The 71,922-nt window shown below is 40.7% G+C and overlaps 3 protein-coding genes across 4 annotated transcripts in view; 2 read left to right on the forward strand and 1 right to left on the reverse strand.

Moving 5' to 3' along the window:
• Positions 1 to 22,793: 22,793 nt before the first annotated feature.
• Positions 22,794 to 32,231, reverse strand: NHLRC3 (NHL repeat containing 3). The gene is made up of 7 exons (XM_043477705.1): positions 31,928 to 32,231; positions 31,370 to 31,528; positions 30,930 to 31,077; positions 28,293 to 28,493; positions 27,501 to 27,592; positions 26,282 to 26,394; positions 22,794 to 25,316 (listed from the first exon to the last, which is right to left on the reverse strand). Exons 1-7 carry the CDS (start codon positions 32,009 to 32,011, stop codon positions 25,076 to 25,078), a joined length of 1,038 nt encoding a protein of 345 aa, XP_043333640.1. The 5' UTR covers positions 32,012 to 32,231; the 3' UTR covers positions 22,794 to 25,075.
• A 285-nt stretch (positions 32,232 to 32,516) lies between these two features.
• On the forward strand, positions 32,517 to 59,496 carry PROSER1 (proline and serine rich 1). Of its 2 annotated transcripts, XR_006271166.1 has the most exons (14): positions 32,517 to 33,413; positions 36,454 to 36,519; positions 38,769 to 38,837; positions 41,032 to 41,126; positions 42,118 to 42,211; positions 43,290 to 43,400; positions 44,900 to 44,983; positions 46,484 to 46,562; positions 47,175 to 47,270; positions 51,663 to 51,707; positions 55,032 to 56,715; positions 57,391 to 57,541; positions 58,117 to 58,830; positions 58,938 to 59,496. XR_006271166.1 is itself a non-coding variant. In XM_043477706.1 (13 exons), exons 1-13 carry the CDS (start codon positions 33,369 to 33,371, stop codon positions 58,237 to 58,239), a joined length of 2,742 nt encoding a protein of 913 aa, XP_043333641.1. In that variant the 5' UTR covers positions 32,517 to 33,368; the 3' UTR covers positions 58,240 to 59,496. The 2 variants fall into 2 exon arrangements, 1 of the variants encoding a protein (XP_043333641.1); XM_043477706.1 differs by having other exon boundaries at positions 58,117 to 59,496.
• An 8,324-nt stretch (positions 59,497 to 67,820) lies between these two features.
• Positions 67,821 to 71,922, forward strand: part of STOML3 (stomatin like 3) — a 25,186-nt gene continuing 21,084 nt past the window's right edge. The window contains exon 1 of the mRNA XM_043478033.1: positions 67,821 to 67,978. Coding sequence (XP_043333968.1) covers positions 67,927 to 67,978 — 52 coding nt within the window. The 5' untranslated portion in view covers positions 67,821 to 67,926. The remainder of the gene's footprint in view (positions 67,979 to 71,922) is intronic.

A 71,922-nucleotide genomic window follows, 5' to 3' on the forward strand; every position in this document is an offset into this window, starting at 1 on the left:
AAACTCAACAACTGAAAGGCTAGTTGTGTTATAAAATATGAGAAACGAAGACAGAGAGACAAAGGAGAACCATCTCTGGAAACTTGAAAGTCAGATGTTTTTAACTGAAGAAGATTTGGAAGTGGTTGCTTTCAGAAGATATTAAACCTGACCCCTGATTTCATCAGGACTGTGCTCCAAAGGGATCCTTCCCACTAGAAAGCTACAGACCAAGTAAACATGACAGAGATTGTCATTCCCCTTGTCACTCAGAAGAGCCATCTGCTCCTGAGTTAAAGTCATTTTCTATTAAATTCACCAGCATGCTAATTAAAGAATGGCTGGAGGATGCTGAAGCTGCCAGATGCTATGAAGATATATCACTGTCTTTTTATATGGTTAGGCAAACGTTTAATTAAACCTGCAGCTGCTGTGTGTCTGCTCAACCCACCAACACAGCTAAACCTCATTTACCTGAGAAAATCATTTCGTATTAGTGTCTTCCAAGAGGTAAAACAACTTAAAACAGACTTTGCTGAAATATTTAATGCCTTTGTACATGATTTAATTAAATGCATCAGTAATTACATCAGGGCAACTTGAACCTGACTTTCCCTGGGGTTCCTGTTGTGTCTTCTGATAGCTAATCAGATGTCTCCTCAATGGTACCCTTCTTTGGAGGAATAGAATTACAGGAAGTCTAAGTATAGGTGTGGAGGCTCAGCCTGTCTCTATTACATTTTACTTGGGCATATGAGTTTTAATGCATTTAAAAGGCCTCTTTTGGAAGAAAATTAAGAGAAATCCAAGAGGAGATGGCAACAAAACACAGTGCCAGGATTTTCCTGCTCTGGAATTCTTGCTTATGACTAATAGTCATTAGCCAGCACTGTGGGCCTGTCCTGACTACTCTAAGAAAATTTGCAGTCATTTTCTTTGACCAACAAAATAAAGTTTTGTTTGCATTTTCAACTTATGCACATTCTTCTCCTTTTTCATTGAGTACCATATTGTGATCATCAGTGGATTTTAGCTGGAAATCATGCTGCATATGACAAAATTCAAAACCAAATAATTCATAATGGATGCTGATTTCATGTTAAGAAAAAGACCACTTCTGAACGGAGAGTCTTGTAGACTGGATATAGTCTCTCTCTGTCTTCCTTTCAGATTAATTTATTTAGTTGGCTGTGTCAAGTCTTAGTTCAGTCACTCAGTCATGTCGGACTCTTTGTGACCCCATGGACTGCAGCACACCAGGCCTCCCTGTCCATCACCAACTCCCAAAGGCTACTCAAACTCATGTCCATCCCATCAGTGATGCCATCCAACCATCTCATCCTCTGTCATCCCCTTCTCCTCCTGCCTTCAATCTTTCCTAGCATCAGGGTCTTTTCCAATGAGTCAGTTCTTCGCATCAGGAGGCCAAAGTATTGGAGTTTCAGCTTCAGCATCAGTCCTTCCAATGAATATTCAGGACTGATTTCCTTTAGGATTGACTGGTTGGATTGAGATCCAACTCTCCAAGGGACTCTCAAGAGTCTTCTCCAACACCGCAGTTCAAAAGCATCAATTCTTCGGCACTCAGCTTTCTTTATAGTCTTTATAGTCTTAGTTGCAGCATACCAGGTCTTCCATTGTGGAGCGCAGACTCTAGTTGTGGCACAAGGGCTTAGTTGCTCTGAAGCATATGGGTCTTAGTTCCCCAAGCAGGGATTGAACCCACGTACCCTGCATTGCAAGGCAGGTTCTTGACCACTGGTCCACTAGGAAGTCCCAGGATGTAGTCTCTTTTATCGACAGGTTTTTAAGGGTCACACACAGTGCAAAGCGGGGAAGAAAGGGGCTAGAAACCTCGAGGTCTGCGGAGAGTCGAGCTTCAGCTGCAGCCAGCTTTGCCTCCTTGCTTGGCCGGTCCTACAGTGCTGGAACAGCAAAGCTGGTGAGCTGGCTTGCCTGAAAGAAGCAGTGGCAGGCTATAACAGCCAGAGAGGACCGTCATCCGCCTGGATTGGCACTGCAAATCTAAGCCAACGAGTTTTGGATTCTATTGGCTCTCTCTTGCCAGTATGCTTGGTCTCCTAGGAAGGACTAGCCAAAGACACCTGAACCATCAGTTTCCTTCAGACTTTCCAACAGAGGCCGTTTAACTCCTGGAGGAGAAGGGGAGAAACACCCAGGTACCATTTCAATGGGTCAGATTCTGGATGTGCCATTGCTGGGGTGGCACACTGAACTTTGTGGTTTTCTTTCTTGCTAAGGAGCCCGAGGGAGTTTGTTCAGAGAAAATGTGTGACATTGGTAGGTGGATGCGGTAAATATTTTATCACTCAAGTAATGAGACAGCCGGTGCCTCACCAGCTACCCGGAACTAATGCTTGTTGTTCAATCACTCAGTGGTGTCCAACTCTCCGCGACCCTATGGACCATATGCCCGCCAGGCTCCTCTGTCCATGGGATTTGCCAGGCAGGAATACTGGAGTGGGTTGCCATGCCTTCCTCCAGGGGATCTTCCCAACCCAAGGATCCCCCAAATAAAAAGGAGCTCCTGAGGGTAAGAGCTGAGAAGGCAGTAGAGGAGGCACACAGGGGAGGCATGAGACGGTAAGAACCTAGAGGTACAGCCCTGACTTGTGAGCCCGCAGCACCCGGGCACGAGTTTTGTTTCATTGTAATAGTGTTGAACTGCATCACTCTGAAATGAGTGGAACTAGCCTTTTCTATTTTGAGTCTGTTGTTGCTGTTGCTTGCGTTTGTTTTTAAGAGGAACATTCACCATCCTATAACCAGGCTGGCCATGTACTGACAGCATGGACCACGACCATTAACCTACTGTTCTCTTCCTTATTCTTTATTTAGGAATAAACGAGTGCAATCGTGTATTAACACATATATGTGGGATGTAGAAAAATGGTACAGACGAACCTTAATTAGCAAAGCAGAAATAGAGACATAGATGTAGAGAACAAATATATGAACACCAAATGGGGAAAGAATCGTGGGATGAATTTGGGAGATTGGGATTGATGTAGATACTTTATTGATACTATGGATAAAATAGGTAACTAATGAGAAACCTACTGGATGACACAGGGAGCTCTACTCAACGCTCTGTGGTGACCTAACTGGGAAGGGAATCCAGAAAGGGGGATATATGTGCACATATGGCCGACTCACTTTGCTGCATAGCGGAAACTAACGCAGCACTGTAAACCAACTATGCCCCAATAAAAATTTTAGAATAAATAAATAAATGTAACTCTGTACTGCAAAAAAAAGGAATAAAGTAGTGCAGAAACTAAGAAGGCAAGACATACAGAACTAATGTGGGGTTTCCTTTAAGCAAGTTGATGGGGAAGGGTTACAGAATCATTGCCTACTTGGTCTGTTTTAGATCAGTCTTCAAAGTGTCCTCCCTTCTGAACATTCAATTGATTCTCCAAATTAGAAGATTCAGACAGCCAGTTAGGAGGTTACAACTTGACCTGGGCCTTTCTGGTTTCAAATTTACAGTTTGCTGCAACCTTCCCATTGGCAACAGTCCAAGAAAACGGTGCTGTGAACGCAGCTCCCTGGTGTGTCTGCCGTGGACATACGCAGGACTTAACGATATTAAACCCAAGGCTCTAAATGCAGATAGGTTTGCCACCTGTTCTTCTTCCATGGGGATCAACGGAGCCAGGTAAATCCTCTCTGGAGAGAAAGTGAAAAGTGGAGAAAGGAAATATACCTTCTAAAAACACACTAAGTAAACCAGTTTTTTAGATTCGTGAAAACCTAATTCATTACAAAAATTAATTATCTGTGGTGACATAAATAAAGAGCTATTTACTATCCTGTGAGTCAACCAAAGAGGAAAAAAATTAGTTACCAATGTTAATGGTCAATTACAGGAAAGTAATTGCAAGTATATCGTAACAATATTTTGCTCTTAATTTATAAACATGGCACTTACAGGTGTCTACTTAAGAGGAAATGGGCTTTGATTGATTTCACAGCAGTGGGGTTATTTGGTTTCACTTTTGTCAGATGACTGGTTGTGGCTAAGAATGAAATTTGTGACTTTGTACTATGACAGACTGATTGATCTTGGCCTTATTTGTGCCATACACTAAGAAGTTGAAATGTAGAGTCAAGAAAAGTCAATTTGTAGACAAAGTGTTACGTGTGTTTTCAGGGAGGTTCTCAGTCTCTGTTCTCAACTATGTCCAGAAGTATTAATTAATTAGCTACTAGCTAGCAGGGGTTGTAAAAGACACCGGTTCGATCCCTGGGTTGGGAAGAGCCCCCGGAGAAGGGCATGGCAACCCACTCCAGTATTCTTGCCAGGAGAGTCCCAGGGACAGAGGAGCCTGGTGGGCCACAGTCCACAGGGTCCCAAAGAGTTAGACACGCCTCAAGTGACTTAGCATGCACATTAATTAATTAGCTACTAATTAGCTAGAAATAGCTAGTTTAGATGGGATAAGTATTAATTTGCTGACACTGCCATAACAAAATACCTGCTTGATTTCAACAACAGAAATTTGTTTTCTTACAGCTCTGGAGGCTGGGAAGTCCAAGATCAGGATTCCAGGATGATAGAGGTGAGAGCTCTTTTGCTAGTATTCAGACAGCTGATTCTGTGTTCTCACACAGGAGAGAGAGAGAATCTTGTGTCTCTTTTATAAGGACATTGATCCCCATCATAAGCACCTCCCCTTATGACCGCATCTAAACCTGACTAACTCCCAAAGACCTCATCTCCTAATAGCATCACATTGAAGGTTAGAGCTTCAACATGTGGATATTAGGGCAACACAATTCAGCCCATAGCAGTGAGCACAAGAGACTTATCAATGCGCTTTCAACTCATTTGTGCTCTTACCTTTAAGCAATCATTCTTGAACACTATTATGAGCATACAGAGAATGTGTAAATGATTAAAGCACACATTACCTAACCTTGAATAGTGCATAACCTGATGAGGAAGTTAGACATGAAAATGAAAAATCGCAATAGGATGTGACAACTATTATAAGAAATGTAAGAGGGAATATGCAGGGCTCTATTCCAGTGCAGTAGACTGGCTCATCATTAGCCTCTCTGAATTGAACTGAGAACCAGCTACATGGCAGGCAACGTCCTCAGCCCTCAGAATATATTAATAAAGATAAATAGACTATTAGCTCAGCCTGAAAGGTCCAGGGAAGATTTCTTGGAGAGACCGTGGTGTCTGTGCACCTTACATGATGAGAAAGAATTATTCAACTTGCAAAGTGAATGATGGGCATTCCCGGCATGAGATGAGTGTGTGCACATACAATGGAGTAATACTGGGGCACAGCTCGCTGGACAAGGTGGGTGGATCACAAGATACAGATGTGAGAACAGTGAATGTTGATCAGATGGTAAGGAGGGAAGTGAGGTGATAAAAAATAGTCACATTCTGGATATATTTTGAGATAGACTTATCCACTTGGATATGTAAGAGATGCATCAAAGACAACCCAAAGATTTTTGTTCTGAGAAACTAGTAGAGTGGACTTATTATCTACATAAACAAAGGCTTGTAGAAGGAAAAGGTGTGTAGGAAGGGGCTGGCTGAAAATCTGAAGGAGGGTCATTTAAGCTTCCTTGAGTGGACTTGGGACTGAAAAAGAATAAAGATTGAGGCGCTCTTGAGGGAGTAGAAGTGACAAAAGCTGTGGACTAATCAGATGAGGAAGAAGGAAGAGAGTGGAGTCTAGGATGACAGTCTGACTGAACTGGACAGTGTGGTCTTTCACCAGGACAGTGAGTACAGGGCAGGGAGCTTGCTGTGAGAAATACCAAATGCCACTTGGTACATGTGACATTTAAAGGGCTTGTGAGACATCCAGGTGAAGATACCGTTAAGGCCTCTGGACCAAAAGAGAAAGAGCGCCAGAAATTTGGGTCTTTCTTATCAGCGGTGGAAACTGAAGCAATAAGGTGGATGATTGATCATGTAGAGATGGAAGAGAAAGCAAAAAGAGGCAGTATAAGGACAGAACTATATACAATATTTAAAGAGAAGAAGAACCTAAAGAGCGTCAGTTCTTAGTCCAACTTACCTGTTGAAGAAAACCACATAACATCTGTTCAGAAGAGTCATTAGAGACTTAGAAATTGAGTCAGATTTTTATAATAATAAGACAAAGAATTAGAATTCAAAGATCAAGAGGAAGGTCTACTAAGGTCTACTATGCTTTATATTTGAGAAATCTAGGTTATCTTGATTTAAGAAAATATTTTAAGACTTTTAATTAAATATATTATAGAAAAGTATATGACATATCATAAAAATAAAGTTTGATATTTTTCATAAACTGAACACACTCACTTAACCAGAACCCAGAAAAAGAAATTGCAAATTTACTGACACTTCAGAAGCCCCTCCTTGTGCTTCCATCCACTTACTATTCCTCAAGGTGACAATTACTCTGACTTCTAACAGCTCAGATTACTTTAGACAGTTTGTAGGGCAACACAATTCAGTCCATAGCAGTTAGCATGAAAGACTTATAAAAGGAATCATACATTATTTATTCTCTTGTATGCTCAGCTTTATGCCTGAGAGATTCATCTGTGCGTATACACACACACACACACAAATATATATATATATCATCCATTCCTCTCTGTATGACATTCCATTGAGTGAATATTCCATGATACAGTCTTCACTTTTTAAAGTCAATGGGCATTTGGGTAGCTTCCAGTTTGGGGCTACATAATGCTGTTAATATTCTAGATTATGCCTTTTGATGACTATATGATAGGAATGGACTTATTGGATCATAAGACATGCCTACATTCAGCTTTACTTTTTCCAAGTGGTAGTACCAGTTTACATTCAAGCAGCAATGTATGAGTTCCAGTTAAACTGAAAGTTTTCAAACAGAGAACATGTTGCAGTTGACTGCCTTCACTGAGAATAAAATGTCCAAATCTCCAAACTAGATAATATAATATTTTTTTTTAATTTTCCATTGGCTAAACAACTAGTGATGGCAATAGATCTGGTACTATGTGTGTAATTTGTATTAATTTATTAGTAAACTACAACCCTCTTGTCTTATACCTAAACTCTGACTTTCTCAAAGCCCAACTCAAAGTTACTGTTTCCATAAGGTTTATCCTCCAATTAACAACAATGTCATTCATGTAAACTCTTTACCACTTTATACTGTTTATGTTTCAACTCATATTTTGGTTATATTGTGTATCTTATCATCCCTGATTGATTACTGGTTTGAGGGCAGGAATTGTACTTTTAAAAAAAACTGTCTACTCCATATGGGCTTTTGTTCATAAAGGGAGATTTTCACTTACTTGTTCGGTGAATAAATAATTTTCACATTTATTATGATGAGTCCCACTCATTTATTTCTAGCATTGCCTTGTGTCAGTATTGCTTTACCTTAGAGAACAAATGACTAAAGACTCGATTTCATAACATTTTAGTTTGAAGCTCATCTCCCACTAGCCCCAGGGAGCAGGGTGTGGGGAGGAATGTAGAGGGAAGGCAGAAAGTCAAGTAATTTTTATTGTTCAGAGGAACGCAGTGCAATATGCTCTCCCAGAGCTCTGGGAATTTAAGTATCAGAGGGATTCCTGGCAGCTTGGGTTTGCATATGCAGCACTGTTGGGGAATGCTCAGATGGCGTGCGATTGTGCGGTGCCTGGAACTGAGAGCACCATCTGTTCCTTGCTTTATTGCGCGCTGAGACTTAGCCTCACTCTGCAAATGAGCACACTTGCATGTACACACACACACATACACACACAGAACCCCAACCTCTACCTACTCCAGCCCAAACAGAAAACACTTGACTGTCTTTCCATCGCAGGTTTCCATCTCAGCAGGAAATTCAGATGAGTCAGGTATCTGAATACAGCCAGAGTGGGGTCCTCCGGTTTTTCATGGGGAACTGCGAGGTCCAAGTGGCCAGGGAACCAGCAATCACCTCATGCAAAGCCACTCAGCATGGAGGATGAGTTATAATGACAGATGGCATCAGTCAAAAAAAAAAAATTAGCTCTAGAGAAAGAAACACGCTGGAAGGGTATCGGTAGTATGTGTATAGAAGTCAGACACGGGAGAAGGAATAAAATCGCAGTAGGAGAATGTCAAAACAATTTTTAAGAATTGTTAAGGACAATTTTGTTGAGTATACTGTGTATCTATCCATTGTTTAGAAATAGTAGTTATTTGCTCATATCATCATCATCAACTACAGAAAACAGTGGAGCTCAGTATTCCACAGATGCAGCTGTGTTGTAGGAGATCACATACTCAAAACAGAAACGCAGAAGGTGAGCAACGTGATTAATGAGCCGGAGGTGCAGAGAACATATGTCCAGTATTTTCTGTGATTGTCTCAATTTTAGGTAATCTTACTTTTAAAAAATGACTGAAAGTGACAACATTTAATCACATGATTTAATGCATATAAATGGTAATTTTTTGTTTTTATTAATTTTATCAGACTACCGTTGCTTTATAATGTTGTGTTAGTCTCTGTTGCACATCAGAGTGAATCAGCTACACGTATACATATATCCCTCCTCTTTTTGGATTTCCTTTCCAGTTAGGTCACCACAGAACTTCCTTGATTTATGGAATGTTTTATGTGAAAGTGTTACACAATTGAAAGTCTTTCCCCATAAAAAAATTTCACAAATAAAAAGGAGTCCTTTTTTTTTTCAGAAGAGGAATCTTGGTTTTGGATTCAGAAAGTACAGCCATCGTCATGATGGCCTTGAGAATATGGAGATGGAGATTAGTGTCAGTGTATGCGTGTGGGCAGAGCAAGGATCCCTTTCAACAGGATGTTTGAAACATCCAAAAAAATCTTCCATTACAAAACCCAGAGAAATAATGGACAAGACACAAGTACTTTTTCCAGTGTGTTCACCGAGCTTGTAAGACAGTAAGAAGCAATTCCTCTGTGACCAAAATGAAAAGGAAACTGAAAACCTTTGAGGGAAGCTTGTAAGCAGAACTGATGGAAGATTCCTTTTTTGGAGGAAGGAGGAACTTTCAGAATCTCTGGGCTTCTATTTTATGTCCCCAGAAGACTAGACCCTGGGTAGCCTGAAGAAATGTTTAAGTCCAAATAGGGTATCTGCATAGTTGCAAAGTGTCTCCCCACAAATATGTAGTAATTTACAAAGGGAAAAGTACTAAGTTTACAGCGGAGCTTCCTGGCAGGTGTCACCTTAGCCAAGTGATCATGGTTAATATGATGATAGCTCTATACTGACGTCAGGTACCCCCTCATAACAGTGCATTGGGGAAGGCACGTCGCTTCTGTCCAATCCTTCCCAACATAATCATGAGAAAACATCGAACAAATCCAAAGTGAGGCACATCCCACAAAACAACTGTGCACGAAAAGTATCAATGTCATTAAAGACAAGGGAAGAAAGAGGCACCATCAGATTGGAGGTGACGGAGAAGATGCAACCACTAAATGTGATGTGAGATCCTGGGTCAGAGCCTAGAGCAGAAAAAATGACATTAATGGAAACCCTGGTGAGTCTGGTTGTATCTTATTTACTTTATTAACTTCAGTTAATAATATTATAGCAGGGTTAATTTATTTCTTTGGATAAATGTACTGTGCTCATGAAGATGTTCAGGTAAGGCAAAGGTGTACATGGTCAGGAAAGAGGTTCATCTGCAGACAAAGAGCATGTGAGGACACTGGAGCTTTTGTAATTCTTGAGAGTTAGAATTATCTCCAAAAAATTAACTGGTAAAAAAGAAACACACACACACACACAGATATCAATGACCCAATGTATCTCCTTGGGGTTATAAAGGGGATCAAGAGGAAAAACTGAAACAAGGAGGATGAGATGGGGAATAAAAGGCCATTAAATCATGACTAGAAGAATTTATTAAATTCAACTCATCTGATGGGCTGGCAGCACCTTTTTTTGCTACTTCTTTGATTATGTCAGATTGTGTAAGAAGGTGTGTGAACACAGAGCCCATTCACCCCTTCCCACTTGCTGAAGTCCCCCGTTAAGTGACAAATCCTGCTAATGGAAAGGTAAACTTCCACAGAAAGCTGTCAGAAAGCAGGTACCATCCAGTTCCGGTTGGCTTGAAATCTGGAAGCAGCTCCTGCCTCCTTTAACAAAACTCTGCCCTGGGCATGGTGACTTTAATGGAACCATAAAAGTAACAAGGCATTAAATGAGCCTCAGGCTAAAAAGCCTGGAAAAGTGAAAGTGGGAGAAAATATTCAAATTAATCTAATCCAACTAATGATACATTCAATCAATGGAAATCAATTAGTCCAGGGTTTATGTTCTCTAGTACTCCTGAGGCTCCTTTTTTTATAGTTTAGAGAGAATACAAGAAAATATAAGCAAAATCTGATTGAAATCCACAGAAAATAAACAAATTCATATTTTTCCCACTAATTAATAGCTCAAGGAGATGAAAAAAAAATTAAAGAAAATTCAAATAATGCAATTAGCAAGCTTTATCTAATGACAACAGAGAATTCTCACTCTTCAGAAGCATAAATGGAGCTTAACAACATTGACCATATACACGGTTAAAAACCCTCTCTAAATATACCAGATAGTCTGTATCAAACATATTACTTGCTCTGTCCATTACACAATTAAGTTAGAAATCAGAAATGCAAAGATAAAGTCCCTCATAATTATAAATTTAAGAATAGACTTCAAAGAAGAATCATTATGGAAATAAAGTATTTGGAACCCAATTATAATTAAGATATTACCTATGAAAATTTGGATGGAGATTCATACCATTATGCAATACAAGCAGAATATTAAAAGAATGAGCTAGGCATACACTTAAGAAGTTATAAAAAGAAGAAAATAAACCCAAAGAGAATGGGAAGAAAGAATAAGAGCCAAAATAGAAAAACCAAGGTATTACAAAAACAATGAACTAAGGCAAACATTGGTTCTTTGGAAAGAGAAATATAGCTCTGGACGTATTGATTTTTTTTGAGAAGGAAATTGCAAATAAGCAAGATAAGAAATGAAAAGAGAACATTACAGAAAGAATAAAAGAACACATGTTGGGGGTTGCCAGAGTATTGTTTCTGTTGTTTAATCACTGAGTTGGTCCAACTCTTTGTGACCCCATGAACTGTAGCTGCCAGGCTCCTCTGTCCAAGGGATTTCCCAGGCAAGAATACTGGTGTGGGTTGCCATTTCCTTCTCCAGGGGATCTTCCAGACCTCGGGATTGAACCTGTATCCCCTGCATTGCAGGTGGATTCTTTACCACTAAGCCACCTGGGAAGTCCTTGCAAGGGTATTAGGGAGCTCCTATTTTAGCCTCTTTAGGCTTTGGTTTTTCCTCGCCAGCTGCTTCTTTCTGTTTTACTTCATGTGATATTTTGCTCTTCAATGCTGAATATGAATATTCCATTCTTCGGGTACAAGCTCACCTTGCAATCTACAGAGGCTCATGTTTGTGGAATCTGTACACCTCATCAGACAACAGGAGTGCAGAAAAAGAAAGACTGAAGTATTCAATCACAGAAGCTCAGACAGAAGATAGACAGAAGAAAACACACCCATGCATAACCTGATAAGTTGTCTGCTCCCAAGCCTCCTCAGACTCTTAAAGCCAGAAAGAGGTCACTTTTTCCCAAGTCTATCTCTGTACTCATCTCTAGGGTACAAACAACAGATTTAATTTGGGCAGTTTAGGAGAATCTGTGAGTGCCCAGGAGCTATACCTATAAAACTCTAAAAATGATTTGAAACAGGGTCTGCAGAAATTCCTGTCCCACTGAAGAGGCATCCCACCTTTTCCAGGGAGGGGTTAGAAGATAAGGGACACAGATTGTAGATACCACAGATGCATTCTCAACCTAGATGCGTTGGGTTCAAACAGTGCCTCTTCTGTTACGTCCTTTGAGGTTAAAATCTTGATTTCCTGGGGTACATCATGTTTATGTGCTGTTTCTATTTCCCATGCTTTGTGTGACAACTTCCAAAATGATACCCACAGAGGTGTGTCTGAATAATTTTACACTTAGGGTGTTATTCTTAATATATAAAGTCCATAATGCACAGTGCCCTCATTAGGCTCTGCAGACACCTAAAACTTGCACAATGAGAGCACATTTTCTGCATAGTGAGCTGTCTCTTCACTTTGAAAAATGAGAAAAAGATGGTGAAGTGGATGAAATATTAACTCAGCTCACTTGACTGTAGGACGGCATAGTACACAGATAGACTTTAATTCCCTTCAGAAGTACCTCAATTAATACTCTCAAGGAGGACTTCCCTGGTGGCACGATGGATAAGAATCTGCCTGCCAATGCAGGGGACACATGTTCAATCCCTGCTCCGGGAAGATTCCACAGGCCACGGGGCAACTAAAGCCTGCTCAGCACGACTACTGAGCCCATGCTCTAGAGCCCAGGAGCTGCAACTACTGAGCCCCACACTGAAGCCACTGAAGCCCCCCTGCCCCAGAGCCCATGCTTTGCCACAAGAGAAGCCACTGGAATGAGAAGCCCTGGCACCACAACGAAGACCCACTGCAGCCAATAAATACATAAATAACTCTTAAAAAATACTCTCAAGGGTAACAGGAAAAAGTATGTTTTGGAACAATGACTTCCAACTTCTGTGATGCAGCAAAAAATAAAAAGTGTACTTTAAGGTCACTGAATGAACAGTAACTTCAATTCTACCTTGTTTTTGAGGTTGTCAATGCAGTTTTGTGTGCTTTGAATGAGAAATTTATACTAATCACCACCATATTTTTATTGACAATACTTTTATCAAGCTACCACATAAAATGCCACAGAATCTGTGCCTATGAAATGTGTTTGTCTTCAAAGTCTACTTAAGGTAGTGCAAGTGGGATGGAATCACTTTAGAGGATAAAGTGGGAAGATACAGGTGGGGAGATAAGAAAAAAGAAAATTTCCCTTCTTCTATGGTAGTCTCTTGTTTTCCCCAAATGACAGGAAGGAGCTGAAAGCATAAGGGAAACTAGGGTAAACCCCACTCCCCATTCCATAGTCTCCCATCTCTTCCTGTATCAATTATCCTTTCACTGAAAATTTCGAACTCTGTCTTCCCCTCAGCAAGTCTTTACTGTTCTCTTGTGTTAAAACCAGACACATATGTGCATTCAACTCTGTATCTTTTCTAGCTAGCTACCACTCTGTCTCTTCTCCTTTTAGGCAAACTTCTTAAAAAAGTAAATGCTCCTTCCTTATCTCTTCTTCACTTCCAGTTGATTTCTCAACCCAAAGCAAATTGGCTCCAGTTTTACCTAATCATTAAACTGAAATTACGGTCACCAAAGTTGCTAAAAACCTTCTCTTTGCTCAACCAAATGATCATTTCATTTGAAGTGTCTTAAGCACATTTAAGTGCTGACCACATCCTCTTCTTGAAGTTATCATTTTGGCTCCTGTAACTTTGGTCATGTTGCTCTCTCTTGGATTTCCTTCCATCATTCTGGCTGATCCTTTTCCATGTCCTTTGCTAACTCTTCTCTCTTAATCTCCTCTTAAAATTTGACTCTGAGACTTTGGTTCTCAGTCTTGTTACTCTTTCTACTCTGAGTGACGTCACCTACTGGTTTTGTTTCCACTTGTATGTAAGCAAAGATGTCCCCCAAATTCCTATCCTCATCCCAGACCTCTCTCTGGAACTCTAGGCTGGGATGTCCAGCTGCCTGTAAAAATATGATGCTAAATATACCACAAACATCTCAAGTTGAAACAATATCCCAAATTAAGGTCATTGCCTTTTTCTCCAAAGCTGTTAAGAAACTTCCATTTCCTTTTCCATAAAACTCAAGTTGGAAATCTGGAGTCACTCTTAACTCCTTACTCTCTCTCACTCTCTTCATACAGTTCTATGGAATCCAAGCACCATAGATTCTAAAGTTGCTAAGATAACTCATTTCTACTTCCTCCCTTATATCCGATTGCCTTAGTTCAGACCCTGTTTATAGCTGGCCTAAACTATGACAGTGATTTCCCTGCCACTGGTCATTTGTGCCTTTTATCTTCCTTCTCAAATATCCTACCTGCAGTGACAATGTTGCTGCTTAGTCACTAAGTCATGTCTGATTCTTCTGCGACCCCATGGACTATAGCCACCAGGCTCCTGTGTCCACGGGATTCTCCAGGCAAGAATACTGGAGTGGGTAGCCATTTTCTCCTCCAGGGGATCTTCCCAATCCAGGGACAGAACCCAGGTCTCCTGCATTGAACATGGATTCTTTACTGCTGAGCCACTGGAGAAGCCCACAGTGACAATGTGATCTTCCCCAAACAGTAAGTTTTACCTTGATGTTAAACCTGTTTCACATTTGTCAATGTCTCTCCACTTAAGAAGCCCCCAAACATGAGTTCAGGGATCCCTGGTTGGGCTGTGTTCAGTACATTGATTTGACAGAAGACATGGAAGAGAAAGAGAAATATGTATTTTTAAAAGTTACTACTAGAGGATTCTAATACACAGCCAGGTTTGAAACTCTTAGAGGAAGAAGCCAAACCACATTCCATGGGTGAAAGGAAATGAAGCGCTCTGCAGGAGCCACTCAAACTGATGGGAATGTGATCCCCACGGTATCTTGTATCTTTCAGGACTGTGGAGAGCTTCCAATTAAGAGAATCAAGTCAACACTCAGCAAGCAGAGAGTTCCCTATTACCTTGTCCCTGACTTAATTCTCTGTGCAATCTCCCACCATCTCCAAAAATCCTTTGTTCCAGCCATAGTAAGCTACTTATAACTCCCTAAATTTGTTAACGGCTTCCCAGGCATCACAGTAGTAAACAATTTGCCTGCCAATGCAGGAGACATAAGAGACCCAGGTTCCATCCCTGGGTAGGGAAGATTTCCTTGAGAAGAAAATGGCAACCCACCCCAGTATTCTTGCCTGGAAAATCCCATAGACAGAGGATCTGGTGGGCTATAATCCATGGGTTCACAAAAAGTCAGACACGACTGAGCACCCAGGCAGGTTTGTTATGTGATTTTGTCCCTATATACTTCTGCAGATTTTTCCCCTGGTTCTGGAATGTCTTTCTTTTCTTTTTCTACCTGGAGAACTCCAACTCATCCTTTAGGCCAATTTCAAGCTTCTATACTAAATTCTCTTAGAATTTAGTAAAGGAAATCAAAGCTAAACATTGCCAATGAATGCCCATATTCTGCTTGAATATATTCCTATAATTGCATTTAACTGCATTTAACGCTTTCCTTACATGTTTCTATTATCCATTAGCCTGTGATATCCTTAAGGAGAGAGTGCCTTCAACATTTTTGAGCCCCTATGTATCTGAAATAATATATTTGTTGAAGGAATGAATTCCTCCAAAGAAAATCCTCCTAAAAGATTAAATACTTAAATGTTAGAAAATGGAGCTAAATGGCAAGGATTAGCCTTTGATCTAAATAAGCTCCAATAAGGCAAAACTTGATTAACATCAACCACCAGTTTTTCTGGGTCCAACTCTTTCCTCTTCAAGGTGAACACTCTGTTTCATGGGTCATTTGCCAAAGGGCATAGATATTTATCTGGGTGAGATGCTTGTGAGCCTAATGTTTGCAGTGTTTATTTTCCTAAAGATAGAATAAACAAACAAAAACAACTATGTTTTGTCTTCGGAGGAACCTACTATCAGCCAGGCATTGTTCCTGGCTTTGGGTATACAAAGGTGAAAGAAATACAATCAAATTGTGCCTCAACTCTTAAGGTGCAAAGAGATATTTGATTAATTCTGCTTGAAAGATTATGTCCAGTCTGATTCTTAAAATGTTAGTTTTTGGAAGTCAAAAGATGATTTCTTAGGTAATAGTTATTGTTCACAAAAGAACTTGTACAAACAAGACGAACAACAATGCATTTATTCATAGCAATCCTCTATTGACAAGTCCTTATAGACGTCCCAGTGATAACCACAAAAAGTGGTGATGAAGTCATTAGTGGAGCTAGCCCTGTACATAGCCATTTATTGATAGGTTTGATCAAGATAGGATGTATGCCTTATTTACATTTAGGAATTGGTAGAAGTATTGATGGAGCCCAGGCTCCCCATGTGAATGTTGAAATCACAATGTACTTTCTTCATCAGTGGATCATATGGGCTTAAAAGAAGGCAGGATTTCACACAATCATATTTTCAAGGAAAAAATTTCATACAAAAGGAATCTGAAACCTTAGAGAAATAAATAAATGATTCAAAATCACGTATTGGCAGTCAACTTCATTTCAGACTCCAAACACAGTTCTCTTCTCACCACACCCAGTGTTGAATTACCGTAACTGACTAGATTTATAACACAAGTGTACACTGTCACTGGATTCACTTAACTGACTGACCTTTTCTGTCTCAGCGATGCTGTGGCCCAGCAAATGGCAGACCAATACAAAAAAGGGTGCATTCCACCACCACTCTTACTGTCAGAAGCTTCTTACTTGAACATACAAGTAACTCAGGAAGAAGAGTTATTTTTTAGAAAGTGTCAGGAAGAGAAAAGCTGGGGTTTAAAATTTCAGGCAGCTTCAAGTGAGATTTCTCATTGTGATTTTTGTCTTCACACGGTAGACCTTGGGACCTGAAAGGTGGAGCAAACGTCAAGAATTCTGCTGAGCAGTGATGAGGCACCTATGTCAACAGTGGGAACAGCAAGGCTCTTGAGGCACATAGATCTTGGGTGAAACCAGGTTTGGTTGCTTTCGACTCTTCTACATTGACACTCAGTTCCTTATATAAACCATTATGCTAATAGCTGCCTTGGGGAGTAACTGTAGATGAAATAATGCGTGAAAAGGAGTCTGGTCTGGGACGTTCTTAGTGAGGCTTCCTCTGTCTTTCTTTTGTTAGCCCCCAGGACTATTCCTCAGGCTCGGATCGGTTTTCCAGTCTCTTCTTCCCAAAATTCAGATGAGGGTGAGGTGAGTGAGGCCTTCTGCTTGGACACAAAATTTAAGGGGGTGCCCAAAATATGGTAATCAAGGTAAGTAGTATTTTAATTCAACATTCTAAAATTCAAAGCTAATGCAAAAAATGAAGACAATATCAACATTTTAAACTAAAGTAGGATCTAGGGACTTCCTTGGAGGTCTGGGCTTTCACTGCTGGGGTATCATGTTCAACACAAAGTAAATAAACTAGGTGCAACAAAAAAATAAACTAGGGACTTCTCTGCTGGTCCAGTGGGTAGGACTCTATGCTTTCACTGCTGAGTGAACAGATTCCATCCTTGGTGGGGGAACTGGGATCCCACAGGCTTCGTGGCATGGCCAAAAACTTAAAAAACAAAAAAGTAGGACCTAACCCTTCACTTGTATAAGGTGGCCTCCATTGCCTCAACCTCATGTGTATCTTGTCGAATCCTGTCTTTATTTAAAAGTCTGATACTTTCTTCATCAGAGATTTTTTTGCATTCATTTTGATTTTTTAAAAATACTGCCTTAAAATATCATTTATCTTGATGAGTGTTTTGGTGAGCCTTAAATTTCACACTCAAGCCCAGCACCTCACTCATCCCCTAGCTAGTCTTCCATGTTCTGGAAGTTCTACTGATGGTGGAGGAGGGAACACAGGTGACCTGGGTAACGCATGCCTTTATCACACCTCTGTGTCCCTTTTTAGTCTTCTCATGATGAGAAAAGTTTGGGAAAAAGTTTTTTTTTTTAACTTTTTTTTTTCCCCATTTATTTTTTTATTGGTTTGGGGAAAAGTTTTTGTTTCTTAAAAACAGAGCTATTTCCTTGTATCAGATGAAAATTACACATTCATGTTTCCTTCTCTGCTATGGCTACAAGAAAGCTTAGAATTAACTTACTGCTAATTGCTGTACCTATTATTAATCCAGGTTTGAATAAATGTACTTTCCTCACCTCACACAATTTTTGACATTATATTAACATATTTAAAACATTTTATTGTGAAGAAACTCAAATTCCTTTTGGAAATGGGTGGAAGTGTATATAATGAAGTGTATATAAATGGAACTCTACTGCCCTCTTTTTTTCAAGAATAAAATCCCAAGCAAGAAATGTTGAGCAAGTAAGGTTTTTTCCTAACAATAAATGTGGAAAATACTATAACTTTAATTAATATATTGTAAACATCAATCCCCCAAACCATTTTATAAAACCAAGTAAGTATTTTTAATAAAATTCCAAGACGGGACTCCCAGGTGGTCCAGTGGTTAAGACTCAGCGCTTTCAAAACTGCAGTGGCCTAGGTTCAACCCCTGGTGGGGAAACTAAGATCCTGTGCCCTCTCCTTCAAGAGAAAAAGCCAAGACAATGAAAAACCTAATTATTAAAATTATCAAAACTTAACAGCAGATACTGTATAAATTGGTGAAGTACCATTTCCATTAAAATCAGAAATAAGGATATTCCATATCATGACTATCATTCAACATTGTTTTGAAGTGTATCTAATGCAATAAAAGTCTAAAAATCAAACAAGCAATAAAAATACTGAAAGATGTATACTTACCCTTATTTTCAGAGTGGTATACCTGGAATATCTGAGTATCTCCAATAACTAATTAATATGAGTAAGACTTATAAAGGTGAGTAGATATATGTAAAAAGAATTGATACTTTTTCTCTATATCACCAAAAACTAACTGGAAATGGGGTGGGGGGAATCCTACTATAGTAACTACTATTAATAAATGCATAGGATAAATCTGACACAAGAATCAAAATGTGTCTCAAAAGAAAGGTCCGGGATGTGTATTTTTTTTTAAAAAAAACACCAATACAATCTTATGAAAAAATATCCATCCTTCCCAAATTAATACAGGTTAATTCAACACTGAATTTCTTAGGAATAATCTAATCTGCAAGAAAATATTCAACTAACAGAGGCTTAAGTAACTAAAATATTTAATTATCTCACATCATAAATCTGGAGAAAGGAACAAGACGACCAGTTCGGTAGTTTCCCAATCATAAAAATCCAGACTCCTTCCAGCTTTCTGCCTTCCTTAAAAATGTTGGTCTGTTGCTTTATAGTTCCAAAAGGGCCACTGTCATTCCAGACATCACATTTAAGTTCAAGAGAGAAGATGGTGCTAAAGATACATTTTTTCTAAGTCAAAGAAACCACATGATCTTCCAGAAGTCCCAGGACCACATTGGCCAGACCGTACCACATCACATGTTTACCTCTAGATGCTACAAAGCAAGCACCTAGCTCTTCCAGTATCTAAGGTGGTAGAAGGTAAAGGAGAAAATTGGGAATGGGTGTTTATTTCGGCAACCAGGTGTTAATATGCACCACAAATTCTAATCAGTGTCTCACTGTTCCATTCAAATTGTTCTGTCCCCCCGCAAGTGGAATGCAAATTCCAGAAAATTTACCCTGCCTATCACTGGATTCCTGGTAACTGGCACATATGTATCTGATGGTCTGATAAATAGCTTTAATGCAGACTGAAAAATCTGTTTAAAAAATAGCATTTCTATGTGATAGGTACCTTAGTTGTGATATAGTCTATCACAACTATACATTCAGTTTTCAATACTGTGACAAAACACCAGAGTCATAAATAGGGAGGGTCCTCTTCCCAGTGTAAGGGTCCAAGGTGGCATGGCTGCCCATCTCTGGCTTAAATATTGCAGGAAACTCTCTCCAGGCTTGGTAAGTACTTCCTGTGTGTTGGGGACTGAGTATAATGCTCTCCAAAAATGATCTTATTTGTATTCACGAGAATCCTATGAGGAAAATACTATTATTTCCATTTCACAAATCAGGAAAATGAAGCAGAGAGCCTCAAAACACAGTAAGTGGCAGGGCCTGGATCAGAACTCAGGTCAAACTAACTCCAGGTTTCAAGTTCTGTACCAATGAGCTTTACCACTTGCAGTATTAACACAGTCCACTGCACTGCTAAGGGCATCCCTCATAGCTCAGTTGGTAAAGAATCTGCCTGCAATGCAGGAAACCCCTGTTCTATTCCTGGATCAGGAAGATCCACTGGAAAGGGGATAGGCTACCCACTTCAGTATTCTTGGGCTTCCCTTGTGGCTCAGCTGGTAGAGAATCTGCCTACAATGTGGGAGACCTGGGTTTGATCCCTGGGTTGGGAAGATCCCCTGGAGAAGGGAAAGACTACCCACTCCAGTATTCTGGCCTGGAGAATTTCATGGACTGTCTATAGTCCATGGGGTCACAAAGAGTTGGACACAACAGAGTGACTTTCACTTTCACTTCATTTTCATTGCAGCTGTTTGCTAGAAGGTTCTGGGCTGGGCCAATGGGCTACTCTGCTATTTCTGTTTATTGTCTTAGTTCTAGAGGAAAGCTCGCTGAGTCGTTTACGGATCATTTACGGATCATTTAAGACCTTACAAGGTCTCAGAATTATTTCCTAACATTGTTATCTTGGTCACCTGCTTTGGAACTGGAGTCTATTTGTGGGGTTTTCCCTTAAAATGTGGCATTCCAAAGAAACGTCAAGACCTCAGATCTGTTTACCAGTATCACAGATTATCCTCTTATAAACTTGCCATTATATTTACACCTACTGTTATCTGAGATTGCAACAAATTGTTTCCTAACAAGGCTTGTAGTACTTTTGGCCAACAAACCTTTCAAACCTTTTTTAGACAATCTGTTGCCAAATAAGGCTTTCCTCCGTGAGTCTTTAAGTGTATGTAACTTGCACTTAGCCATGGTAATTTGCAGTTCATTTTTTTGATACAGTTGTTTTGACCTATTTGGGCATAATGTTCTTTACACATTTATTTAAACACACACACACACAGAAAACACAAAGAAAAAAACTACATAAAATTTTAAAATTAGTGATCAAAACAATGTATACATAGTTCCTATATCCTTTTAATTAAAAATTAGCATTTAAATACAGTAAACATCAAATCATTAAAATATTCTTGTACATTTAAAGAAAAATGTTACATATACTTTGCTGATTGTGGCCATTTGTATGTAAAAGTCCTATGGGGAAAAAAATAATATAGTATTTTAACACATCGATTTTAACATTGATTCTGGTAAAGAATAAATATGAGATTTGGACCATGCTACTAACATTTTCTTTCTTGAGAATGAAGTGGCTGAAAACCTTTAGGATTGACACTTGTAACACATTACAAAGGTAATTTAATCTACCTTTTAAAAGGTTTTATTCAAAGGGTTCCACTTAACAAGATGCTCATTTCAAAACCTGTTTGTTTCAAGTGTTACATCATGTCTTTTCTTTACAAATATCACAGAAGCAGAACTAAATCATAACAGTATCACTTCACTGCTTACAATGGAAGAAACAAAAGTTCCAAAGAGTGCTATTTTTCATTGTTCAAATTCCACTCAGTTCTTACATACAAAGAGAGTATCTATATTAAATGTCATTAAATGTTCATAGGATTGATTTACTTAATAAACTCAGGAATTCTATGGGTAAGTGCATAGTGGATAAATGACTGGGCCTCTCAGTAAAATAATCCATCTTTCTTATCAGTAAGAGTCAGCAACCACATGGCAAAATTGTTAAACACGACAAAGCTAGGAAGAAACACAAACACAAAGTAGGAAGAAAAAGAATACCTCCCTGGTAACAGATACATTTTCCATTGTACTAAGTATGCCTTCAGGTTAAAATTTTAAATGTTTAAAATGAGTTATTCACTTCTAGTTATTAGTTTGTATTACTGAAAAGATTTAACCCTTTTTTTTTCTTAAGCATGGAAATGTCCAATAAAGCAGTAAATATTTCCAACAACCCTTGCAAGATATGTCACCTATAAACCAATTTCCTCAAGATGTAAACAAGTTGAAGAAAAATTAAAAGTATGGTTAACACTATAGCCTCAGATTTTAAAAAATCAGAAATATAAAAAAGGTCATGTATAGGTCAAGTATAAAGATACTCACTTTGATTCAAGAAATGCTTATCATAAGCAGGACTCTGCTGCCCTCTTGTGTATCAAGAATGTCACACACGTGTCAAATGGCCCCTTCCAGAAAAGCTGAAGAGCAAGCATGCTTTGTTTTCCAAACTAGGTAGCTCAAAGAGCTAGGGCAGATGATACTCACCTAACGGTCTTCATTTGTGTGTTGTTTTGAACATTTCTGTTGAATGAATAAACTTGATTTATTCTGACTCTCTATATAAGACTTTGATTTGGATTTACTCTCCTGAGTCTGAGGAGCAAAAACCTGAGTTTCCAGTTTTAATGTTGGCTATCCAATCGATCCTGTTTTAAAATCCAGTAACGTTTAAAATCAACAAAGGCAAAATGGAAGTTGAGCCTTGCTTGCTTTTGACCTAGCAGCCTCATTGCTTGAAGTTGTTCTTTAATATGGCCTGAGATATACAAAGTATATAGGTCTCCTTAGTTTCTCATCAGACTGCATGTATGCTTTGATGGACAAACATTCCAATCTAAAGGCTCAATGCTTTAGTGTAGGTTAAGAAAGATTACCTGTAGCCTTGGTTTTCTTTTTTTTTAGCCTTGGTTTTCTAACTTAGAACACCCTACCCCTCTCTCCCAGAACAGATCTAGACGGTAGAGGCAGAAAGATTTCATTTCTAATGCAAAAATAGAGTTAGCTAGTTACCACTATCACTTGTACTCATCCATCATCTTAAAGCCACCACCTCTCCCAATATTCACCCACTTCACAGCCCTCACTTCACAGGTGAATGAAGAGGAGGATATACTCTCGGTATCAACCAGTGATTTCATGATCGCTGAAATTCTTCAATGGCATAATTATAGACTGCTTTTATAACAACAAAATCAAACATTAATTGGAAAAGCAGACAATACTGCATTTTCTTTGCAAAATTTTTATTTAACAGAAGATACAACGCATTTCTCAATTAATTTAACCAATTAATCCAGAGAAAAAAGGTGAAATACCAGGATTACAAGTATGCTAATAAACACTTTTAGCAAGGTCCATGGAAATAATACTTTCGGCAAGTTGTATAAGAATCTGGCATAAAACAAAGTTAAACACAACATTTTTGAAATGACAAAAATCTAACCTATATTCCTTCAAAGAGACATTTGCACTTCTTGAGCTGACTTGAAAGCAAAACAAACAAAACCTCAAACCATTTCTCTTCATCCAAGTAGATTTATTATTTGGCTAACTGCATAAATTTATGACGTTTTGATAAATGCAAACGTAAGGCAAAACTGACAGCTGGTATCGGGGAAACAGCACATTAGAAGGACCTTTTCTAATGAGACGCCTTCAATGCACTTGGAACTACAGAATCCAAAGGGCACATCTGTACCTATTGCACACCTGAACCTCACTATTGCACATCTGAACCTCACAGCCTTCCTGAAGGAGGAAACACAATGACAGTCCAGTTTTACTGAAGAGAAAATGAAGGTGACTCGTCCAGGTCACACAGCTTAATCAGCGGCACAAGCACACTTATGAATGGCCTTGGAGCACAGGACAGAGTTCCGCTGGGAGATTACTGGGATGAAGAGGCTTCCCTGGCAGCTCAGACAGTGAAGAATCTGCCTGCAATGCAGGAGACCTGGGTTCAATCCCTGGGTCGGGAAGATCCACTGGAGAAGGGAATGGCAACTTGCCTGGAGAATCCCATGGACAGAGGAACCTGGTGGGCTACAGTCCATGGGGTCAGAGTTGGACATGACTGGGTGACTAACACACATGACACATGATTAGGATAAAGAGGGAGAATGATATGAGAAAAGGCAAAGAATGATGTGAAAGAGACTGTAATATGGCAAGTTTCCTTCCAACCCGAGAATAAACTAGAACAAACTGAAAAAATGGTCTTAACTGGGAGGCTAATATTCAGAACAAACGGGTTAAAAAAAAGATGCAGAAAGAAAAAAAGCAGAAAATTATTCATCTAAATAGCTCCAAGTGTTTGGCACACACCCTCACATAGATAAGTCTAAAACTTCTTTGAGGTAGACAAAAGTTAGGAATGGACGGAGTTCATGTGAAAAAAAAAGAAAAAGGAAAAAAAGAAAAGAGGCACTGAGAAGACCTATTTTTCTTGCTACCTTTAAAAACATTCTAGTAATTTTTAAGATCCCTTTTGGTAAAGGGCTTAGACACCAGCCACTTGATTCCAGTGTTTAAGGATTGAGATTAAGCATCTCAGAGCTAAAGCAGCGGTCCCCAACCTTTTTGGCCCCAGGGACCAGTTTCGTGGAAGACAATTGTTCCACAGACCGGGTGGAAGAGAGGATGGTTTCGGGGTGATTCAACTGCATTACACTCATTTGTGCACTTTATTTCTAATCTAATGCTGCTGCTGATCTGACAGGCGGTACCAACCTGCCCACGGCCCAAAGGTTGGGGACCCCTGAGCTAAACAACCAAAGCCAAGTTGGGCCTTTAAAAAAAAGCCTGCTGAGGTTCACAGCAAGGGTGAGATTTTTCATAACTTCTCTGCCGGAACCACGTGGTTTTCTCCTCCTCCGTTTTTCAAGTTGGAGCTGAAACTGATTCCCCTGCAGAGACTCCTGAGCGCAGACCTGTGGCTCCTCCTTCCCGAAGTCCAATCCACATGTGCCACTGTCTCCAGGCCGTGCGGGCTGTAAGCTACTCAGAGGCACGCAGGCCACCCTGCCTCCTCACGTCTGCGTCTTCAGGGCCCGGCGCCCTGCGGGTTCTCATTAATCAAGATCCCATCTCTCAAGCAGTTCATTGTTTTATGATGCAAATAAAGAGAAAGTTTGCACTGCTTATATGAAATTCAATAAATTATGCTGCAAACCCATGTTAATTTCTCTGCTTCCCCTCCAGGGCAAATGAGTCCAGAGGGCAAATTACTGGGTTATCACCTTAGTCCCTCTTTCCCATCCTATTCTTCACATTTCTTTAAAACATCCTTGTACACTCGCAAGTGGAACTAAGTCACAAGAATGCCCCACAACCTGGTTCAGATCAATATAAAAACGTGTATCTCTCTGACACGGGGTCAGGCAAAAATAAAGAAACAAATCCTTGTGCCTCAACATCAGTTGAGAGTATTTAACAGCAGATTTGAGAATCTGAGGATCTGAACTTCCAACTGAAAAACCTCAAGAATAAGAAACCAGTTATGAACTGAATCAAGAGAAATACCTATTCACGGGGATGTATTTTTGCACTTGCTTTGCACCGATTTCAGCTACGTAGATGGCTCCGGTCTCCCTACTGACTTCTAAGAGATGCGGGGAGACCTGATCGGCCAGCTGGATCATGCTGACCACAGAGCAGTCGCCGATGTTTCCTACCGGGGGCGCCGCCAGGATTAAGAGCCGGCTCAGATTCAGCTGGGCCACGACCACATATTTCCCATCAGGAGTAAACCTGAGGAGGAGATATCACACCATCAAACCGTGCAAAACTAACATAAAAGTTCATTTTTCCAGTACAGGTATGTATTCCTACAATATTATATCTTGTACAATACGCTGTACAAGGACCCGCATGTTGAAGGGTTCTTTTAAAGGACATTTAAAATTGATCTGACTCTGCCCCTGAGGGAACAAGAGATTTGTGATGATAGACTTAGCCAAAGATTAGGTTATTACTTTTTTAAAAACTTTTTATTTTACACTGCAGTATAGCCGATTAACAATGTTGTGGTAGTTTCAGGTGGGCAGAGAAAGGATTCAGCCATTTACATTCATGTATCCATTCTCCCCCAAATTCCCCTTCCATCCAGGCTGCCACATAACATTGAACAGAGTGTTAAAAATAACACACCAAAAAACTAATGCAGAAAATAATGGAGAATTGGTGTCAGGCTGGGTATAGACTTGAGGTTTTATTTTTTATTCTATGTTTAAAAATACACTGCACCTCAAAGGCAGAGGCTGCAAGTAGGGCCAGCCTTTACTCTCTCAAACATGTGGATCCCATAGCATGGAAGCTCCCCCGCACTCGGCCTAGGCAAGGGGCTTCCTAGTTGGCACTAGTGGTAAAGAACCTGCCTGCCAATACAGGAGCTGCGAGAGACAAGGGTTCTATCCCTGGATCAGAAGATCCCTTGCAGGAGAGCACGGCAACCTGTTCCTCTATTCTTGCCTGCAGGACAGAGGAGCCTGGTGGGCTACAGTCCATAGGGTCGGAAAGAGTCAGACACGACTGAAGTGACTGAGCGCTCTGCCTGGGATCTGAAATGTGATTACATGTTCTCTGAGTACTTCTTTCCTTCCCCCTTTTCCCTGTTTAAAATTCACAACAAATATTTTAAACTTTCAGCTAGCTCTTCAGAAAAGCTAACAGAAACCAAATCAGACAAGCATTTAAAGACAAAAAGAAACAATTACCTGACTGCAGAAGGCCCCTCTTCTGAGAAACAGTTATTCCACTCTCCTAACCAGTCCCCGGTGTCTTTATCAAACACTTGAAGTCTTTTATTGCCTCGGTCAGCCACCCACACCTGAGAATGCAGAAAGATGGTGCTGGAGAATGTCCACATCATAATGAAAAGGAAAAAGAAGAGGGGGAGAGAATGACTGTTTTCATGAGTTTCATAAGCACTCCCATTGAGGACTTAGAGGACCCCAAAGAAGAGCATGTTAAAGCCCCATTTTCAGATAAGAAATTCAACTGCAGAAAGGTTAAATACTTTGCACTGAACTTACAGTAGGCAAGAAAGCCACATGTGGCCTTGACCCAAAGCCCAGCATGTTTTGGCTACTACACTAAGGATCTGGCTAGCTCAACAGCTGGAGTAGTCCACTGTGATGCAGGAGATCAGGAGGGAGCAGTCATTCACCCACTCCTCTAACAAGCGTTCACTGAGTCCCTGCAACCTCATGGTTCTTGGGTCAGCCAACAAGACCAAGATGTGGGAAAGCAGGCCGCGTCTTTAGGGGCTGAGACCAGTGGGAAGCCAGCTGTTTACTCGTACCGCATCCTTAAACTTCCACCCGATTTACAAGGGTTTGTCCAAAGTGCCAAAGCACTTAAAGAGGAAGCTTGAGAGATTTCAGTGACATATAAAGCATGATAACAGTAGGTTTCATTTAGGTTTGCGACAGGCTATCCTGAGCTCTTCAGGAAACTGTTACTGTAATACAGAAAGGTAGACTGGCTCTAAGTGACATTCAGTGTACTGGGTTTGATGTATACAATCCACGGCATACATACAGTGAAATGGATTTTGTTTTTTGGTTTTGTTTTCTTCTTCATCTTCTGGCTGCCCCACACAGCATGCAGGATCCCAGTTCCCCAACCAGGGATCGAACCTGCAACCCCTGTATTGGAGGCGTGGAGGGGTAACCACTGGATGGCCAGGGAAGTCTCAGTGAAATGGTTTTTAATGACACGTGACCAGGGCTGCAGAGGTATGTAAGAGAGTAAGTGGGTATACCCAGTCGCGGAGGAACTGCCCAGATACCCTGAGATACACACATTCACTAACATACACACACATCCAGGTGTGCAGACAGGCATATGTACACCAAGATCCGTATATATTGATACATGCCCCGCTCCGTATAATCAGACAGTCTAGACACAGAGATCAGACCATATATTTACCCGGCCAGTGGAATCCACTGTAACACTGTGGGGTATGTTGAACTTAGCAGGCCCTGTTCCATTTTCTCCATGCAGCCAAAGGATCATGAAATCTATAAATAGTAAACACATCTGGTCAGTACAACACGTAGAATACCTTATGCACTAGCATGTTATGTTGCATGTCATGAGTTACAAACTATTCAATTACACCCTGAGCTGATTATGCCTTCCTGGCTTTCTGTTTATGTAACTTTGTCTAATCTATATGCTTTAAAAAAAAAAAATTCCTTCTCAGTTTCAAGCAATTAATCTGCTTCTTCAGTGGCTGTCTCCACTTAAATTTTTCATAACCCAAATATCATTGTTTACAGTTCATGCCAACCTCTCCTTCAAACTGGTTCCCCCTCATAATCAATATGTTATTTGGTATTACCTTGTCTCTGAGCTTACAAATTATGATTTCATAGGTGGCCATTTTTAATGCTGAAGATGTCCCTCTCGCCCCCACCCCTCCAAAAAAGAGACATGCCCAAGTCTCAAATCTCCAAAAGCTGTGAATGTGACCTTATTGGAAACCGGGCCTTTGTAGATACAGTTAAGGATCTTGAGTGGAGACAACTGGATTTAGAGTGGACCCAGTGACTAGTGCCCTTATAAGAGAAAGGGGAGGTGGTGTGAAGACACAGGGACACACAGAGAAGGAAATGTGAAGACAGAGACACTGACTGAAGCTCTGCTGAGCAGCAGACAAATTAGACCCAACTGACTGAGTGATACTCTTAGAACACCACCCAAAACTAAGCCACGCACCTGGGGACAATTTGATCAACCTGTTATTCAACCCTCCATCTCCATCCACAATGTAAATATCTCCTGTGTCTTCTACGTGTAATTCCGCAGGGTTATCAAACTGCAGGGGGTTCAAACCAGTGCCTTTTTTGCCTGGGGTCCCCAAAACTTGAACAAGATCACCAAAGGAATTGTATTTTTTAATAGTATGACCATAGAATCCTATAAAGACAAACATGCATATTTCACAAATATAACTACTGCATAAACATTTACATTTTTCAAGTAAGCTGAGAGCAAAAAATTTGACAAAATTAAGCAGCAATAAAAAGCTTAAACGCTAATAATTATATTATATTTGACAAGCAACAAAGCTTCACTAGTAGCCAAATCTACTCACAAATTAGAATTTCATGTACTCCAAAATAAGTAGATTCTAAATAAAATAAATACAACTAAAGAGAACTGACTCCTAAAACAGAAGGCTCATGATGTAAAAGTATTGGTACATCGCTTTCTTTTTTTATCTTATGACTTTCAATAAACATTATTTGGACAACAAAATCAAGACACATCTATACATATAACTGAATCACTTTGCTATACACCTGAAACTAACAGAACATTGTTAATCAACTAGACTCAGGTGTAAAATTTAAAAAGAAAAAGGAATCATAAGAATATCAAGAAGAACTTGAACAACTTATATTTGAAAACTGTTATTTTAGTCACTCATGGTCACATCTCCAGTTTCAGTAGCTCAATGAAAAAGTTCTTTATGATACAGACACATGTATCTATTTTCGTGTTAATTTTTTAAAGTTTTTTTTTAATTGAAGTAACATTGGCTTATAACAATACTGCCTTTTTTTAAGCCACATTTTCTCCAAGTGAAAACAAATACAAAATTTAACCCATTAGCTTTTCTTTCCTAAATAAGGAATAAATCTTTCCATAGAGTTAAAATTATCTTACAAGCAAAGCATAAACTGGAATATTAATAAACAAGGAAAAACCATAAAGCAGTTAACAGAAACCAACTTGAAGGCATATCAAGACCAGCTAACTGGTAAGGCATTCAAATGACAAACTGGAAACAATGTGAATCAGCTTGCATTACATCCTATCTTGACAATTTATTATTATACTTGTTTTGGAGACTTGAGCTCAACTTTGTAGCAATAATTAAGAGAGCAAAACAGTAAAGAAGACAAACTTCAAAGTCTCTAAGGAATTGGAAAAAAGATACCAGTAGATAGTGTTTTTTTTAAAATGGCTAACATGTAGCCATGTTTTAACTAAAGAGCATTTACTCTTTGAAATATAGGAAGAAATAGAAAAACTGTCTTCAGATCTGTGCATGGAAAAACAAGCTATAATGGAAAGAATGAAAGCAAAACATGTGTTCTTTTTATTTCTGGGAACCAGGGAAGTATAAAAAAGGATCCTTATAAAAAAGGATCACATGAATGGAAGGAAGTAAAAAGTAAAGGCCTCCTTTTAACTGTGAATCCTGAGAAGGAAAAAAAAAAAAAGCAAAAATAGTCAAACTTCAGTAAGGTCTAACAATGAGCTCAGAAGTAACCTAGATTTTCTGATTTAACCAAAATCTTATCATCCAAAATATAGCTTGAAATAAAGGACTCACGGACTGAGGCTCAGAAATCTTCTGGGTACTGAGAACAGATATGGTTAGTGCACCTTTCACAAAACCTTTTTTTTTTTTAATTCCAAAATGGTATCTGAATTAGCCCCAAGTGGGGAAACAGAATGACCTTCAAGCCATGAACTTATCTGGTAGAAGACTAGAAATATTTTAAGATCTCTTTCTTTCTTGTGTCCCTGAAATAATAATATCAGGTTATCTCTTGAATCATCTTATCTTAAATCACAAGCACAGGCAAACAGCTATCTCTGAACACTTATCTCACAGTTGTAACTTCAACTGTGCTTACTCTGGCAGCATGCGTCTGTCCTAGGTCACTTCAGTCGTGTCTAACTCTCTGCAACTCTATGGACTGTAGCTCGCCAGGCTCCCTGGTCCATGGGATTCTCCAGACAAGAATACTGGAGTGGGTTGCCATGTCCTCCCCCAGGGGATCTTCCCACCTTAGGGATCAAACCCGAGTCTCTTATGTCTCCTGCAATGACAGGTGGGTTCTTTACCACTAGCACCACCTGCACACTCTACTAAAATTATTTAATGGAAAGGTTTCAAACATGCTAAAGTCAGTAGGACTTCAGAAGCATTCACACCACCAGCAGTTTCTGCAAATTTTGCACTCTGGGCAAGAAAGCAGTTCTGGTTTCTCAGCAAATCTCTCAGACAAGTGGTAAAGGAAAACAACAGGCAAAGACCCCATTTATAAGCTTTTAGAGACTACCAATTTATTTGCCTTCACAGAAGTAGTCTAAGAAATATTTTAACATGCAAAAGTCCCGTGACAAGTTAAAGGAAAGATCACAATAATGATAGCCTCCTTGTTAAATGTCTCAATTACACATAACTACAATATAAAAATTTAGAAAGGCAATTTCACAAATCACTGAAGAAATTACAAATAGATTCAGCCACTCTGATTTCAAAATGGACAAGCAAGAACATGGGCAAAGAGGAGATTTCTAGCAAGATATTTTAAGAGATATTACTACACATACCACTTCCTACATCCGTGATCCAGACGGATTTTTCCTGTGGTGTACTGGCTGCAAATATACCATGAGGTGTGTCAACTGTATAATTCCAGGCTCGTAGGAAATATCCATCCTCTGTGAACACTAATACCTTTGGGATGTTATCCCCTCTCTGAAGGTATACAAAAATAACTGCTTAGATATGATCAGTTTTAAGGAAGCAATCATTATTTTCACAAGGAGAAACAGAAGTCAAAGGTTAACCAAGAAATGATGTAATGTTTACAAAACCAAACAATATTAACCTCTATCAAGCTCAAAACCAAAACACTAACTTTAACTAAAAAAAACAAATTCCACAATTGGCGTAACATAAACGTACACAGATACTTAGTACAGTAACATAGGAAAGCTGTTTTCTTTGCGTTCATAACTTTAAAAACAAAAATCCCAGTTTTACTTACCTGGGCTACATAAACCAATCCGTTGAGGGAGTCAACTCCAACACAAAATGTTGCTCCAGTGAAGTATTCTGAATACTTCGGCCAATCCACATCCAGCCGGTAAAGAATCTCCTCAGCTCTCCAGGAAACTTTAAAAGCCAAGTGCAGATGTGGTGGGAGCTGGGGAGGAAGAGAAAATAAGGAAACTGACAGTATACTTCCCTGGAGGCTCAGACGGTAAAGAATATTGTCTGCAATGCCGGAGACCAAGGTTCTCTCCCTGTGTGGGGAAGATCCCCTGAAGGAGAACATGGCAACCCACTCCAGTATTCTTGCCTGGAGAATCCCAAGGACGGAGGAGCCCAGCTGGCTACAGTCCATGAGGTCGCAAAGAGTGAGACCCAACCGAACACACACCACATTACAAACTTTTCAACGCTAAGGGGCAACTCGTCGGCGGTTCGGCCTCAGGTGCAGTTTTGAGACGAGCCAGTGAGAGAACCAGCTCCATCTCCATCCCAAGACTACCTCCCAAGAGTGCTGCTACCCGAGAAGCCATTTCCTAACCATCCAGCTCACCCGAGAGGCACAGAACCGCGAATGCAAAACCAGAAGCGCTAGGAAGAAGCCAGCGCCGGCTATGCAGACCCAGAATCTCGTCATGACCGGACGGGAAGACTGGCGAGGCAGAAGGACTGGCGGGCGGCTGGGGGCCGGAGGACAGCCTCAGATCCTCGCAGTTTGTCGCGGCAGTGAGCTCTTAGCTCCAAAGCGCCTACACCGGGTGCCCGAGGTTTCAGAACCAGAAACCACCGAACACCACAGCGAAACACAGTCCCCACTGGGATTCCGCATTCCCAGCGCGTTCCCTCCCCACCTCCACGTCACAAGCCCCGGGCTTACCACGTGACCGCCCTTCCGCCCATCGAAGCTGTGGACCTCTCCAGTCCAGCAAAATCGGCGTGCCCGTGGATATGCCTTAACCACTCGACGTACATTCTTTTAAATTCGTACTTACCAATCAAAAACGAGCACAATCAAACTCTAGAATTAAGGGCGTGACCCTCCAAAAATAACTTCCAGGCTTTGGGTAAGGACTTCTACCGTATCCAATTCCGAGACGTACAGGCATCTGACAGGGACACCTACATTCCCACAGCAGGACCCCTTCTTGGGCTCTCTGGAGAGAGGGGCCTAATCTGGCGGCGCAGAGTTGAGTTGACTCGGGCGCGACGGGCTCCATCGAAGGTCCCCCACGAGCCGGGGGAAGCCGTGGGGGTAACCAGGAAGCGCTCCCGGCGCTGTTGGCGCTGCGGTGTTCGGGAGCCCCCCTACCCGAGACCGTGACCCCCTTCGCCCGGCTCCCGGTGCTCGCCGGCCGCCGGCCCGCTCCCGGAAGCGGTGGCAGATGGTAACAAAGAGCCGGCCAGGCCGCCGCTGCCCGGGCTGCGGGACCCAGGAGTCCGGCGGTAGCTGCGGGGAGTGAGCGAGAGCCGGGCCATGAGGCCAGCTTCGCGGCGGTGAGGGGCAGCCGAGGCGCTGGTGCGGGCCGAGAAGCCGGTGCCTCCTTCCTCGCCGGCCGCAGGATTCGGGGCGCGGGTGCCTCTGCTTCTCGGGCCGCTACACCCGGGAAGGCGGCTTCCCCGATCTTCCTCCGGCGGCTCCTGGCCTTGCTCTGCGGGGACAGACGCTCTGCCTCCGGCCACCGAACGCCGGGTTTTCTCTGCGGGACTCAGAGGACCCGGCTCTTCCCCGAGCGGTCCTGAAGCTTTGTGTAAAGAAGCCGGGGAAGCCTGACGGGTTTTGTTTTGTTTTGTTTTTTAATAAAAAGTTTTTATAAGTCCCCATTTTTAGAAATTTTTGCAGACTTTGAAGTCCTCTACCTCTTGGTGCATCCTTCCTCCTGCTCCTTGAGTCTTTCTCCTTAGCTGGAAACATTTTTTACTCTCGGAGCGGACCGGGGATGAACGTTTTGTAATTGAAACTAACTGGTTAAAACCTCTTCGAGATAGTAGTCAAGATGGACAAAAAGTCCTTTGAAATGGTGCTGGATGAAATTAGAAAGGTAACTGCCTTAATTCCTTCAATCTTTGAGTTACGAATTCTCATGATTTGTTCTCTTCGGGGGACTGCGAGCAGATTGTGTAAAATACGGATTTGAGGATTGCAAAACTGGTTGGAATTTTAACGTCTAGTGTAGGAGTTTATATCTTGATACATTTCACGATACAAAACGGAGATTTTTTGCTAACTCTAAACTGCTTGAGAATCAGACCGGTATTGCGGAGCTTATGTTCAGAGCCCTCGGTTCCCAAGCCCGCCTTACAAATCTTGAATCACTGTAATTTTGGATAAGTGATTTCGTATTTCTAAGCGATTTCCTCATCTTTCAGTAAGATTAAGAATGACTGAAAACTAGAAATACGTAAAAAGTTCCTTTAACGGTGGTTATGATGTTATGATGATAGGATTTTTAAGTTTGTAAGCAGACTGTATTTGTTGCCTCGGCGGGACAAAGTTAGTATCCTAATAAAAAGTGTGACATTAAGCTTAAAGGCAGATTCTTAGGAATGGGCTTCAGTAACTCGCATTTCAAAGCTTTTTTTCTTCTGCTTGCCAGGTTTTTGCATCGTTTTGAAACTATTGTAGGTAGCCTACATCCCAGTAGACAGCAAAAAATAAAAAAAAATTGGAATGTAGCCTTGAGGCTTAACAGTATTTTAAGCGCAAAAAGTTAAGCCTTTACAAAATTAAACCTGAAAAGACTATTAGTATGTTAACACAGGGTCCTTTGCTTAGAATTTCAGGGCTGTTTCCTCGCCATTTTCATATTTTCAAGACCGTTGATTGAGGTGGAAAGACTTGTTACCTTGTGCACTGGTGATTATTATTTGTTTCAGCTTATGAAATTATTAATAAAATTGCCTGTTTTTCTTCATTCTGTATAAAGCAAAATGCTGTTTTCCTTCATCCTTTGTAAATTTTTTTTTTTTTCAAATTTGCTTGTTAGGTTACATTTGTAATGCTATTGAGTATTCTTTTTTTGAATCAAAATAAAATTTCTGCTTTTGCAAATCCAATTTGCCCAATGAAAATCTGCAATAAAATGTCAGCCTGCTGAGTACATACTTAGAATTTGCCAGTTTGTTAATGAGCTGATGTTAAACTACTGTTTATGAGACAACAATTTGCTCAGGGAGAGGAGTTGATTTCTTTTGGAAGCTCTAGGGTGTCGATTTGTATATTCTCTCCCTGCTAAATTGTGGAAAGATGACATGGTAAATACTAATGAAAGGGATAGAAACTTTTCTAGAGATTAAAGTCAAATTCATAACATAAGTCCCTTATTTCTGGTCTGAAATCAAGATGAAATCTTTTTCTGCCTGTGCCAAATAATTAGATACATCAACATAGTACTAGGCTATTAAAATAGGATGAAAATAGAGTGTATCTAAGTATGAGAGTTACTGTTGGCTTTTCAAAATTGCTCTCAGACTTTGTAAGTCAGTTTAAACCAGGCAGTCTCTTCCTGAGTGTCACCATCTGTCTGTAGGTAATACTAGCTGTCACTATTGTCATTTAAAAACAAAGGCATGTAAGAAGACACTAGAAAAAGAAATAGGAAGAAGAAAGGAGGGGGAAAAGCAATATGTAACCTGCTTTCTAAGAAGAGGCTAATAATAATATTCATTATTGAGCACTTACAGAGTGTGCCTGTTTTAAGCACTTTCTCCATGCATTATTTGACTTAATCCGCCTAATAGCTCTCCAGGTGTAGGTTCTATACCCTTCATTTTACAGATTGCAAGTCTAGTCTCTGGAGGTTAACTAGCCAGCTCAAAGTTACCCAGCTGATAAGGGAGAGGGTTCAGTGTTCAAGGTCAGGGATTCTGACTCCAAGCTGTGGTGTTGTGCCTGGGGATACAGCTGGGCCTCTCAGGTGCTGATGAAAGAATTAAGACAGGACTTGGCATCAACACAGTCCAGGATTTGGGCCAGAAACTTGCTTTTGATTGTGTCCAATGATGTCAATAATAAACTCCCAAGAGTACATTATCCAGAATCCCATTCCCTTCCCTTTTTCATGAAAATTCAGCTACTGAAGCTCCCTGCATGTTTCTCTGTTGACTGGTCATGGTGTTCTAGCAGCATGATGCATGTAGAAAGTACAATTATGATTGTTCTGGAATGAATGCAAAGGGATTAGTTGATTTGGGGGGGGCGGAATGTGATTGGCCATATTTCTATATACTAGTACTGTCCATATTTCTATGTACTAGAAAGTGACCCCTACTGTAAATCTAGTTATGATCTGGCACCGTACAAAGGGGATTAGTGGATTTTTAATGAGTGGTTGTTAGCAGATTGTGATAGTCTGGTATTTCCATCTCTAAGCTTAGCATGTAGTTGCCAGGAGAATCATATATGATTTCCTGTGGCTCCAGATGGTGCTGGGTCAAAGCCATGAACTTCTCTCTGAACTTGTGTCACATTTACTCTTGACTATTTTAATCCTGAGGTGGGTAGTGATTGGTGTTCCCTTTTGTGGGTGAAGAGCCTCTCGGGACAATTAAAATACCTCCCAGAGACCACACTGCCAGTTAGTGGCAGGCACACAGGTTGGCTTCTGGGTTCACATCTCAGTAGAAATGCTGAGAGCCTGGACTAGACCTTGTTTTACCCCATGTTTCTCTATCAGTCAGGTGCGCTATAGGTGCGCAGTAAATAGCTATCTGCTGAATGAGTAGTTGCTAGTACATTTAACCTTAAAAATGATGGTTTGGTTGAATTTGGGGTGACTTAAAACTGCAATCACTTTTACAGGAATACTTAATTTCTATTAATGTAAAATCTTATCTGTTACAATTCTGTTCCCTTCCTTTGTAGGAGTGAGGAGGGAGGCCAGGGGTTTTCCTGGTGTCTAATTGTATCCCTAACAGCATGGAACCCCAAAGGTAGAATGTCACATCACCATGGTGACTTATCAGCCTCTTTATCCCCGGGCTACAGAAGGTCTGCCGCGGTTTGAGTTGCATAGGCAGTTTTCATGTATGCATATTGCTGTTCTGCTTACATATATTTATTCTGTTTTTCTGTGTTTTTAGGCTGTTTTGACAGAGTACAAATTAAAAGCGATTGAATATGTACATGGATATTTCTCTAGTGAACAGGTATTCTTTTATTTATTTAAGCAAAAGCTTTTTTTTTTTTTAAACAGTGATGTTCTGATTAGTGCCTTTGCTTATTTACCTACTGGTCAGGTTCAGAATTGCTTTTACTTTGTTGCTCTGTTTATTCAGGAACTTTAGAAGCTTTCAGTTTTAACAGAAAACTTTACATAATTTATAGTTGGCATATTTTATAAGCATACCCACTTTTCATCATGGTATCATATGCTAACATGATTTTAAAATGCAGTGTCTGAAAAACACAGTTCAAAGTGTTTATATTCTGGGCACAGTATCATATGTCTGTAAACTTCTAATAGTTAACATACCCAAAATTGCACAATGTTTATGAGTCAGTAATTGCAGAATTCACTACAGTTTATACAACTTGGAACAAATGGTGATATATGTTCTTATGTGAAGCCACGAGTAAGAAAAAAAAATAGCATCTAATAAGTAGTTTCTGTATCTTCCAGAAGACTAATATTATCAGTGGGATCGTTTAGTGGAAACTTTCACCCAACTTTACGGGGAGTTTGCTGATTTTGAAAAATAGGTTTGCATTTATATATACACATGCAGAGAAAGCTGGATTTCCAAGGAATACTGGAAAATACTTGATAGAGATATGAAGCAGAAATAGAAATGTACATCTGGAGAACAGTTTTGGGAAACGGTGGGAACGTGAGTAAGGTAGACAGTGAATGAAACTGTAGATTGAGTTAGTAAGTAAATGCCCCAACTTTTCATCTCTTTCTCAAGACTTTCAAAACTGGAATAACCTTAAGCCTGTAGTTCTGTCTCCTAAATTCCTGAGAGCTACTCTGTGATTTGCACATGTTGCTACCTGTTTAATGAGTGGTTTCCAGATGTCTCATAACTTTTCACATGCTTTTCTTTTTAAACTTAAATACTTGAGGAATATTTGTAATTTCACATAGCTGATAGCTTTTCTTTCCTTCTCTTGTATGTGTTTCTGTGTATACATGTGAAAATTTGCAGAAAACTTCCCATAGTAGAAATTTAATGACTTTGCTACAGTCATTAAAAATTTTATCAAGCTACTTCCTAAGTGTGATCTTATAAGCCTACTTATTATAATGACTATCTCCCATCCTATATCATACATGATAAAGTTTTATAGTTGGTGTAGTCCCATAGTAAAAACATTATTCCCATAAAAGTAAGGGCATACTCTCTTACCAAGTTGGACAGAAAGTACACACAGTAACTGTTTGCTACTTATGTATCTCTCAGTGAGGAGTGACAAGTATTTTTACTCTTCTTTACATACCACCCCATTTTCTACTGTTAACTTTGCTTTGTGGAATAATTGAACCCATAACATTTTGAGGAACTCAGAGTAAAATAATTCATTAACCCGGATTTTATTACCCTCTCATCTTGAGTCTTTGTTGCTGTCCCTTTTGGGGTGTCCTTGAGGCAGTGAACCTGGTGGTGGTGGCCAGTTGGAGACGGCAGCGCTGTGGTCTCTGCTCGCCTCTCCCCGGCCATGGCGTGGTTTCTCCCTCGTTCACTTGAACTTGGCTGGTGGTAGCAGGAGAGCACCTGGCTGGCTGGGCTCTCAAAGTGACTTAGCATTTAGAAGCTGCTGGCGTGATTCAGGGTAATTCTTACCTTTTTAGAGAAAAGATCTGTGGTCTAAGTCAGAATAGTATGCCCTCCAGATCTGAGTTAGAGAGTAGAAGTCAGTGGACGACCACCACTAGACCACACCACTGAAGATTTTTTTCTATGATTAAGACTGTCCTTCTTCACTAAATGTTTGAAAGCTTTCTGCTCATACTATATATTCCTAAGCAAACATTTTATGTCCATCTAGTACTTTTCCAACTTTCCTTTTCTCCAGGTACTTTCTTCCCCTACCTTATACATTACTTTATTTCTAGACCGGTGCTGTCCAAGACTTTCTGTAATGGTGGAAATGCTCTCTCTCTACACTAACCATGTTGGTAGCTATCAGCTTCACACAGCTGTTGAGCCCTCCCTTATCATGTGGCTTATGCCAGTAAGGAACTGAGTTTTCTCTTTGATTTGGTTTCAGTTGATTTAAATGTAAGTAGCTGCACGTGGCTGCTACTCCTCACAGTCTAAACTGGTGTCATGCTTATGCCTGTCATCTGGGCCCCAGCAGCATACTTTGAATAGCGATTCAGAGTACGGAAATAAATCTTGTAAAAATGTTTGCAAACACGTTGTCAGTAGAGCTAAATTAGTTCTTTGCTTTTCAGGTGGTTGATTTACTGAGATATTTCTCCTGGGCTGAGCCTCAGTTGAAGGCAATGAAAGCATTACAGCACGTAAGTAATTTACTTTTCCTTAGAATGTAGAATTTTAAGTATTTTGAATTCTCCCCTCGTTTTCTGTAATTCATCTCAAGTTGCAATTTGTTTGCTTTAGTTGCAGACACTAAATTCCTTTATACTTTATTCAAAAATAACTATGTTAAAAACATTAAAGCGTCCCAAATTGTAAATTTCAATCATGTGTACTGTACTATTAAATTGTACAGAGTTCTACTTGGCAGATTGGAGTAGAAAATATTTATAGGCAAGCAAAACATAGGATTCAAATTTAGAAGTATTTTTATTTACTTTCGACTTTATGTGTCTTCACCTTCCTGTATTTAGTCTTAGAAGAATAGTCAGACTGATCCATGCCTACATTTTTTTAGACCAATGCTGTCCAAATGTCCTTTCAGTGACAATACAAGTGTTTTGAATCTGCTCTATCCAATATGGTGACCACTGGCTACATGTGGTTTTTGTGCACTTCAAATGTGTCATCTGTCTGAGGAATGGTATTTTTAAGGTGTTGTTTGATTTTAATGTAAGCGAGCAACATGTCTAGTGGCCACCATATGGATGGCACAGTGCTAGAGCCTAGATTTTCAGAGGCTCCGAAGTCAAATGGGGTCTGACTGTATAGAGGGTCTTCCTGGGAGTATCAGGCGCTTGATAGCTTTAAAGAAATCTGCTGATCTTGAGGGCTTCCCAGATGGCTTAGTGGTAAAGAATCCACATGCCAGTGCAGGAGAAGCTGGTTTGATTCTTGGGTCGAAAGATCCCGTGGAGGAGGGCGCGGCAACCCACTCCAGTATTTTTGCCTGGAAAATCCCATGGACAGAAGGGCCTGGAGGGCTACAGTCCATGGGGTCACAAAGAGTCAGCACAACTGAGTGAGCACACATGCACATACAGATCCTTAGCTTCCCAAACTAATTTGCTTAAGAAAGTGTCGGGGTCTGTTAGTGCTTCTTCTCTTTAACAATTGCTTTTTTCCTGCTTTATTTAAAAAAAGAAAAGATTGTCTCACTCATTCACCTATCAGCAGGGGTTGAAAAATCTTTCTCTAAGGAACAAAGAAAAGGAGAGCAAAGCAGAGAGCTTCTGTAAAAAAAACTACTGTTGGGGACCTTGGCTTATCTTATCAGAACAGCAAACTCATGACAAAGCTCTGAAGCCAGCTTGCCTATCCACCCACCTTAGAATTAAAACTCAGAAGTGTGAAGGCTGCACAGGCACACCTTCGTGCACTTAGAGACAAAGGAAGTCTGATTTGACCGTTCATACTGAAGACTGACTTTGACGATTAGGTTCCGTTCTGGACATTTTCATAAATGAGCTAGAGCAGTAGATCCAAGGTCTTCAGAAATATATAATAAAGTTACATATAAGGAAATCAATCTTTTGCAGATGTGTAACCTTCCGATAAAACTTTTAGATGTCAGTTTACAAACATGTAAGGGGGCATGCAGTTTTACCAATTCTTTTGGTGATGCAAGGTTAATAGTGTTCAAAAACAACTTCGGTTGATCAGTTGATTCTAACTAATCTCCTTATATTGACTTTGATTTTGAATTTCCTCCACTGCTAACATAAATATATAAATTGACCTGCTTTTCAAAAACATAAGTATCCTAGACAAATACTAAATTATGTAACAGTCCATATAATCCTCGAGTGTCACAATGTACATTAACTTTCTTAGAGGTTCTGCAGTAAAAGAACCTGTTAATATTTAACCCATCTTTCCTCTAATCGTGATTGGAGTACCTTTTTTTAATAACACTATTCAGCACCATGGACTTCACTAGAAGTGCTGATTATGACATAACCTAGCACTCTGAGGAATTAGGATTTTTTTCTAACTTTTCAAGCACTGTGTCTCCCTTATTTGTAAATAGCCTCTTTTTATATAGCCTTTCTGAGGAAAGTAGAATATGTAATTTTTTTTCTATAGATGAGCATATTGAGAGATGTGGATAAGAAAGAGCACATTGGAGAACTTAGTTCTTCAATTAAAGTAGTTACATTGAAAAAAGCCTAGTTTTAATCCACATAGTTGTTAGGGCTTACTTTTGATGAAGCAGCTTTCATCTCAAATATTTATATTAAGAACATTTAATTATACTACCCCCCACCCCCAAAAGGCAATTTCTGGCATGAAAATTTGTCATGTTGAAAGTAAAATTATTTTTTTTTTTATTAATAGAAAATGGTGGCTGTTCACCCAGGAGAAGTAGTCAATATACTCAACTGTTTCACCTTCAGTAAAGACAAACTAGTTGCTCTTGAACTGTTAGCTTCGTAAGTATTTCTTTTTCTTTTTACTCAGAGAAAAATTTGGAAAACTTTTCAAACATCTTTTAACTCATTAGTGTATGTTAATGTGTCAGAATTATATTGGTAATCAGAACTAATAAAATGTACGAAAGCATAGAGCTGAATTCTTATATCTAAGTAGCTAGTGTGCTCATTACACATGATTATAAACTTGTAAAATTAGTGGGGCTTATTGAGTTTAATTATTTTGATTTGTCTGCATATTGGTGACTTGCTTTTCCCACTCAGAATAACTTGAAAAGCTTGTTGATAAATCCAGAGGACTTATGGTTAGATGGGTTTTCCACATTCTGACTATGTATTTTTTTGCTTAACATACTCTTATTCTCTCTGGATCTTACTTTCCTCAGTTGTGAAAATAAGGATCTTATCTGTGTGGTAGGGATGAAGATTTTAAATACAATAAGATTTAAAACACCCAGCACAGCACTTGAGAAATGATTGTGAAATAAATTTGAGAAATGAATGATAGAGAAAAGGAAACTACTCACCTATAAGTATTTATGAAAGTCTATAAATTGCTATTTATTTACAGCACATGCAGTTTTTAAGTCCCTAATATATTTATAAATGACCACAAAAGCACAAATTTAAAATAAAACATAAGATAAAACTTCATTTTTAGATCAACCTTGATTTTTATGCAGTTAGCACAGGGGTTTGTTTTATTGCCAGTAGCTCTCCTGACACTGACAGGGTAGATTTGTAAGAATCTCAAAGTAGTGATTTTTTTTGAAATATTAAACTTTGTTACTTTCAAGTAGCCAGATAAACATCATTCAGTTACTATATTTACCATATTTATATAAACATGTTATTTACACTCATCAATCAAAACTGAATAATTATACTCTTCTTGTTATATCATGGAAAAAAGCTTACTCACATATATCTGTGTATTAAATGTGTGTGTCCAGGTTCTTAAATGAAAAGCTAAATTGTTTTTCCTTGGTAGAAACATTGTTGATGCACAGAATTCTCGTCCCATTGAAGATTTGTTCAGGATAAATATGTCTGAGAAGAAACGGTGTAAGAGGGTACTTGAACAGGTAATTTCCTCCAGATTGCTAAATGAATGGCACATGGTTTTCCTGAGTGCTGATGAAGAAAACTGTACCAATCTTATTACTATGCTGACTTTTGATGAATAACCTGCTATCCTGTGATGGGTTAATAATGACAGTGCTGCAGTCTGTGGCAGGGAACTAGAGGTTTTAGGGGTGGGAGGGGGACACTGGGGTATGAAGAGATGGCTTGAGAGTGAGAAGCCAGTGGCGCCTCAGTATGAGCCTCGTGGGCTGTTAATTCTCAGTCCCTCGGTAGCTCTGCCATGTCTCCAAGCTTTTGTCTTTAACTTTATGTATTTAGGAGCTAACTCAGACAGTAAAGAATCTGCCTGCAGTGCAGGAGACCTGGGTTCGATCCTTGGGTCGGGAAGATCCCCTGGAGAAGGAAATGGCAAACCCATTCCAGTATTCTTGCCTGGAAAAATCCATGGACAGAGGAGCCTGGCAGCCTACCATCCATGTGGTCACAAGAGTCAGACACCACTTAGCAACTAAACCACCACCAGGAACTTATTTGTCATCAAGCTTATTTTCATCAAACTCATAAAAGATGAATAATTATAAGGCTAAATTCCAGTTTGTTAATTTAAAATCTCTAATAGTGGGAGAAGTCATCCTTGTCCAAGTCTAGAAAACTTGATTTGTCATTCAAGGTAGTTATTTCTTAGGATTTTGACAGGTGGAAACTGGATTAGTGGTTAGACACCTACTCAAGAAGGGCATGACTGTTCCCCTAGGAGCTGCAGCCCAGTTGTATTTAGTCCTTGCACACAATTTACAGAATCCATTATGAAGAGATCTTTGGGTAGGAGTCTACTAGTTGTGATGTTAAAAACATTCCGTTACCATTTAAATAATTCCATTTAAGTGAAGTGATTTTACTTACTAATTTTAGTTATGTTCACCAGTGGAGGTGCTGACTGATGTATGAACAGATTGAATGTGATGCTCTTCCTTAATCCATCCTATTTAGCAGGGCTTCCCAATATCCAGAATATTAATTTTGTGAGTATATTTGATTTTTTTTTTAAAAACAATCCTCCTCTTTGTTATGTTACAGGCTTTCAAAGGGGGCTGCAAAGCTCCTCATGCAATGATATCTTCTTGTGGAACAATCCCAGGAAATCCATATCCCAAAGGAAAACCTAGTCGCATCAATGGAATTTTCCCAGTAAGCATACTTGTGTGGCTACATGTGCAACTTCTTTGTATAAAATTTAGCACAGTTATGGTATTTAAAGAAAATGCCAGTTGATGATGCTTCTACAAAGTAAAGGAATTTTACTCTGTCAGCAACATAATTCATAGATTTACCACTGAATGAAAGCTCATACATAAGCTATATTAAAATATTTCTATAAAATATACAGAACAACAAGCCAGACAGAAAAGAGAGTGATTTGGTTTTGACTTGTTTTGGCAAGTATTTTAGAAGCACTGATTTACATGTAATAAAGGACTATTTCTCAGATTCTCAGTATTCTTCAAACAGTTTCACACTTAAGTGTGTTTGGGAAATCCTGCATGCAGTGTCTCTTTTTTGGAGAATCACATTGCATAATAAAGGCTCTGAGAAGTCCCACAAGAAAGACACTTATTTTTATGTCACCCAGTGTTCCTCAAATTTCTTTGTGAAATAATTTTTTCAAAGAATGGTGTATTTTTAATTGCAGTGTGACAAATAGCCTTAAAACTTAGTGGATTGAAACAATAACCGTTTAGCGTCTCTTGCAGTTTCTCTGAACCAGGAATCTAGGAATAGCTTAGTTTGTTTGGTTATGGCTCAGGGTCTCTCATGAGGCTGCAGTCACCTGATTGATTAGAGCGTGAGCCTGAGCTTCCAAGGTAAGTCAGGTACCTAGCAAATTAGCATTGAGGTTGGCAGGCGGGGGGTCCTTGTTTCTCGGCATAAGGACATTTCCGTAGTGCTGCCTGAATACCTCTCAACTCCACGCGGCAGCTGACTTCCACCAGAGCAGATCGTCCCAGAGGCGGCCAGTGGGGGCCATGTTGTCTGTTATGGCTCAGCCTTGGGAGTCAAATGCCCTCAGTTCTGGAACATCCTGTTTGTTACATGGGTCAGTCCTGTTCATTTAGGGGGCTGCACAGGGACACGTAGGAGCTGAGGATCACTGGGGGCCACCTTGGAAACCAGCTCCAAACTAGTATGTACCACTTAGAACACAAATATTAGGGGGACACATTGTAATAGGGTGTCAGCTTATTTTCATCTGTTAATTAGAGCAGTCTCGAGTGAGGTCGGTATAAGCGGTCACACTTAATACTTACAGAGAACATCATTTCTTATTATTTTCAACTGTAATATAAGTACTGTTTTTGATTCTTTGAGCATCAGCTACAGGAGCTGTCTCTGGCTGCTCCTACTGTGCAGTGAAAAAATTAGAACATACTTTCTCCTCCTCTGTCTCCCCGTGTGTGTCGTGTTTCCTTGAACCTCTGTATGTGTTATGAGATGAGGACTGCGTCAGGATCACGAGCCAGGGCAGGGCTGGGGCTGTGGTCCCTCCTTAGGCTCCTGCCAAGTTACGTCCTTTCTTCAGGGTGGCACAGCAAGGGTCTGCATTTGTTTTGTTTTTGCTTTGGGGTTTGTATGGGTTGGTTTTTTTTTAATCTCAATTATCTTTCCTTTTTTTCTTTTTTTTGAAATAGGGAACTCCTTTGAAGAAAGATGGTGAGGACTGTACCAATGAAGGCAAAGGAATAGCTGCACGGATTCTCGGACCATCCAAGCCAGTATGTTTAGAAAATCAGTGACAGAACAAGTCTTCATGCTTATATCTGGTTTTCTGTCTATTAAAAGCATAAATTTCATTTTTTGTTGGGCAGTCTAAAGTGCAGTAGAAGCTCTAGGAAAGTGAATGGCTTCCTAGGGAAATACACTACAATTAGTTAACAGTGTTAAAGGCCCCTTTGAGGATTAATGGTGTATTTTAAAGGTAGACCAGTTGAACTGCTATTACTTTCTTTTTCTGCAGCCATATTCAGCAGTTTGCTTGGAGGCGTGGAGAGTGGAGAGTTCACTTTAACTAAGGTTGAGGTATGACGGCTGGATTAGTGTTAGTATTAGTGAGGTGAGAACGGAGCCAGGAGGTGGAGCATATTTTCAAGGGAGTGATTGGAATATAAACTGAGCAGGAGAAGACAGCCTCGTGAGTTGAAGAATTGTACTACGAGAGGCCAACACACAGCCGCCTTGCAGTCCTGACTGCCCACCTGACAAGAACTTGGGTGGCTATTGTTTACAGTAAAATAGTCACAGATCATAGTCTTTGCGCAGAACTAGCACATTGTCCAGGGCTGCCATTAAGAGTGCTGGAGAGAGTCTAGGTTCCTCACTCCAGGGCATCCCGTCTGCTCCAGGATGTGGCTGCCAGCCCCCTCGAGGGCGTGTGTGTGCTCTCTCATCCTCTCCATCTCTGTAGTTAAAATTGCAGCATGTGGCCTAGCTTTGCTTACCTCTGGTCCTCTGGAGACCAGCTCTTTGAATGTTCTTTCATACCTAAGTCCTGTAAACTCTAAAATGGAGGATTTGTGGATTTCAAAAGGTAAAAAGACTAAGCTACTGAATTTATAATTCCAGTCTGCATTCTACTAGAGTTGTCAGAATGCCAAATGCCAAAGGAAACAGTGCTTGTTTCTTTCAAAAAGAGGAAAGGGGGTAAGAACAAGACGATGACTTTCCAGGAGGATGTGGGAAATTCTTGAGTAGTTAAGATTCCAACACCTGGTGGGTTTCTTGTGTTCCATGGGAGGAGTCAGGCAGGAATCCTTGGATTAACCTAGACTGGGTCAGAGAAGAATTTGCTGTTCAGGATGAGGTTGGGCCTTTTGTTGGAGATGATCTGCAACTGAAATAAAAAACTGACACCTCTACAGCAGACCAGATGGAGTTGAGTTTGAGCAAACTCCAGGAGATGGTGAAGGCCAGGGAAGCCTGGCGGTCACAGTCCACGGGGTCGCAACGAGTCGCACGTGATCGAGCGACTGAAAAACAGCAGCAGCAGCAGCAGTCTTTGGCAGGATCTCTCTTTGGACTTAATCGGAGCCACATTTATTAAAGCAAAGAAATGTCCCCCCTTTGTGCCATTTGTTAGTGCCGCGGCAGTTGATACTGCTGGGGCATTTTTGGCCTCTTAGGCCTAAATGTTTTGAAAGACAAGTTGCATTTTGTTTTGCCAGGAGACAGCTTCCTTGATGTTCTCCTAACTGCTGTACTTTCCCCTCTCATTCTAGCCTCCTTCAACATACAATCCACATAAACCTGTTCCTTACCCGATACCTCCATGCCGACCACACGCAACTATTGCACCAAGTAAGGAGCTCTTTCAGGCTTCACTTTTTTTCTTTTTGCTCTTTATTTATTAAGTTGAAAGTAAAGATTGGTATATATACTCTGGAAATCTGGACCACTCAAGAAATGTGCTACCCTGAGCTTTACTTTGCCCACAGTTGGTTACTCTAGGGTGGTCTACAGCAGTGCAGAAGACTAAGAGTCTCATTTAGAATATTTTCCTTTTGATAAGTTAATTATAGATTTTTTTCCTTGTTAATTATTTATATAAGCTTTTGCTCATGAGTAAATCATCTTGAATCCCTTTTTTGATAGCTGGTATTCAAAGACATCATTAGCGCATTTAACTTGAAAGGGCCAAGTGTGTGTGCTTGACAGAAAGGGCAAATCATACAAGTCTGGCAGGTTCTGCCCACCATGCCCTTCAGTGAGTTATGCCTGGAGTAAGCCTACACTGGGAAATAGAAGTCTCTGCTTCTCATTTGATCTCACTCTTCACCCAAATCTCCATGTAAAATGCAACTGTACTAGATAACACAGTTTTAGAAATAAAGTACGTAGCTGCGTCAATACAGCTTGAACTCGAAATGATGCTAAATTGTACATTTTTTTTCTATTATATTTTTATTTTAGGTGCTTATAACAATGCCGGTCTGGTACCGTTAGCCAACGTCATAGCTCCAGGAGTGCCCCCGCCACCTCCATATACTCCTAATCCAGTAACAGCAGGTAAAATCAGGTTGTTATGGGGTGTTAAAAGTCAATAACTTTCTCACCATACATTCAGAGGGGACGGATGTGTGGTGTGGTGTTGTCCTAACAGGGAGCACAGCCGCCAAGCCTGCTGATGGAGCCGAGTGTGACATCCAGGCTCCACTAGAGCGATCTTGGCCCACATGCAACAGATTTCTGTGTATTAATTTTGTAGCCTGCAGCTTTACCAAATTCACTGATAAGTTCTGGTAGTCTTCCGGTAGCATCTTTAGGATCGGCATCTATTTAGGGTCTTCTGTGTATAGTAAGTATCATGTCATCTGCAATCAGTGACAGTTTAACAATTTCTTTTCCAGTTGGGATTCCCTTTACTTCTTTTTCTTCTCTGATTGCCATGGCTAGGACTTCTAAAACTGTGTTGAATAAAAGTGGAGAGAGTGGACATCCTCGTTCCTGATCTTAGAGGAAATGGTCTCAACTTTTCACCATGGAGTATGAGGTTAGCTGTAGGTTTGTAGCATATGGCCTTTATTATGTTGAGGTAAGTGTGAACATGAACAGGCCGTGGAAATAGGAACCATTTCTCCTGAGTCTCCTGACAGGCAGTGGACAAGCGTCTCTGACCTAGTGGAGTGTCGCTGTTAGGCACCTTCTGTCTGCCATGGGGAGGAAAGGCTTGTTAGAAGGTGCTCAGAAGCACTTTGCCTACCCACACGCTTTCCAGGTCAGCCTTTCCTTGGGGCCCATTGGGAACTCATGATATGAAGTGTAAATGTTTTTTTCTATCTTGTCAAATTGCTCCCCCAAAAGACTGCATCTGTTTATACCAGCCAGTGAGGGTATATGAGCTTACCGTTTCTTCACACTCTTTCAAAGTGGAATGATAACAGGCTTTTTGTTTTACTTTTGCCAATCTGATACACTGATTCAGCTGGTACCTTCTTTTGTCTGTCTTTTACAAAAGTTTATTTCATTCAGCTATTTGACTCTCCTGAATTTTGTCTTGTTTAGGAAACCCTTCCCCAGCCCAATAGTGCAGCAACATCTGTATTCTCTAGTTGCTGTTGTAATGATTGTTTTTAAGTGTACAGCTTTTCATTCACTTGCCATTTATCTCTGTGTGTGTGTAGGGTAGGGCTAGAACTGAAATTAAGTTCTGTCTTAATTTACTTTTGCCCTTCCCCAAGACTAAGAGTTACTTACTAATGTTTAATAAATTCCTTTTTTTCTAGGCAGAATGGCTCTGGTGTTTGCCACGGAGTACTCTGACTGATTAAAGTTGCAGTATCTTTTTTCTAAAATCTATCATTTTATTTCTTGCCCTTTTTCACAGTATGTTTTAACCTTAGGGTTTTACATTTTTGCCTAGACAGACAGAGGTTGTGAAAGAAAAGCTGGAACCATGTTGCCTTAGTTCAGGTATTCTTAACCCTAAGTAGTTAGGCCAGGTACTCTGGGTCTTTTAAGATTCCTACTCCATCTGGAATTTATTTTCATGTGGGGTGAAGTAGACGGTTATCTTAATTTTTTTTCCAGACGGTAGTCGGTTTGTCCATGCCAGCACTCTTTATTAATTAATCTGTTTTCCCTGCTGCTTTGAAATAATACGTTTATTTTAACTTTTCATTTACACACATGGCTCTAATTCTGGGCTCTTTATTCTGTTGCAGTCTAGTTACTTTATGTTGCGATGATACCATATTGATTTAATTAGCAGATTTATAGTATATTCTGACATTCGATAAGGCTAGCTTTCTCTCACTGTATTTTTGTATCTTTCTTATCCACTTTTGGAAATTGATTCTTCCATGTGAACTTTTAAGATCACCTTATGCAATTAGAAAAGAATTTATATATTTATAGTTACACAGTAATTTGGAGAGATGACATTTTTTATGATATTAGATTTTATCATCTAATTATTTATATATGTATGTGTGTGTGTGTCTGTCTTTAAATCATGGCAACTGGTAGTGTTTTTCCAGGCCTTATGTTATTGTTTGCAGTAAGTGTTTTTGGGGGGTGTGGGAGGTTTAATTGAGTTATAGCTGATTTATAATGTGTTAATCTCTGCTTCTTTCAAGAAGATTTTGTAGTTTTCTTCATATAGGTTTTTTGCCTTAGGTTTGTGTCTAGGAATTTTAGAGGAATTTTTTTGTTAGAATTAAAAATGGATATTTCATTTTTAGGTACTTGTTACTGATTTCCTATTTTAGGTTTTTTTTTTTTCTTTGAAAGTCTTTTTTTCTGGGTATAAAATGTTTCAGCTGACTTATACTTTACTGAGTATAAGTAAGTCGCCTGCCCCCCTGCCCACCCCAGCCTTATTGGGTATTGGTATTGACCCTTGTTGGGTCCACACTTCTTTTTTGTTTTCATTTTTCATAAGTCTTTTGCCTGTATCTTTATTTTTAATATTGTTTTAGAGTTCTGTTTATTTGGTAAGTTAGTTGTTTTGTAAATTATATATAGCTAGAATCTGATTTTTGTAAACCAGTGGGGAAGAGACCTTAATAGGGGTTTCAGATAATCATAAAAATTGTATATTCTTAGTCCTTCCATTTTATTTTTATGCTCATTATTATTATTCTTTTATCCAAGTTTTTAATTTTTCTTATTTTTGTTTACTTGGATTCATTCAAATTGCTTTAAAATTTTTAAACAACTTTTCTTGCTCCTACTCAAACTTAGAATTTCTATCTTTAAATATCACTAGTGATCATCTTCATATTCTTAGTAGTTATCAGTGTACAGAAAGTAAAAACAGCTATCCTGCATCCCACCATTTGACTTCCCTACTCCCTCTCCTTGATCATCAATTTGTGTCTCTTGATGGAATACTATACATTTTTCTTTCTGTGCCTCTGAACTCATGGCTTCTTAACTTTGTGACTTCTCTTTGATGCCTTGTCCTCATATACTTATTCTAATTTTCTTCTAGTAGAAAATTTATCTAATCAGCTTTTTCAAAAAGGGTAGAGGTGTAGGATTATAGATGACAAACTCAATTCTCACTAATTTTCTTTTCTTTATTAGAACCTTAGTCTTGTCTATAAACTTAGAAGACATTCCTTATCTTTAGAGTTCACAAATGTCTTTAGTCTTGGAGTTCAGGTATTTCCTCAGGATATTTAGATGTGGATCTTATGGTTAATCCTTCCTAGACTCTGTAAGCCCTTTAGGTGTGAAAACTCAAGTCTTTAAAGCTTTGGAAAATTTTGTCTTTATATTCCTTTAATTAATGATATTTCATCTCTTTTTTTCTCCTTCTAGTACTCTTATTTTTCGGTATATTTGTTCTAAGTCTCTTAGCTATTCATCCGATATCTTAAAAAAATTTTTTTTTGCCATTTTAAATGGAACTTTTAATTTCAACTATGTAATTTAGCTTTCAGTAGTGTTATTTCTAATCTTCACCATTCTTTGCATTTATTAACTTAGAGTAGATTTTTATATCTAAAGTCTTCAGCTTCTCTGCTCATTTTCTTACAATATTATGTGTGTATATATTCTTCATTTGCATTACAGGATTTTAAAGTTCTTTTTCTTTCATTAAATCCCTGGATAGACACTGTCTAAGTTTATTTGTGCTCAAGTCCCTTAAACAAGCTGGGTCTTTGTTGCTCACTGTGTCAGGGCTTGTGGGTTCCCTTTTTGCACTTTATGCCTGTCACACTGATGCTTTCTTGGGCAGTTACTGTGAAGCCTCGAGAGGTCATTTGTTTGCCAGTGTATCTCTGACTAATGGCTGGGTAAGATGGATCCTTTCCCATGGGGCTGGAGAGGAGTGTGCTGAGGCTGTCAGTCTCATGGGCTCCAAGTCAGCCTCAGCTCGGGCCGTTCCCCCGACATCTCCTAGCATGGGGCCTTTTCTAGAACTGAGTAGAGCGGTGGACAGAGCCACTCTCTCAGTGTGCTAGCTGATGCACCCGCCTTGTGAGATTGGCCCCTCAGGCGGCAGTGGATTCTGCCCTCAGCGCCCACCTCCCACTTCCAGGTCTCCCTGCGTTGTAGGCAGTGGTGCCCAGCAGAGTGTCTGCTTAGCCGGTGACAGCGGCCCCTGTCTGCACTCCTGCTGCGCTCTCTCCTAGAAGGCACACCAGGCCTTCCACCACCTTCCCTAAAGGCCTTCTTAAATGAATCTATAAAATAACAGTGTTTGCTTAAAGCCCAATAAAGAGAAGTGGTAGGGACAATTGCTCATAATCCTTGCAGTCTTCGTATAGTTACTACTATGATTTTTGTCTATTTCCTTTTTTTTTTCTGTAGGCATATGTTGTTTTTCCTAACACAGTATACATTACATATTCTGGATTTTTTTTCTTTTACCTCAGTCTCTGATTATTATGATGGTGAATAATTTGATTAAAGCTGGAAATCAACTTTTATTTATTTATTTTCTCATAGAGAATGAGGACCTCTCCAGTCAGTCAAAACCTACACAGAATCAAGGTAAGCACCAAATTTGTTCTGGCTGCCTGCTCTGTTTTTCACTGAGATCTATTTGAGTTTGAGTGTATTTGAAATCTTTATGCTTTTAGGGAAAGTTCCTGGTTAAAAAATTTAATTAATCACTGCTTGCTAAAAGTGACTTAAGAGTGATACATTTTATTTAAAAATAAAATTTTAATGGTGGTACATTTCATACACACAGCATGCAATGTGTAAAATATAATCTATAAAATGTCTATCTTATAGAATCATCTAAGAAAACTTTTAAATCCATATTAACTGGATTTAAAAATAACCATATGTCTCTGTGTGCTGTTTGTAAAACTTTGAAGCAGTCTCAGTGCTCTGTGGCATTGTATCTGCATTCAGTTTACATTATGTGATATTCGAAGCCTCATTTTCTTAAATATATGAACAACATTTCTTTTTGATAAAAACCCTTTTTTGACAAATGCTGTGTCAGATAGATCTTTTAGACTTAATTACTTCAATAAGTATTCGGAGTAGTGTAATTTAACGTAAGGAAAGAAGAAAGAGTTGAAGAAGGGGCAGCAGAGCAGGAAGCAGAATCCGCAGGTGAAGGCGAGGCAAGTCCTCCCCGTGGCAGCAGCTCGGTGACATTTTGCCCTCCCCGTAGGGGAGGATATGTGTGGTCAGGAAAGAGATGCTCTCCGCTGTGAGATAAAACCTGGGACCAGTTCTTACATAGCAGAGGAGCACATGAATCTGATCATCACAGTGCACGGGTAGGAGTCTTGGTGGAAGAATTCCATTCCCCTAGAATGTGTGGAAATGGTGCTTTTTAGCTGGTAATTTCTAAGGTGGTAGCAGAGCAGGGAGGAAGGGACCCTAAGTGAGATGTCAGGACATAACAGTGTTTGATTCTGGCTCTGGCACCGCCTGGCTTTGTAACCTTGAGCAGCTGATATAGCTTCTAGCAAAGGGAGATTAAGGAAACTTCAGCCTTTATGCTCAGCTTTGTTAATAGACCTGTTTTTGAAGAGAATAAACAGATTAAGTATCATCAGCACCTTTGTTAGGAAGAGCACACTTTGCTTTTCCTTTGCTGTGTTATGTTAGCATGCTTAAGATTGTTTTTCCTTTTTGAACCATGTTAAGAAACAAAACACAAACAAGCACAGTGCCTAAGAACACAAGTGTGACAGGCCTTGCCGAAGTCTTGGTTCCATCGCTTCATAGCTGCATGACCTTTTTATCATCATCATCATTGTTATCACTGTGTTAAGATCTCTTACTGAGATCTACCCTTGTCACCAATTTTTAAGTACACAGTATAGTATTCTTAACTGGAGGCATGGTGTTGTACAGCTGATTTCTAGAACTCACTCATCTTGCATAACTGAAATTTTTATGTCCTTTGAACACCACTCAATAGCTGCATGATCTTTTAACAAATTACTTGATCACACGAAGCCTGAGATTGCCCATCTGTAAAATGGGGGTATTAGTGCCTATCTCAGGGTTATATGAGGACAAATGAAATGACGGGTGTAAAGTACTTAGCACAGGATCTAACACATCGTGTTTTGTGGTTAACAACCAAGTTAGATGACAGGAAAGTGGTATTTACCATGGTGTGGTTTTGGGGGGTGGAGGGGGTTCATTTCTGTTTTCTTCCATTTTGACTGCAGGCACTGTGATTAATAGTGCATGGCTTTTGTGTCATTATACGTAAAGATCTCCAGCAGAGGTTGCTATAAAGAACACTGTGGGACAGCTTGGCTTTCCCTTGCCATCTATCATTAGCTACATGGTCCTCAGCATGAAGTTAAATAAGACAGGGAATTCTCAGATGTTTTTTCCACCAGATGTTTTCCAACCAATGTTAACCTAAATCATTTTTTGGTACATTATTTACAAACACAAAACTAGGCGTATATTCCTTGTGCTTCTAGTTCTTATAAAACAAATGGAATACAGAGCTACAAACCTATTTTCATATGTACTCTCAATTTAAAATGATAGTTATTTTCTTGAAACTAAATTATTGCTCATGATATGAATATGGTATGAACTACAGATCTTTTGAGTTTGATGTTTATATATTTGTGTTTTACTATTTGTCAATTCTCCTCCCATATTGATTATCTAAAACAGCTGTAAAATTTGTTCAGCCCCATGTAGCACCCTTTGGCCATCACTTAGCACTAAAGTATTATGTGGATGTGGACTTCCTCTATTCTTTTCCTATGGTCCCTTCTCCATCCGTGATTAACACAGTGCATCACTTTATGGACATGTCAGCTTCCTTATGTCCAGAGTCTTTATTATGCATAGATTTAAAAATTTAAGTCTTAGTCCATGAAAAGGTCTTTCAGTTGATTATCACTGCAAAGGGAACATTCTCTGTTTACTACTGAAACAGACTTCAGTGTGAATATAGCATGGACAGTAGTTGTCATTATGACATTACCTACCTAAGTCTTGGATTCCTAAGTCTTGGCACCAACAAGATCAGAAGCTAATGTTTTCATTAATTGATTCAGGAGGGAATCCCAGGCATTCCCAAAATGCTTGTATTATTTGTAGAGTTTATCAGAATAAAAGTACTGTAGCAAACTCTAGAAGTTTTGAGAATAAGTCCTTGGGTGGGTTTGAGAACTGCAGCTGAGGTAATCGTGAGGTATCCAGTGCAGCAAACACTTAACTAAACACATAAATGCCAGGCACTGGGCTAGGTGTGAAGATTAAAGATGAACTAGATATGGCTTTTGCCCCTAAAGCCTAGGACAAGCCAAGTAAAGTTAGAGGTTAAGATATGTAGAGGAGTCAGTATGAGAAAGTGCTTGGGGGAAAATCTGTAGAGATTGGTAATCAGCTCACAGAGTGGCAACCAAGAATACTGCAGAGATGGCCTGAGTATACTTGATGACCTTGTGTGCCTCTAGAGGGGATGATGTCCTAGAGCTCTTCAGAGAGAAAATGACTTGTAATACTACTCTAGGCAAGTAGCCTGAGAGAATAAGTACACCAACACTAATCACAAAATAAATTCTTTGAATTTTTGTAAAATTGGGAATCTATGAAAGGAAAGTTTTATTTGCTCACTTATCAAGGCTTCCTCACTGTGAACGGGAAGGCCGTGCTGATCCGAGTTCAGAACTCTGCAGGATCTAACGGAGGCTGCCTTGTGAAAATGGAAGCCAGCAATGTGTACACTGCAGTAGCCTCTCACACCTGTCATTGATTTTTCTTTGACATCTGTTAAATATTACATAAACTTTTATCCATTTTCTTTTGAGTTAACATTTGAACTCTCAGCCGTGATGATAACCTCTAGCCTCCCCTCCTCTCCCACCGCAGCATTCTCCACCCCGGCCAGTCAGCTCTTTGCCCCGCATGGCTCCAATCCCTCCACACCCGCTGCAACTCCGGTTCCTACCGCTTCCCCGGTCAAGGCAGGAACTCATCCATCAGCATCGGCCACCGCCAGCCTCCCGGGGATGAACTTGCCGAATACCGTCCTTCCTGTGTTCCCGGGGCAGGTCTCTGCCGTTCACCCGCCTCAGCCGATGACACCAAATCCCACGGTGATCAGGACGCCTTTGCTGCCGGCCGCCACGGTGACCTCTGTCCACAGCACCACGGCCACGCCCGTTCCTTCCGTGTTTTCTGGCCTCGTTCCCCTGCCGGGTCCTCCCGCCGCCCCGGCCCCGGCCCCTCAGGCCACGGCTGTGCCTCGGGCCACCACGGCTTCCAGTGAAACGTTCACCAGCCTCGCCTTCCCCGCCGCTTCTACCGCCGCCGCCACCAACAACCTCAACTCCGCCTCGCTCTCGTCAGTTTTCGCCGGGCTCCCCTTGACCCTGACGCCGGCGTCCCAAGGCGTGTCCAACCCGACCCCCTCCGTCATCGCCGGGGGCTCAGCTCCCAGTGTCGCCTGTCCCCTGGGTGTGAACAGCCCCCTCCTGTCCGCCCTGAAAGGCTTCCTGACGTCCAGCGACACCAGCCTCATCAGTTCCTCCGCCCTGCCCTCCGCGGTGACCAGCGGGCTGGCCTCGCTCTCCTCCCTGGCCAACCAGGGCGCTGACCCTGCGGGCTCAGCCCCTAACAAGGGCTACGGGCCGCCACAGGCGCCCACGCCGGGCCTGGCGCTGTTCCCCGGGCTGCCCTCGCCAGTGGCCAGCGCGGCGGCCTCCACACCCCCCGCCCTGCCCGCGCCCGCCGCCCTCTCCTCCGCCTCCTCGGGGCCAGCTGCGGTGGGCTGCGGTTCCTCGGCCGCCCACCCCCATGGCCCTGTGACCCCCGCCGTCACCACCCTGCCCGTGGTGGTCAAGACGGAGCCCACCAGCCCCACGCCCTCGGCTTTCAAGGGCCCGGCCCCTGCCGCCGCCGCCGCCGCCGCCGCCGCGGGCACGCTGGGCCTTTCTGGGGCGCTGGGCCGGGCGTACCCCGCGGCCTCGGTGCCCATCAGCCTGCCGTCCTGCCTTAACCCCGCGCTGCCGGGCCTCCCGGGGCTGGGCGCGCCCCTGACGGGCTCCAGCGCCCTGCCTGCCCTGCCCCTGGCCCCGCATGGCGGCTCCACGCCCATCACCCCGGTCTTCACCGCCCTGCCTCCGTTCACGTCCCTGACCAGCAGCTTCCCCCTGGCCGCCACCCCAGCCCTCAACCCCCCGGCCTCCGCGCCCGCTGCCCCCGCCTCCACCGCCGCGGCGCCTCCGCACCCCGGCTCAGGATCTGCGGCGCCCGCGCTCCCCGGACTCTCGGCCCCGGCGCCCGCCTCCGCGGCTGCGGCCTTCCCCCTCAGCCTGCCGGCCGCTGTGCCCTCACTCTTCCCCGTGGCGCAGGGCCCACTGCCGGCCTCCGCACCCTCCTACCCCGGCTTCTCCGTCTCCAGCGCCCCCGGGACCCCCGCGCTGCCCGCCTTCCCGGGGCTGCAGCCATCCGCCACCGGTGCCGCCACTGCCCCGTCGCCAGCGCCCGTCCTCCCGGGCTTCGCCTCTGCCTTTAGTTCCAATTTCAACTCGGCTCTGGTTGCGCAGGCCGGGTACGTGCATGGTCTGGAGAGAGGGGAGGTGGTTCTTCACACTACTGATCGTGCATGATCTTGAAGTCATTCAAATGAGTCAGAAGAGAATTGTTGGTGGAAAATTATCTTTTTCTGGGCCGACACTTAAAACAGCTTGAAATGTTTATCCTAATATGTTTCTTGTTAAGATAAATGTATACAATATCAGTGCCTGCTCAGATAATCAGCAGGGATTCCTGGTGGCTCAGACGGTAAAGAGTGTAATGCAGGAGACCAAGGTTCAATCCCTGGGTCAGGCAGATGCCCTGGAGAAGGAAATGGCAACCCACTCCAGTATTCTTGCCTGAAAAATTCCATGGACAGAGGAGCCTGGCCCAGTACAGTACGTGGGTCACAAAGAGTCAGACAGGACTGAGTGACTTCACTTTCACTTTCTTTCAGGTAACTTTAGGATTTGCATTTGGTGATTTATGTTGATGACAAAACAGCAAAACATAAACTCACTGAATTCAGAATAATAGACTTGATAATGCAAAGTCAGTGCCTAAAACCTATGTAAAACCTGTTTATAGTTCCTTACAATAGAGAATTTCTAGGATGTTTTTCAGCATCTTAAGATAGTGTTTGACAGATGTAGAAGCAATAGGTTTCATGTCTCACTCACGTGTTGACCCGTTCTCTCTGTTGTTTCAGCCTATCATCTGGACTTCAAGCTGCGGGCAGTTCAGTTTTTCCAGGCCTCTTGTCCCTCCCAGGCATCCCTGGGTTTTCCCAGAATCCCTCGCAGTCCTCCCTGCAGGAACTGCAGCATAACGCAGCTGCACAGTCGGCCTTGTTACAGCAGGTGAGCGCAGTGCCCGGAGCAAGCAAGGATGGTGACGGGTGCGACAGAGCTTCTGTGGTGGTGACCTTGCAACACAGACAGTGTACTCCAGCACTGACCCCAAATGGCTCTTAGCAGGATGTCTGGAGGTTTGATGATTAATTCCCTCCCCCAAATCTACAAATTATCCTTGTTTTCCTTCAGGAGATAACAAAGGTGGTAGAATATATTCATTTGTGTGTTTTTCCTGCTTAGAGACTTAAGTCTCAGTCTGGAGATTTTTGCATACAGAATCTTTAGGTGTGACAGTTAAATTTTAGCTTGTCTTCTGTAGTTAAACCTAAAGTAGTGGACCATTGAAGTAAATTTTCTCCAGCAAACCTGTTCTCATTTTAAAGGCATGTCTATGCACCTCTACCATCTGAAGAAGTCTGAATGTTTCTTAAAAATTTCAGGAGATTGAACAGACTTACCTTGCCCCAGCATTTTTTTTTTGTTTTGTTTTGTTTTAAAAAAAGAAGTGGGACTGGAAAAAGCAAGCACAGGCCTCATGGAATTTGGCACTCTGCTCACCTATGCGTTCTTCTTTCCGTCAGGTCCACTCAGCGTCAGCTCTGGAAAGCTACCCAGCTCAGCCAGATGGGTTTCCTAGTTACCCTTCAGCACCAGGAACACCGTTTTCTCTGCAACCAGGCCTGTCCCAGAGTGGGTGGCAGTGAATACATTTTAACGCATATGCTCCTGCAGAACAGTGTCAGAATCGCCCGAGGACCGCAGACTGACAAATGTGAAGTTGGCCAGAAGTCAGGAAATGAGGCTAGGGATGATCCTGGGGAAACTGTGACAAGAGTTTTAAAAAAAACACAGTTGCATTCTTTAAAAATGTTTTTAAGTGTGAACACTCCCCTATGTAAATATACCAATGACAAATTGTACGGAGAATAGTATTTTAAAAAGTATTTGGGGACTTTTCACCTGCACCCTATGACATTTTGAACGGTGTATGTGAGCGGTGTAGGGGGACTACTAAAGAGGAGGTTGAACTCTTTATAGCCGAATACAGCCTTAACTCTGCCTGTACAGCATCCACTGACAGAAGTAATGGTCGTGCCTCAGACTTACGGGTTGCATGTGGCCCTGGGGGAGTTACCACCCTTCATACGCTTGAGTGGTTCCTGTTAGCATCGCTGGAACTCAGTGTCCATACTCCAGATAGATCCACAAAAGGGAACTGGAGACCCACCATTATTTTTAACTCCTGACATTAACAAACATACATGTACTGCTGAATTTAACCCAATGTATTTCAGGTAAGTGAAAATGGTGCTTCATATAGTCCTTAGAATGACTTTCAGGTGTTTTCAACTAAAAACATATATATAAATATATATATATATCCAGAACTACTTTCTTACAGAAATACAAGGCCTGTGATAATTTGCCTTCAGAACATATTTCTCAATCTCAGCAGTATCCAAATGTGAGTGAGGAGCATTGGACGGACCCCTGGGCCATCTCTATTACTCATTGTACTCTGGAAGCTCTTGGTGAATGTTTACAATCATGGGATGTAGTATTTCTATTTGTACTTAGAATCAAATGCTTCTCTAAAATAATGATGTGACAACAGATAGGGAAGACTTTGTTAGTAAATATGCAGTGTGTACTCTATTTAAGGACCTGTGGTAGTATAACATGATTGAATGTCATTAATTTAAGTATAATAACTGCCACATTCAGGGGGATCGGGGGAGTAGCAAGAATGATTTTCAATCCTGTGATTAAAAGTATAAACTATAGAATCTACTGTAGTACATTTCAGCATCTAGAAGTTTTACTTTTATAAAGACGGTGTCTAGAAGATGTTGCTAATGTATTTTCCTTCAACACGGGGAACAAACTTTTTAAGTATATTAATAAATATTCCTGTATGGTCAGTTTTTAACAGTTTTTTAAAATAAACTTTATGGATACAACATATGTGTTTTATTCAGCGCTGGGATAAGTATTTTAAGTTTTTGTTTTGGAGCTAATATATGGGACATTTTTGTCTGACTTTAGTTGGAAGTCAATGTCTACTACTGATGCTCACTTAACACCTCATATGAAAGTTGAAACACACACTAACATCTGAAACAGACTATTTATGCCTTTAATTATCTTCCAACACAGACTAGAAGTTATCATTTGTTCTTTTTGAGTCTGCACTGTGTGTGTGTGTGTGTGTGTGTGTGTGTGTGCACATGCTCAGTCACTCAGTAGGTGTGACTCTTGGTGACCCCATTGATGTAGCCCCCCAGGCTCCTCTGTCCATGGGATTTTCCAGACAAGAATACTGGAATGGATTGCTATTTCTTCCTCCAGGGGGTCTTCCCAACCCAAGGATCAAACTTGCATCTATTGTGTCTCCTGCACTGGCAAGCGGATTCTTTACCATAGCGCCACTGGAAAACCCTCATAATTGATGAAGTTTAATCTTAAGCTTTACCACTTGGCTTGCTAGATGGGTCTCATCTGCATTTATAAAATAGTGTCACAGAATTTTAGAAAAGACTTAACACCTAATCAAGTTTAATGAGCCTTTTTTGTTTTTAAAGGTAACAGTAGTAAACAATGTCTATTTGGTTCAGTTAATATATGAAATAATGGACAATATTAGGTAAGTTGAGAAAAATGATCAAAATTAACATATCCCCAGGATCCTTGTACTCAGGAGGGACTTTAATTTTAACAAATTTAAACTTTATACCCAATAAAATTTTATGAAGGGTTAAAAATTGTGTTTTTAACTCCTAATTGGTGAGGAGGAGAAAATAGAATAAGAAAAAATCATCCAAAAAGAAAGCACAGAAAAGTGGATGAAATAAGCACAATATCCACTGGATCATTGAAAAAGCAAGAGAGTTCCAGAAAAACATCTATTTCTGCTTTACTGACTACACCAAAGCCTTCAACTGTGTGGATCACAATAGACTGTGGAAAATTCTGAAGGAGATGGGAATACCAGACCACCTGACCTGCCTCTTGAGGAACCTGTATGCAGGTCAGGAAGCAACGGTTAGAACTGGACATGGAACAACAGACTGGTTCCAAATAGGAAAAGGAGTACATCAAGGCTGTATATTGTCACCCTGTTTATTTAACTTATATGCAGAGTACATCATGAGAAACGCTGGGCCGGAAGAAGCACAAGCTGGCATTAAGATTGCCGGGAGAAATATCAATAACCTCAGATATGTAGATGACACCACCCTCATGGCAGAAAGTGAAGAGGAACTAAAAAGCCTCTTGATGAAAGAGGAGAGTGAAAAGTTGGCTTAAAGCTCAACATTCAGAAAACTAAGATCATGGCATCTGGTCCCATCACCTCATGGGAAATAGATGGGGAGACAGTGGAAACTGTCAGACTTTATTTTTGGGGCTCCAATATCACTGCAGATGGTGATTGCAGCCATGAAATGAAAAGACGTTTACTCCTTGGAAGGAAAGTTATGACCAAACTAGATAACATATTAAAAAGCAGAGACATTACTTTGCCAACAAAGGTCCATCTGGTCAAGGCTATGGTTTTTCCAGTGGTCATGTATGGGTGTGAGAGTTGGACTGTGAAGAAAGCTGAGTGCCAAAAAATTGATGCTTTTGAACTGTGGTATTGGAGGAGACTCTTGAGAGTCCCCTGGACTGCAAGGAGATCCAACCAGTCCATCCTGAAGAAGATAAGTCTTGAATATTCATTGGAAGGACTGATGCTGAAGCTGAAACTCCAGTACTTTGGTCACCTCATGCGAAGAGTTGATTCATTGGAAAAGACCCTGATGCTTGAAGGGATTGGAGGCAGGAGGAGAAGGGGACGACAGAGGATGAGATGGCTGGATGGCATCACCGACTGGATGGGCATGAGTTTGAGTAAACACCGGGAGTTTGTGATGGACAGGGAGGCCTGGCGTGCTGTGATTCATGGGGTCGCAAAGAGTTGGACACGACTGAGCGACTGAACTGAAGATGTAAGTTAGCTCTGATTACCTGTGTGTTAGTATCACAACAATGGATATGGACAGGAAGAAGCAGACTCAGACGGTTTTTCAGGCTGGTTCAACTGAACAGACTCTTCCAAGAAAACAGAAAAACACTCCTCGACACATTCTTAATAGACCATTACAACCTTGAAACAAAAACTGAGACTAGAATAGTATGAAAGAAAAATGTAAGTCAACCTTTTTCAAGAAAAGAATAAAACACCAAAATATGTGCTACATACGAAAAAGAAAGTGAAGTCGCTCAGTCGTGTACAACTCTTTGTGACCCTATGGACTGTAACCTGCCAGGTTCCTCCATCCATGGGATTTCCCAGGCAAGAATCTGGAGTGGTTTGCCATTTCCTTCTCCAGGGGATCTTCCAGACCCAGGGATTGAACCCAAGTCCCCCACATTGCAGGCAGACTCTACCGTCTGAGCCAGCAGGGAAACCCCATGAGCTACATGTACAGAGCATTATTCTTAAACAATACACCACAATCAAGTTGCCTTTACATGAGGAGTGCAAGGATAAAGTAACATAAATCTAAAAGTGAGACTTTTGGTGGTTAGTGGCTGATAAGACTCCACACTCCCAATGCAGGGGCAGGTTTGATCCCTGGTCAGGGAACTAGATTCCAGATGCCACAACTAAAAATCCGGCGTGTCGCAATGAAGACTGATAACCCCAAGGGCTGCAACTAAAACCTGGGGCAGCCAAATAAATATTTTTAAAAATAAATCTAAAAGTGCAATTCAACACATTAGCAAGTAGAGAAAAAATTTTCTCAGTCTCTCTAAAAAAAAATCTTATAAAACTTAATCACCGTAATGTTTCACATACACACAGCAAACTAGGAAAAGGCGGAGACTATCAGGTAAAGGAATTATAAAAGTATAGCACACACTATTTTTAATTATGCAATTTAGAAATATCCTTTTACAATCAGAGACTGATAAGTAAAATGCATTTCCGCATTTTACTAGCATCCTAGCTAGCATAGAAATGTACAGAAAAAGAAGTAAAAGGTATAATTATTGGAAAGAAAAATATGCTTAGTGAGATTTACAGATTGTTATATTCAAAAGTCAATTGCAGTTTCAAATATGAGCAACAGCAGAAAACCACTGAATCTCCAAAGAAGTCCTATATGTATATTATTTGTAAAACTTTAAAAGCGAGAGAACACAATTGTGGATTGTGGTTATAGGGAGGTGGGGTGAGATTTAGGAAAGAATATTCAAATAGCTTATGGTGTTGGTAATTTCTAGTTCTAAGGTTGGACAGTATAGTCACTGTTCATTTTATTCAATAAATATACACATACATGCATGATATATAATTATATATATTATTGTAATCATACTGTATTATTTCACATGTATCATAAAAATTTGCATAATTAAAATGTCTTTCCAAAGAATAGTTTCTAATTGGTAGACTAATCAGTGGGCTGGGTGTTCAGGTAGATCCCTTTTGTGCTCCAAGATGAATGTTCAGGGAAAATAAAATTTAGTGCTTCAGGGTACATCATCCTGTCTGCAAGAGTAGGAATAGAAATAAGACTTTTAAAAACTTAGCTGTCCTACGCAGGGAATATTGCCAATATTTTGAAATAACTGTAAATGAGAAAGTAGCCTTTAAAGATTATATAAAAATTTAAAATTTTTAATTAAAAAAGTGAAGTATGTAGCTGTGCTACATGTGAAATAGTGCCAATTTTTATAATATTAAAAATTGTATTAGCAATTAAAATTTCTTTAACTAAAAAAAAAAGCTGTTCTCATTTCAGGACTTTCCCTAGCTAAGGAATTGACAGAATGAAAGTTTAGAACCACAGAAAAATCTTCATCAGAAGTATGCTACTGCAATTCTCAATCTGCTTTATCCGCAGGCCCCAACTCCCCCATGATGAAGAAGAGAAAATTCCATGAACTGGCACACAATGGTTTCTATTTTAAGCAAAGGAGGAAACATTGCAAATGGGCTTATGTTTCATTCAGTTTCCTGAGACTCTTGTTTAAGGACTCAGCTTGTCCTAAATGTTTCTTAGTTGTTAAACTCATTCTTGCTTTCCAGGCTGAGACATTTGAAACATTTTGCAGGAAGAAGAGAAACAGTTGCTTAGTCATCTTCCAAGGGGGATGTGTTTGCCATAAGTACTCTGGAGGCCCTTTACAGCTCCCACCAGGGAACAATTATTGTTACAGTTGTTTTGAACCTTGCACCTCGGTGACTGGTGGTGCTGGCGTAAGTGCTATTTGGCCAATATTAAGGGAAAATCGATTTAGAAATAGCTAACCCGGCACTTCCAAAACACATTGTTTTCGTGACTGTGAAGCGGGCATCTGATTAGGAGGGAAAGTGGCTTCCTATTCCAGACAAAGACTGTCTATGACCTAGTCCCAAGAAATGATGGAAACAGGAAGTTTTTCTGTTGCTCTTAACATCAGACGTTAGTCCCAAAGTGGAAGTGACATAGTGATCAAGTAGAGGCCAGGAGGAAACAGTGGAACCTACAGATGGGTGGTATAGGAGGAATGGACTTTGACTTTTCAAATGTGCAGCGAACTGGAAAAGCATTAGACAAAGAAAGGTGATAAATGTTTGAACACACCTACCAATCAAGGGCTTCCCAGGTGGCGCTAGTGGTAAAGAATCCACCTGGCAATGCAGGAGAAGCAAAGCGGTTCTGTCCCTGGATGAGGAAGGAAGTAGGAAATGGCAACCGGCTCCAGAATTCTTGCCTGGGAAATCCCATGGACAGAGGAGCCTGGCGGGCTACAGTCCATGGGGCCGCAGAAAGTTGAACACGACTGAGCACGGCACAGCAATCAATGACTCAGTAAACCTCTATTCAGACGATGCTGTGAAAATTAACCCAAAATTCCCAGTTTAGAAAGAAGACAGCTGAGTCCTGAGAAGTACAGCTCAGTTCCCACTGTTATAATAGTTATCATGTATTAATGCCAGTTATTATTCTGAAATTTTTTGGGGGGGGGTCTGTGAATCATGTGGGATCTTAGTTCCCCAACCAGTTCCCCCACCAGGGATCGAACCCATGTCCCTGCAATGGAAGCATGAAATCCTAACCACTGGACTGCCAGGGAAATCCCTATTCTGAGTATTCTCCATGTACTATTTCATATATTTCTCATACAGATGACCCTGGTAAAGATAATCTGCATGCCCATTTTACAGATGGGGGAGAAAAACACGAAGCAGTAAAGTTAACTAGTGTCACACAGTAAGTTCATGGTAGAACCAGGATTTCCTTAAATCTAGGCAACATGAGCCCAGAGCCTATTTCTTAACCTACTATGACTGTTGCATCATTTCCACATCAAGCCATAACCCAGGATGTATGAGGAGCATGCAGAGGACAGGAGTCTAAAGCAGAATGTCTCTGACTGTGCGTGTGCTTGTGTGTTTGTTTTAATCTGTTTCTGGTCCCCAGCCGCCTTTTCTTAAGTTCTAATATTCCATATTAATTCTTATAATTACAATCTGTGGATGACAGCCCTGCCTGGTTATTAATGTAATTTGAGTTTGTGGAGAAGGCAATTATGACTATCAAGCAGTTGGCAAAAGTAACCCACAATCTGGGAGGTTTTTTCAGAAGAAGTTGCTAAGAAGAAAATAACTACATGTTTGGGAAGAAAAAAGACCAGGAAAGTTGAGATGAGCTGGGAAATCTCAGAAGTTGTTTTGTATTGTTTTGTTTCCACAAATAAAATATCATTTGGAATATTGGTATGAGAAAGATGAACATCAGGAAATTAGAAGATTAGTGTTTTCTGTATTGGAATGAGTGCAAAATTGCCCTTGTTTCCAAGTCATATGATGAAAGAAGGACTTCTGGGGTAGGAGGGAGCTTGGGGATCTGGATTCAAGAAAGAACTGTATAATTTGGGAGCTGTTATCTTTGATAAGGGCTTCCTGATGGCTCAGTGGTAGAGAATCCACCTGCAATGCAGGAGAGGTGGGTTCAATCCCTGGGTCAGGAAGATCCCCTGGAGAAGCAAATGGCAACCCACTCTAGTATTCTTGCTGGGAAATCCCACAGACAGAGGAACATGGCAGGCTACAGTCCATGGGGTCGCAAGAGTCGGACATGTCCTGGCAACTAAACCACCACCACCACCGTCTTTGATAAGTTACTTATTCATTCATACAACAAGTGTCTGTTGGATGATAGCTATGTGCCTGCATTGTTCTAAATGCTAGAGGTGTCATGGCAGAAAAAATAATAGACTCAGTTATTCCCTCACTGAAGATACAGTGTACAGGTCAGGAGTCAACATTTTCTGTAAGGGATAAACAGTAAATATGTTAGATTCTACAGGCTATACAGTCTCTAAAAAGCAACCGCTCATCTATGTTATGGCTGTTTTTTTTTCCATTTATTTTTATTAGTTGGAGGCTAATTACTTTACAATATTGTAGTGGTTTTTGCCATACATTGACATGAATCAGCCATGGATTTACATGTGTTCCCCATCCCGATCACCCCTCCCACCTCCCTCCCCATCCCATCCCTCTGGGTCTTCCCAGTGCACCAGCCCTGAGCACTTGTCTCATACATCCAACCTGGGCTGCCAATCTCTTTCACACTTGATAATATACATGTTTCAATGCCATTCTCCCATATCATCCCACCCTCGCCTTTTCCTACAGAGTCCAAAAGTCTGTTCTATACATCTGTGTCTCTTTTTCTGTCTTGCATATAGGGTTATCGTTACCATCTTTCTAAATTCCATATATATGCATTAGTATACAGTATTGGTGTTTATCTTTCTGACTTACTTCACTCTGTATAATGGGCTCCAGTTTCACCCATCTCATTAGAACTGATTCAAATGTATTCTTTTTAACGGCTGGGTGTATATTCCATTATGTATATGTACCACAGCTTTCTTATCCATTCATCTGCTGATGGGCATCTAGGTTGCTTCCATGCCCTGGCTATTATAAACAGTGCTGCGATGAACATTGGGGTGCACGTGTCTCTTTCAGATCTGGTTTCCTCAGTGTGTATGCCCAGAAGTGGGATTGCTGGGTCATATGGCAGTTCTATTTCCAGTTTTTTAAGGGAATCACCACACTGTTCTCCATAGTGGCTGTACTAGTTTGCATTCCCACCAACAGTGTAAGAGGGTTCCCTTTTCTCCACACCCTCTCCAGCATTTATTGCTTGTAGATTTTTGGATAGCAGCCATTCTGACTGGTGTGTAGTGGTACCTCATTGTGGTTTTGATTTGCATTTCTCTGATAATGAGTGATGTTGAGCATCTTTTCATGTGTTTGTTAGCCTGTTATGGCTGTTTAGTCACTAAGTCATGTCCAACTCTTTTGCAACCCATGGACTGTAGCCCACCAGGCTCCTCTGTCCATGGAATTTCCCAGGCTAGAATTCTAGAGTAGGCTGCCATTCCTTCTCCAGGGGGTCTTCCTGACCTGGGGCTTGAACCCATGTCTCCTGCATTGACAGGCAGATTCTTTACCACTGAGCCACCAGGGAAGCCCAAAAGTGACCAAAAACAACTTAGAAACAAAAAGACATGGCCATGTTCCAGTAACAGTTTATTTACAAAAAAATCAGTGGTAGGGCAAATTTGCCCAGCTGACTGCAATTAGCCAACCCCTGATCTAGAGGAAGAGACAAACATTAACCAAATAATTATGTGTATGGTAACATGTGCAAAGGCCCTGTGGCACAGAGGACACATGTAGTTTAGTAGGGTTGATCGAGGCCAATGGGGCTATTGCTAAATGAGTGAGGGACAGAGCATGTGAGTGAGGTTGGAAAAGGAGGGAGAGACAGACCAGCAGTTCTTTTAGGACACGTACGATTTGCATCTTTACATATTAACCATTAGCAATCATTGGATTATTTTAAGCAGGACGGAGATATCAAATTCAAGTGTCAGAAGATCACTCACTGCAGTGTGTACAATGCATTGGATGAAATTTCCTCATCTGAAACTTAAGGATGGAGATACATGCCCTGTGGACTGGACAGTTCATTATGATAAGCAAATTACATGTGGTATAAATGTGTTTTATAAGATATAAATGATATCGACAACTACATAGGAATAATCTACAAGAAGCAACACAACCAGAAGGTCCTATACATACTTTTGAATTTTCTCTATGAACAGTGGCAGTCTGAGCTCAGGAAGGCAATCGTTTTGTTTATGTTAACAGACTTCCTTCACCAGGGTAACTAATCCTTAGGGTGCTCGTGAAAGAGGAGGAACTTCTCTCGCTCTCTCACTCTGCCTCTCTGCGCTTCCTTCTCCCAAGCACATCTGGGTGCTTCCTGGAGCCCAGGTCTGGCTCCAAACCCATGAAAATTTGCCAACTATAAAAACTTCTCAAGAATGAGATGGATCCCGGGGCGTCCTCTCCAGAGAAGCTGGATAAAGAGAATTTAGTGGGTAAGTTCATTTTTCCTGCCTTAAGTTTATTTCATGTATATTACACAAAAATGAGCATTGTATCATTGCAGAGAGTGAGCACGGGGTGGATTAATGCATATTGAAATTGGCTTCAATTTCATTTAGAGCCCAGAATTTTGAAGTCATGGCTTATTGTGGTTTTTATTTGCTTCTTGAAGACCAGTCTATGACTTGCCCTTTTTCTTAAGTGTTAGATAGAATTTGTGTTTATCTTTATATTCATTTTTTGGCATTAACTAGCAAAGTTATGTTGAGCAGGCTAAAATTTATTCATTCTCAAATATCATTTGATGATGCTTTGATTAAATAGAAAAGTTGGTTTGAGCTGCACCATGCTTGATATACTGATCTCTCAAGTTGAGGAAAATAGAACAGCCTGAAAATATGAAGTGTAGCTTGAATACTAATGTTCTTCTGTATTGCAGAGCATTTTGCTTGCATTATTTTAAATCTTAGGATATTTCTAAAGTAGATTCTTTTATAACTTCATTTTATGGTGGAGAAAACTGAGCCGTTCGAGAGTTTGAAAACTTGGGGGTCCAGAAAGTGGTGATGGTGTTGATGGCGATGATGATGGTATATGTGTGTGTGTGAGTACTAGCCTGTGCTCTATACAAGTAACCTGTGCTCCATAACACAAGTTAGAAATGCAGGACACATTTGGTATGATCAGTTTGTAAAAGAAAACATACATTTAGAGGTACCTACCTGAAATGGAAAAGAGACTTTTTCCTTGAAGTAGACCTAACAACACAGATATGTTGAAGACCATGTACATCATTCGGAAGGTGCACGTGGGAAGACTCTTCCAGTGTACCCTTGATTATTTTTTTAAGTAAAAAGTTTCATGAGACTTTTTAGTTTCCACTTAACAGGTTAAGACATCAACTAAAAAAAAAAAAAAAAAAAAGACATCAACTAGATGAAGGGCATGGCTAAAGCTGTATCACCAGTGAAATATTTTAAAGCGTTCATGGATCTACTTGGTTTTGATTTTTTACTACAATGAACAACTTGCCCTATCACAAAACAAACAGAAGTAGAGCTTATACATTACAACTTCTGATTTCACGTGCTCTAGGCAGTTTATGGAGAAGGCAATGGCACCCCACTCCAGTACTCTTGCCTGGAAAATCCCATGGATGGAGGAGCCTGGTAGGCTGCAGTCCATGGGGTCACGAACAGTCGGACACGACTGAGCGACTTCACTTTCACTTTTCACTTTCATGCATTGGAGAAGGAAATGGCAACCCACTCCAGTGTTCTTGCCTGGAGAATCCCAGGGACGGGAGCCTGGTGGGACCCTGTCTATGGGGTCACACAGAGTCGGACACGACTGACGTGACTTAGCAGCAGCAGGCAGTTTATGAGACAGAGCGTTGGTCCTTCTCTGAGATGTGTGGGGTATGTTTGCCCTTGCCCTCCTCCATCTCAGACACATTGACAAAACAACACCATTTGGTCTTTCAAGCTGTACAGGAAATTCCCCACACAATATTGAGAGAATTAAATGAATAACTGAGTCCTAGTTATCACCCCCAGTAGAAGCCTCCTGCAGAATGTGCCTCAGGCTTGTCCCAAATTTCGAAAGCCACAAGGGTACATTTCTTCCTGACTCCAAGTTCCATGACGTCACAAGGATAAATCAGAATGTACAGAATGCTATAAATTAGGGCTTTCCCTCCCTGCCCAGGGACCTCATTAGCACTTCTCATTAGCCTTGGACAGAAAACCCTACCCCTTCCTTTTTTTCTTTCTTGTTTTTCTTTAAGAGGTAAAGTGAAGTTAATTGGCATCTTGATCATCTCCATCTTAGAAATTCTTCTCAATGTCAATGTGCAAAAGAATCTTCCTGGGGAGTGTTTTTAAAACGTAGATATGGTCCTCACTTCTAGAAGTTTTCATCCTTCTCAGACCTTCTGAGTCTGAGATGGAATTAGAAGTTTGCCTCCAAGTAAATTCCCAAACTAGTGAGATTTCCAGATTAAGATCACATTTTGAGTGATTTAACTTAAATTTAGTTTCTTAAATTTAGCAATTCTGCATTTTTCCTTAAAAAAAAAAAAGCTCTTGATACAATCTGTGTGCATATTTCAGAGAAAAAGGGAGAAGGGCAGACAAATTGCAGGTGATGAAAAGATAGTGTTTACCTGTTGGGTTTCCCTTTAGATTTTATGTTCATACTTACAATTCTTGTTTCATCAGAGAAAGGACCAGGAAGTTGCTGAGACTCTGTTTTACTGACTGTATCTCCCTAGGATGGGAAGTGAAAAGAAAAGGGGAAAGAATTTGTAACATTCTTTGCCAGGTCCAGAGAAAGTGATTGCTCTTATTCCACATACATTTTATTCCCCACCCAGCAAGAAGCATCTGGTCTTTCCTGCTCTGAAAACACATAGGACTTTTTTCCATTTGACTTGAGTAGTTTTTTTGCATAGAGAGTCCCATGGACAGAGGAGCCTGGCGGGCTACAGTCCATAGGGTTGCACATAGTCAGACACGACTGAAGAGACTTACCATGCAGATGGGTAGATTTTTATTTTTAAAGTGCTTTTTAAAATTATAATGGTAGAAAAAAATAAGAAAATTCTGAGTAGTATAAACCGGTCATACTTCCATCACTCAGAATTAACCACTGTTAATATTTTAGTTAATTTTCATCCAATATAGTTTTTTTTCTTTTTTTAGTGTGGACCATTTTTAAAGCTTTTATTGATTTTGTTACAATACTGCTTCTGTTTTATGTTTTGGTTTTTTTGCCCACAAGGCATGTGGGATTTTAGCTCTCCCCACTCCCAGCATTGGAAGGTGAAGTCTTAAACACTCGACCACCAGGAAGTCCCTATCCAATATTTTTTCTAAGCATACCTTTTTACTAAGAAGGATTATACTGTCCATATAATTTTACATCTTACTATTTTTTCTTTTAACAATATACCACAGCAATTTTCAGCTTCCCTGGTGGCTCAGATGGTAAAGAACCTGCCTGCAATGCCAGAGACCCAGGTTCGATCCCTGGGTTGTGAAGATCCCCTGGTGAAGGCAACAGCAACCCACTCTAGTATTCTTGCCTGGAGAATTCCATGGGCAGAGGAGTCTGTCAAGCTACAGTCCATGGGGTTGCAGAGTCGGACATGACTGAGTGACTTACACACATAGCAATTTTTTCATGTTTTTGTAACTTAAAAAATTTTATGGTTTTGTGTTGATACATCATGGTTCATTTAATTATCCCTCCATTGTACTTTCAGGGTGTTTTGATTTACCACTCTTATAAATAACACTATCATGAGAATGTTTAGGCATAAATCTTAAGGACAAAGTATTTGTATTTATTGTATTTATCATGGGTAGTTATTTCAGACAGAAAAAGGAAAGGGAGAGACAAGAATGATTTTAAGCAAAATGTTTTCTCTTTATTTTCTTCCTATAATGGTGGGAGTTGAGAGACAACATTTATGAAGGAGAAAACTTGAGGACGTATGGTTCTCAGGTTAATTGACTCTCTTGAGAGCAAATAGAATCTCCTCTGATGGATCACTATTTCCAAACAAGAAACTTCAAATGTATCAATACATCTATCCATCATGTTGCTGAGCATGTTTTTGATAGTTCAAAGTGTTGAGAGCACCGCCCACTTCATTCATTCAATGAATGAATCCAGAAGCCACTGTGTTTCAGGAGATGGAGATGGCAAAATAAAATGCCTGCTATCAGAGCAGTAAAAATCCACAGGAAAGTTAACTAAAAACTACAATGTACTATGAACAGTGATGGTAGAGGGTGTTGTAGAAACTCAGAAGAGGAGCCCCTGGAGGTGAAGGTAAGATTGGAAAGTCTTCCTAGAAAAGAAAATGAGAGAAAGAAGAATGTAGGGTGTGCAGGGGGTCTAGGGAACACAGAAGACCATATAAAGCACAAAC

Source organism: Cervus canadensis, chromosome 9 (assembly GCF_019320065.1).
Source record: "Cervus canadensis isolate Bull #8, Minnesota chromosome 9, ASM1932006v1, whole genome shotgun sequence".
NCBI classification, from domain to species: Eukaryota; Metazoa; Chordata; class Mammalia; order Artiodactyla; family Cervidae; genus Cervus; species Cervus canadensis.

Coding starts and splice junctions, on each gene's coding strand:
- NHLRC3 (XM_043477705.1), bottom strand. CDS start 32,011: ATGACGAGATTCTGGGTCTGCATAGCCGGCGCTGGCTTCTTCCTAGCG. Junction 31,529..31,927: donor CGCGGTTCTGTGCCTCTCGG/GTGAGCTGGATG, acceptor CTTCCTCCCCAG/CTCCCACCACATCTGCACTT. Junction 31,078..31,369: donor GATTGGTTTATGTAGCCCAG/GTAAGTAAAACT, acceptor GTATACCTTCAG/AGAGGGGATAACATCCCAAA.
- PROSER1 (XM_043477706.1), top strand. CDS start 33,369: ATGGACAAAAAGTCCTTTGAAATGGTGCTGGATGAAATTAGAAAG. Junction 43,401..44,899: donor GCATCAATGGAATTTTCCCA/GTAAGCATACTT, acceptor TTTTTGAAATAG/GGAACTCCTTTGAAGAAAGA. Junction 47,271..51,662: donor TCCTAATCCAGTAACAGCAG/GTAAAATCAGGT, acceptor ATTTTCTCATAG/AGAATGAGGACCTCTCCAGT.